Raw genomic sequence first — 72,089 nt, 5'->3', positions numbered from 1 at the left:
GGACTCCGTTTGATTTTCCTTTTCTGCGATACTCTAAACAAGGAAAAAACAGAAACTGGCACCGGGCTCTGGGTTAATAGGTTAGTCCCAAAAATCATATAAAATAGCATATAAATGCATATAAACATCCAAGGTGTCACACCCTAGCTAGTTCATGCATTAGAGTGTTGCATCATGTCTACTTTTACAGAAACTTGAAATGGGGATGACAGAACCCCCAGCAACCCCCCTGGAAACAACTAGGGTTTACTAAAATTATTTTCAATGAACCCAAAATGCCCTTCACAAAATGTTCATCATTTCTGGATTGGGTCAAAACCCCTGGCAAAAATGGTGCACTCTTTTCTAGGACATTCTAGATTCTTTGAATTAAATCATAAGTATTTGAATTTGGGCATTTAAATGCTATAAAATATTTTAAATGCCCAAATAATTCTGGAGTTAAGTGAGGACTGTTAGGAATAATCCCAACAGAGCCCACAATTATTTTCAGGATTTTAGTAAGTGCCTAAGTATTTTTAATAAAGCCCTAAAGTTACAGAAAAATAGAAAAAGAAAACAAACAGGAAAAGAGAGAAAGAGAAAGCTTACCTGGCGCCCACCCAGCAGGCCCACCTGCCGGCCCAGCCCAGCCAACGCTCCAGCGAGCTGCTTGGCTTGGCCAGGCAGGCAAGCAGCTGCTCGACGGGGAGCACAGCATGCACGCCACGCAGCTGCCCGCCGCCTCGCCGCTCCCCTCGTTGAGCTGTCGATGTGGGACGACCCCCCTCTCTCTCCCCGACCTCGCAGACATTCGCTCTTCCCTCTGGTTCCTCTCTCTCGCCCTCCCTGACGTCGCCCGAGACGTCACCGTCGCCGCCTCTCGCCGCAGCCACGTCCAACGCCGTCCCTGCACCCTCTCATTGTGTCCGGACGGTTCGCCGTTGTCGACTACGTCGACTAGCCAAGCCGCACGACGCCGGAGCCCCTGCATCGTCCCCGCCGCTATCGTCTTCAACCTCAGGCCGCCGAGATCCCCGTCATCGTTCCGACCGCACCAAGCCTTACCCGAGCATGCTGACCTTCTCTGCGGCTTCCCATTGAGCTACTGCTCCTCCCCCTTCTCTCCGCTTCGTCGCTAGAGCTCTGTAGCCGCCGTGCCTTTTCCGTCCGAACGCACCACCGCCTGACCACGTTGCCGGCGATGCTCCGGTGACCTTTTAGTCACGGGCTTGTGCCCGTCACACTCACTACATCGCATAGATGTTGTAGGTGCAAGCGCCACGCCGCCTAGGCCACTGCAGCCACACGCACGAGCTGACCCGAGCTTCGGCCTCCGCCAAGCTCGTCGCCAGCGATGCTCCAGCCACTCCCCGGCCAAGCCATCACCACGGCTGGATGCGGGCGAGCACCAGCTGCCTGTAGCTGCTCTCCACGCAGCAAATGATGCCCTGTGGGTAAATCCCGCAGCGTGCCGCCGCGTCTGGCCTCGCCGGCGGCTAAACGCCGGCAGGCTTTGACCCGCTGACCGGCGAGTTGACCACGCCTGACCCATGTGGGCCCAGGTTGACTCCCCCCCTAAGCCTATGACAGGTGGGGCCAGCCTGTTAATTAGTTTAGGATTAGTGCTAACTAATTATAATTAGTTTAGGTCATTGACATGTGGGCCCAGGCCCCACTGACAGTTAGTTAGTATTAACTTAATCCTGTTAGTTAGCTGAGACACTCACAGACGGGGCCCACCAGTCAAGTTTGACTGGCCCTGGTGCCTTTAACTCGCTGACATCACAGTGACACAGTGCTAACGCAATTATTCATTTTCTGGATTTATTTTTATATAGGAAATTCCAGAAAATAGCCAAAACTTCTAAAAATCATAGAAAATCAACCATAGCTCCAAATCAAACAAATTATATATGAAAAATGATCAGAAAAATTCAATCTATCCATCTGTAATGGTTTCATGCATGACAAACCACTTTAACCTTGCTGTTTAGGTGAAACAAGCTAACACACTTATTATGCATAAGAACTTTAACTTCCATTTGAATCTTTGGTTCAAATGGACCCATTTCAACTTGTTTCACATTGCATTAGGCAGGACACATCATTTTTCCATGTCATAGCATGCATCATATTGCTGCATATTGTCATGTGTTGATTATGTTCTGTGTGTCCTTCGCGGTAGGTTCTGCCTCCGAGGATATCTCCGAGTATCCAACTGAAGGGCAGTACCCTACTATCACTCCATCAGGCAAGCAGCCCCATTGATCATATCGATACAATCCCATGTTCTCGCCTCTGCTCTCATTTACTACATTAAGACAACAACGTTTCAAACTGCTGTGTGCTGCGGTAGTTGAACCCTTATCCTCTGCATGACCTGTCATTGCCACAGTAACTAGATGAAACCCACTAGCATGTGTAGGAGTTGATTGAGCCATGCTTGTGTTTCCTACCCTGCTATGCTTAGAGTTGTGTCAGGTCTGGTTCATCTAGGTGATGGGCTAGAGTGAAATTATTATGTCGGTAATGTGAGTGATGTGTTGAACATGATTTGGTAAAGGTATCGATGAGAGGCCATGTAGGAGTACATGGTGGGTTGTTTCATTGAGGCCGTCCCTAAGAACTGAGATCTGTATGTGTGATTTTAAGAATCAGCTACTACCATGCATTGGGATCCTTAATTGACCCTCTCAGTTTCTTAATCACCCTAGTACTCTGTCCAGGAGTTGCAAATAGTTTCTGGTGTTTGTAAGTTATGTGTTGGTGGCCGTGCATAGCGCTGACCCTAGGGGTGGGCTATGATGCGGTAGATACACCATGGCACGGTGTACCGAGTCGCCCGTTTGGTGTCTCAGGAACCCTGTTCACATCGTTCGGGGCCGTATGTGGAAACCTCGGCCGGACTCCCTGCGGATGGAACCTGGATAGGCGATAAACCTGGACTAGAGACTTGAGTGTTTAGGTAGGCCGTGGCCAACACCCTCGTTGGGCTTCCGCTTGAAGGTTGCCGAGTACATGTCGTGTAAACGACGGTAAGTGGTGAGAGCATGTATGAAGGAGTACACCCCTGCAGGGTTAACATCATCTATTCGAATAGCCGCGTCCGCGGTAAAGGACTACTTGGTTGCCTATACAGTTCATAGACAAGTTAATGGTTACTACTAAAAGACTCAAGATAAGTGTGAGTATCAAGGATGGCTCTCTCGTAGGATGACGAGGGAGGATCCCCGGTGGAGTATTGTGTTGGTGATTAGTGGACTCGTGTGCGAAAACTATTTTACTAGTGGTGTCCCGTAGGATAGCTTAGCCAAGAGTCAAAGCTGGCTTGCTGCAATAACTCCACCACCTTCTTGAGAATGAGCATGTATAGTAGGTTCTGTTGTAAGACTTGCTGAGTACCTTTGTACTCATGTTTGTTTAATTACTATTTCCAGACGACAACACCGCCCCCTCCGATGGGTTTTATGTAGATCTCGACGTCGATGAGTGACTTGCCACCTAGGTGGTGATCCTGGCCATGGAGGGGCCTATGTAGATAGACAGGCTTCGAGAGGCCTTCTTTCTTTTTAGTGTCTGTACTCAGACTATTTGCTTCCGCATGTGCTTGTATGCTTGTATGACTTGAGTGTCGGGTCATGTGACTCCTACCTGTATGAACATGTTATGTATGGCTCTCTGGAGCCTTTAAAATAAAGTACTTGAGTTGTAGAGTTTTGTTGTGATGCCATGTTGTATTTGCACATATCGAGCATATTGTGTGTATGATTGAAATGCTTGGTATGTGTGGGATCCGACAATCTAGTTGTTTATCCTTGGCAGCCTTTCTTATGGGGAAATGTAGTCTAGTGCTCCTCGAGCCATAGTAGTCCGCTACAGCCCGGTTCACCGGAGTCCTGCTAGCCCAGCACTACTGCTCAGGACACTTGACTGGCCGGCATGTGTTTCACTTCGTTCCTATGTCTGTCCCTTCGGGGAAATGTCACGCGGTGACATCCGGAGTCCTGCCTAGACTGCTACAGCCCGGGTTCCCCGGAGTCCTGGTAGCCCAGTGCTACAGCCCGTATTCACTCGCTGATGACCGACATGCTCGATGTGATTCATGTATGCCTGTCTCCATAGGTCTGTGCCGCTTTGGGTTCATGACTAGCCATGTCGGCCCGGGTTCTCTGTCATATGGATGCTAGCGACACTATCATATACGTGAGCCAAAAGGTGCAAACGGTCCCGGGCCATGGTAAGGCGACACCCGTGGGGATACCGTGCGTGAGGCCGCAATGTGATATGAGGTGTTACCGGCTAGATCGATGTGACTTGGAATCGGGGTCCTGACACAAGGTTGATAATATAATAGCATGGAACAATAAAAAATTATAGATACGTTGGAGACGTATCAGCATCCCCAAGCTTAATTCCTGCTCGTCCTCGAGTAGGTAAATGATAAAAACAGAATTTTTGATGTGGAATGCTACCTAACATATTTATTCTCTTTATTGTGGCAAGAATATTCAGATCCATAAGATTTAAGACAAAAGTTTAACATTGACATAAAAATTATAATATTTCAAGCATACTAACAAAGCAATCATGTCTTCTCAAAATAACATGGCCAAAGAAAGCCATCCCTACAAAATCATATAGTCTGGCTATGCTCTATCTTCACCACACAAAATATTTAAATCATGCACAACCCCGATGACAAGCCAAGCAATTGTTTCATACTTTTGATGTTCTCAAACTTTTTCAATCTTCACGCAATACATGAGCGTGAGCCATGGATATAGCACTGTAGGTGGAATAGAATGGTGGTTGTGGAGAAGACAAAAAGGAGAAGATAGTCTCACATCAACTAGGCGTATCAACGGGCTATGGAGATGCCCATCAATAGATACCAATGTGAGTGAGTAGGGATTGCCATGCAACGGATGCACTAGGGCTATAAGTGTATGAAAGCTCAACAAAAGAAACTAAGTGGGTGTGCATCCAACTCGCTTGCTCACGAAGACCTAGGGCATCTTGAGGAAGCCCAACATTGGAATATACAAGACAAGTTCTATAATGAAAGACTCCCACTAGTATATGAAAGTGACAACATAGGAGACTCTCTATCATGAAGATCATGGTGCTACTTTGAAGCACAAGTGTGGTAAAAGGATAGTAGCATTGCCCCTTCTCTCTTTTTCTCTCATTTTTTTATTTGGACCTTCTCTTTTTTTATGGCCTCTTTTTTTTGGGCTTCTTTGGCCTCTTTTTTTCGTCCGGAGTCTCATATCAACTTGTGGGGGAATCATAGTCTCCATCATCCTTTCCTCACTAGGACAATGCTCTAATAATGATGATCATCACACTTTTATTTACTTACAACTCAAGAATTACAACTCGATACTTAGAACAAAATATGACTCTATATGAATGCCTCCGACGTTGTACTGGGATGTGCAATGACGCAAGAGTGACATGTATGGAAGAATTATGAACGGTGGCTTTGCCACAAATACGATGTCAACTACATGATCATGCAAAGCAATATGACAATGATGAAGCGTGTCATGATAAACGGAATGGTGGAGAGTTGCATGGTAATATATCTCGGAATGGCTATGGAAATGCCATAATAGGTAGGTATGGTTGCTGTTTTGAGGAAGGTATATGGTGGGTTTGAGGTACCGGTGAAAGTTGCGCGGTACTAGAGAGGCTAGCAATGGTGGAAGGGTGAGAGTGCGTATAATCCATGGACTCAACATTAGTCATAAAGAACTCACATACTTATTGCAAAAATCTAGTTATCGAAACAAAGTACTACGCGCATGCTCCTAGGGGGATAGATTGGTAGGAAAAGACCATCGCTCGTCCCCGACCGCCACTCATAAGTAATACAATCAATAAATAAATCATGCTCCGACTTCATCACATAACGGTTCACCATACGTGCATGCTACGGGAATCACAAACTTAAACTCAAGTATTTCTCAAATTCACAACTACTCAACTAGAAATACTCTAATATCACCATCTTCATATCTCAAAACAATCATCAAGTATCAAACTTCTCATAGTATTCAATGCACTTTATATGAAAGTTTTTATTATATCCCTCTTGGATGCCCATCATATTAGGACTAAATTCATAACCAAAGCAAATTACCATGCTGTTTAGGACTCTCAAAATAATATAAGTGAAGTATGAGAGTTCATCTATTTCTATAAAATAAAACCACCACCATGCTCTAAAAAGATATAAGTGAAGCACTAGAGCAAATGACAAACTACTCCAAAAGATATAAGTGAAGATCAACGAGTAGTCGAATAATTATGAAACTATGTGAAGACTCTCTAACATTTAATAATTTCAGATCTTGGTATTTTATTCAAACATCAAGCAAAACAAAAGAAAATAAAATGACGCTCCAAGCAAAACACATATCATGTGGCGAATAAAAATATAGCTCCAAGTAAAGTTACCGATAAACGAAGACGAAAGAGGGGATGCCTTCCGGGGCATCCTCAAGCTTAGGCTTTTGGTTGTCCTTGAATATTACCTTGGGGTGCCTTGGGCATCCCCAAGCTTAGGCTCTTGCCACTCCTTATTCCTTAGTCCATCGAATCTTTACCCAAATCTTGAAAACTTCACAACACAAAACTTAACAGAAAACTCGTAAGCTCTGTTAGTATAAGAAAATAAATAACCACTTAGGTACTGTTGTGAACTTATTATAAACTCATATTGGTGTAATATCTACTGTATTCCAACTTATCTATGGTTCATACCCTCCGATACTACTCATAGATTCATCAAAATAAGCAAATAACACATCGAAAACAGAATCTGTCAAAAATAGAACAGTCTGTAGTAATCTGGATCAAACGTATACTTATGGAACCCCAAAAATTCTAAAATAAATTTCTGGACCTGCGGAATTTATCTATTAATCATCTGAAAAAATAATTAACTAAATATCACTCTCCAAATAAAAATGGCAGCAATTCTCGTGAGCGCTAAAGTTTCTGTTTTTTTACAGCATGATCATAAAGACTTCACCCAAGTCTTCCCAAAGGTTCTACTTGGAACAAACACTAATTAAACACATAAAACCACATCTAAACAAAGGCTAGATGAATTATTTATTACTAAACAGGAGCAAAAAGTAAGGAACAAAAATAAAGTTGGGTTGCCTCCCAACAAGCGCTATCGTTTAACGCCCCTAGCTGGGCATGATGATTTCAATGATGCTCACATAAAAGATAAGAATTGAAACATAAAGAGAGCATCATGAAGCGTATGACAAGCACATTTAAGTCTAACCCACTTCCTATGTGTAGGGATTTTGTGAGCAAACAACTTGTGGGAACAAGAATCATCTTGCATAGGAAGGTAGAACAAGCATAACTTCAAAACTTTAAGCACATAGAGAGGAAACTTGGTATTATTACAATTCCTACAAGCATATATTCCTCCCTCATAATAATTTTCAGTAGCATCATGAATGAATTCAACAATATAACCATCACATAAAGCATTCTTTTCATGATCTACAAGCATAGAAATTTTATTACTCTCCACACAAGCAAAATTCTTCTCATGAATAATAGTGGGAGTATCATAAGAGACTTGAATACTATAAATTGTTTACACATTAAAAGAGTAATGTTCATAAAAAGGGTAATCATAATCATGACAAGTTTTATAAATATAATCATCACTACTTTTTATAGCATATGTATCATCACAATAATTATCATAAGTAGAAGGCATGCTATCATCATTATAAATTTGCATATCAAAACTTGGGAGACTAAAAATATCATCTTCATTAAGCGTAGCATCCCCAAGCTTGGGGCAAACATTAATTGCAGCAAATATAGTCTCAAAGACATCATCTTCATCAAACATAGCATCCCCAAGCTTGGGCCTTTTCATATCATAAGCATAATCACTTTCATCATCAATAGTATGGATAGCACCAATAGTATAGCAATTATCATATTCTTCCAAGCAAGTGCCAAAAAGATTTTCAAGATCATAAGAAGTATCATTATGTTCCACAATTATATTTTCATGAGGCACAATGGTAATAGGAGCAGCATTATTTGGGAGAGAAATCTTTTTACCTCTCTTCCTTTTTCTTTTCTTCTTCTTCTTCACCACATCATGTGTGGATTCAATCCTCTTTTTGGACCTTCTTATTAATGAGATTGGTGGAATAGGAGGGTCCTCCTCGTTACCTAATTCATCATAAGAAATAATAGGTGGGTATTGGGAAGTCTCTTCCCTTTCATTAGTATTATCTTCATCTTCTATTTGTTTTCTTTTCTTTATGTAGTTGGCAATATAAGGATTTTCACTACAATTCACCGCACAATACATATAAATTTCCTCTAGATCAAAACCAAGAAGTTTATAACGGGCAAATTCTGGAAGATGCCCAGTTATATGTTTCATTTCTTCGCAACCCATAAGCAAGCTAAGTTCATTATAATGTGCAAGGGAAATCAACTCATCACAATTTTTGGACACGATTAGATCATGAAAAAAATTTGCATCGGATAGCTAAATGACCACTTTCATTGCAAAGGCCACAAGTACGACAAAGAAAATTTAAATTTTCAGCACAATCATCTAGCCTTTCTTGCAACAATTTAGTTTCTAAGTGCTTATGCCTCTTGCAATATCTATCTTCCCTATTTGGTGTGTACTTGCAAACCCAATGCACTCCACAAAAATTGACATGTTTATAGGAGACATTTTCATCATAACTAGTGAAATCATCGTTAGTATCAAGGATATTCAAAGAATTCGTACTAACAACATTGCAATCATGCTCATCATTCACATATTTTATGCCAAGCATTCTATGTAATTCTTCTTCTAGTATTTGAGCACAATTTTCCTTTCCATCATGCTCACGGAAGATATTAAAAAGATGAAGCGTATGAGGTAAACTCAATTCCCTTTTTTATAGTTTTCTTTTATAAACTAAACTAGTGCTAAAACAAGAAACAAAAAGATTCGATTGCAAGATCTAAAGATATACCTTCAAGCACTCACCTCCCCGGCAACGGCGCCAGAAAAGAGCTTGATGTCTACTACACAACCTTCTTCTTATAGACGTTGTTGGGCCTCCAAGTGCAGAGGTTTGTAGGACAGTAGCAAATTTCCCTCAAGTGGATGACCTAAGGTTTATCAATCCGTAGGAGGCATAGGATGAAGATGGTCTCTCTCAAACAACCCTGCAACCAAATAACAGAGAGTCTCTTGTGTCCCCAACACACCCAATACAATGGTAAATTGTATAGGTGCACTAGTTCGGCGAAGAGATGGTGATACAAGTGGTATATGGATGGTAGATAAAGGTTTTTGTAATCTGGAAATATGAAAAATAGCAAGGTAACTAATGATAAAAGTGAGCACAAACGGTATTGCAATGCATTGAAACAAGGCCTAGGGTTCATACTTTCACTAGTGCAAGTTCTCTCAACAATAATAACATAATTGGATCACATAACTATCCCTCAACATGCAAACAAAGAGTCACTCCAAAGTCACTAATAGCGGAGAACAAAGGAAGAGATTATGGTAGGGTATGAAACCACCTCAAAGTTATTCTTTCCAATCAATCCGTTGGGCTATTCCTATAAGTGTGACAAACAGCCCTAGAGTTCATACTAGAATAACACCTTAAGACACAAATCAACCAAAACCATAATGTCACCTAGATACTCCAATGTCACCTCAAGTATCCGTGGGTATGATTATACGATATGCATCACACAATCTCAGATTCATCTATTCAACCAACACATAGAACCTGAAAGAGTGCCCCAAAGTTTCTGCCGGAGAGTCAAGACGAAAACGTGTGCCAACCCCTATGCATAGATTCCCAGGGTCACGGAACCCGCAAGTTAATAACCAAAACATACATTAAGTGGATCAATAGAATACCCCATTGTCACCACGGATATCCCACACAAGACATACATCAAGTGTTCTCAAATCCTTAAAGACTCAAACCGATAAGATAACTTCAAAGGGAAAACTCAATCCATTACAAGAGAGTAGAGGGGGAGAAACATCATAAGATCCAAATATAATAGCAAAGCTCGCGATACATCAAGATCGTGCCAGCTCAAGAACACGAGAGAGAGAGAAGAGAGAAACCGATTTCAGGTGTAGTACTAGTAGTTTGCAAAACTACTCAATTATTGCACTCAGTTTCATAAGAAATTGTGGTAAAAAACATTACTCCACAGCCTGCTTCCCTTCTCCTTCCTCTTCCACCGCCTGTGCACGTCCGCGGGAAGCGACCGGTCAACCCTTATATTTTTTTTGAAACAAGGTCAACCCTTATATAGGAGTGCTAACACAAAAAGATGCATGCATGACCACTAAAATTTCCAGATTAAAGCGCCGCTCCGACGGGAGTATTGCGTATGTCGTTACCTTTGGCCGGGCCATGGCTACCGCCTACCGGGCGACGGCGACCAGAGAAGAGGCGGCAGGAGGGGAATGAATGCAGCTACTGTTTGGGTTCGTCGTCCGGCTTAAATAAATGTGCACCATCACGTGTACTCGTGGGTGCACAAATTGTAACATACATGTCTGCTTAAGTGGGCGTCACGTAACTGGTGTGTGTGTGAGAGATTCTGGGAGATAGAGTGCGTGTGTGCGACTCTACTCTTCGGACATGTACTCAACCTTTTGCATCGGGATATAAGTATAATGGTATTACACTTTAGCTAGTGATTTATGTGGCCATGTTAACGTGGTTGTGTAAAAAAATGTCACTTCCTGCTCGTGGTTTGCGCTATATAATTACAAGCAAGATGCTCGTGCATTGCACGGAACATCAATATTCATTTTTTTACAAAACACATGTTGTGATTGACCCATGAAGCAGTACTCACATGTGTAAAAACTAATGATATCTTGAGAATTTTATCGGAAAACTAGTATCTCAAGAATTTCATCGAAAAAATGAAAGATGAGAGATAAGGTGAGGAGGAGTGGAGCATGATGGTGACTGGTGGTCGAACTGGGAGGAGGCATGAGGATGGACGGCACCGGCAGGCGGCAGCAGCCACCATGCTAGATTGTTCCAGAGACTTCCTTTTTTTAATTGCTCAGCAATGAGGTTGTGGAGAGAGGTGCGGGTATCTTTTGTAAAATTATCATAGTTTGCTTTATATCCGTCAGATATATATTGGACGGTCTATATTACAAGATGGCAGGCACACCATCATCACCAACTCGGTTTTTTATAAGAGTAGAGATGATAAGTTTGCTAACTACTAAAGTAAAGTGGAATTTGTCCATGTTATACAAGTAAATTAAGGTGATTGTTTATCATACGGGAAAGGTTGGACGAAGGGTGGTAGGAACAAATGCTCCGCCTAGAGCATGTGTGTGTCAGATGGAGTCTTAGTGTGTGCGTGTGTGTCTGGGGGTGGGTGGGTGGGTGGGTGCATGTGTGTGTGTGAGAGAGAGAGAGAGATTGAGCCTTAATGTATGGGGGGTGGGTGGGTGCGTGCGTGTGTGGGGGGTGGGGGTGCGTGTGTGTGTATGTGTGTGTGTGCGTGTGTGTGTGTGTGTGACGTGGGGTCCTCGGTGGCAGATGTAATTTAAGTGTGTGTGGCTTCATCACAGAGAGGTGATGTGTATGGCAGAGGCCACCAACGATGGGGTGTGAGAGAGAAAAGGCCCCTAGAGAGGGAAGAGAAGTTGTGTGCGCATGAGAGGAGTCGACATCGAGAGAACGTGTTTGTTCGAGAGACACCAAGGAAGACTACTATATATCGATGGTGCATGTAGGCGGGAATTAAACGAAGGGATGGTCTTATTAGTTTCGGGGATATAGGGGAAGAGTGAGAGGGGTAGCTAGAAGGAGATTGTTAAGTGTGAGTGTGTGTTTTACCCATCCAGACAGAAGTTATGTGCACACAAGAAGAGAACGATTCGATGTGGCATTAGGCTTGAGGGTAATTAACTACGTATGGAGACATAGAGACCTTGAACGTGCATGTGCGAGAGGTATACATGTATACGTGGATGTGTGTGTGTGTGCGCGCGCATGATCGAGATAAAAGAAAGAATACATAAGTCATAAGATCAACGACATGGGAGAGACGGATCGGTATGAAAATATGCATGCATGTCAGAGTGCAGGGAAGAAGGCCCGACAATTGAGCATGTCTTTTTGTCTTTAAGAGATAGTGGTGTGGGCTGGAGCATGCATCTATGGCGAGCAGAGGAGTGATACACAACGATTGTGCAAAAGAGATAAACCTATAAATGCATGTATGGAGAGACATATATAGTGTGGGTGATAGGAAGCAAGAGTGGGTGCGAGAAAGAAATCTTGATGGAGAAACTACAGATAGATACAGAGATGGAAATGCTAGCTAGAGGGACATCAGCTAGTTTGAGTGTTGGAGATGACCGCCGGGTGGTTCAGAGGGTGAAGTTATGTGTGTGTGAGAGAAAGATAAAAAGAGGGCACTTGAATGCATGTAGAGAGAAACATACATAGTGTGCATGATAGGAAGCAAGAGTGAGGGCGAGAAATAAGGTTGATGGAGAAACAGATAAATAGAAAGATAAAGATGCTAGCTAGTGTGCGTTAGAGATAGGAGTCGAGTGGATCAGAAGGCTGAGTTATGTGTGTGGGTGTCAGAGAGATGAAGAAAGGGTGCATATGACTCACATACAAACAAATATCGGAGAGAAATGAGATCCCGAGAGACGGAGTTTCGTGTCTGCGAGAGAGAAAGATATTTCACAACGAGAGTGATAGCTAGAGAGAGATATGAGGGAATGCAAGATTCTCTAGGGAGAGAGAGAGTGTGTGTGAGCGACATACAAGAGAATGGTGGAGAGATATGAGACCCTGGGAGAAAGAGTTTGTGTTTGTGTGTGAGAAATAGATATTTAAGAGGAAGAGTCATAGCTTCTCATACCTAAGGAGCGAAAGACATCTCTGTGTGAGAGGGTGTGTGCGAGTGTCACACAGGGGAATAGTAGAGATAAATGAGACCACGGGAGACAAAGTTTGTGTTTGTGTGAGAGAAAGAGATTTCACATGGAGAATCATAGTTAGAGACACATAGCAGGGAGAGAGATATACTTAGAGAGAGATAGAGTGATGGAGGTCGAGGGAGAGAGTACCGTCAGTGTGTTACAAAGATAAAAGATCATTGTCGACATACAGGTACCATGAGAGATACCCAAGAGATGATGAACGTGTATAGGTCTAGAGAGATACTCCTATATAAGCATGAGTGATAGCTATATGAGACGAATATCTGGATTAAAGGGGATTCAAATATTTAAACTGGAGATCACGACATCGATAATAGCATAACGCAAATTGGTGTATCATGCATATTCATTTGAATTTGGGGACACGTGTAATGTTATATAGTTTATCAATATTAGTGATCCATATATTCTTTAATTAGAGACAATGCATGGTTTATATGCAATTAATGTCTAAACGGGATTACACTATATGTTGCATGTGTGAAACACATTATACATGTTTGAGAAGTAAAAAAATAAAAACCCGCATGAAACACACATTAATTGGAGACATTTAGCGAGGAATGCATACATTGGATTTCAACATAAAGTGGTTCCAAATATTTGAAAATCCAAATTAAGATGGATATAGCCTTATGAATCTGAGATCATGCCATTTGTAAACCATATTTATGTATAAAGGGTGTTGTGCTTTTGAAAGTATATATATATAAATGATGTATATAGAATTTTATTCCAATCAAAAATGGATCCTGCCCGAACAAAAATAGAATACAAACTGGAGTCGAATTGAGTTGGCACGGTAAACATGCACTCTTGCTCTGCAAAAATTTGAACGAAGCGAGGAAAGTCGCAGTAACCGCCTGAAACCAAAATCTGCGAGATGGAAATTGCTTCCTATCCCTGCCACGCAAAGCCTATTGGCTCGATTTCTATAGGTTTCGATAGGGGTAGGTTTGTAATTTCACTCAAACGTGACATAACGCCTCTCACCCGGATTCATACATGGTGGGCACCAAAACACAGTGTCTCCTCAACCGAAATCGACTCCCTCCCCGATTCATACACGGTGGGTGCCAAAAACAAACTCTCGTCGGCAAATATTCGGTGTATGCGATATTACCGTCCTATCCCCAACCGACTAATATTGATGTGATGTCGGAAATTTTAAACAGGGGCTAAGTTTGTAAATTTCCTTGCATTTGAGACAAGCGCACCCTGAAGACATGGTTCCCTCTTCCTCTCTCCCTCCATTTCCCCATTCGTACTCCGTGGGCGCCAAAAAACCCTCTCCACCCCAGCCTCCTCCGTCCGCCACCCCATCCACCGCCGTCTTCCTCCACCATGCTGGAGCTGATACCCCAACACCGTCCGTCATTACAAGAGATCGACCTCTCTCATCCATGGCTTCGGACCAGGATCCTTGCATCTCATCCTCTCGCTTCATCCCCGCCGTCGTCCACCTTGTCGGCGCCGCTCCCACGACCGTCTTGTCCACCGTGCCCCGCTGCCACCGTCTACCCTCCTAGATCTGCTTCCACGCTGCCGACAGCCATCGCTACCATGGCACCGTCAAGTTCTCAGCAGATGCATACACGGCGCCGCACTAGGGGCGGTACTCTTTCGTATCTGCTCAACTTATTTATCGCAGCAAGAAAATAGATCGCCACTGCTTTACTCTGATTTCTTGTCCATCACTTACTTGTTAGTTGAAAGCAAACATTGGTTGCGAAGTTGCCTTTGTCTGGTTTGCACATTCAGATCTATCATGGCACGCTCAACACTATATTCGCAATGCTTGTGGTTTTCCCCTTTTATATTCCACACTAGTTAAGTGATAGTAGACTAAATTTCAAAATTGGGTCAGTTGAATTTTGAGAGCTCGACGGAGTTCACCGGTGGGAAGGAAGGGGCTCGGGTGGGGACGATGGTTGTGGGGGCGGTGGTGGGGCCTTGCCGAACGAAGAAAACTTGACACGGGTGGGGCGGGGCTGGGGGGTGGTGGCGGCGGAGGAACACAGGCGGTGGGATAGGTGGTTCAGCCGGCGGCCCGTGCGGTGTTCTGTATGGGAAGCACAGTATGTTCCTTGTCAGGAAGGGGGCAGGGACATCTGCAGTCGACACCTCTATTGGGCCGGTTCTGCTAAATGATTTCGCACTTCGAGTTGGTCTGCCATAATACCCCAGAAATGGTGGGAGCCATGCGGTCTTTAATAGACTAAACTGATAGTAACAGTTGTGCGCCTTCAGATGAATAGAGCTGGCCTGTAGGTGATCGATAGGCCGCATATTAGTAGCGGCAAAACCCTATGTTTTCTAGCCAGTTCCGCTTTCCCAATTTATTTATGGTGGTTATGGTGTACCCCTATTATCTACACTACGATTTTCCTGCTGGCTCTGCGCTCTCGTCATCATGGTTTGGCAATAAACTTTCTATACGATATATTATGAACCTATCATCTGCCAACTATCCTTACATCTGGGGCCCCCAACAGGGAGCCTATTTTTGTGTAGTTGTGCCAGATTATATTAATCTACTCACCATATTATAGCACACATGGGCTCTCTCATCAGAATCCAGTGATAGCACACAAGGGTTTACAGGGAGCCTCTATTATATTACAATATCCTCTGCATTACAAAGATAATCTCACTACTATTTGTGTTTTCATGCTTTACAGATATTGTACATAATCACAATGAATATAAGAATGCGCACATCAGAAGAATATTGCAGAATAGTTCAATGGGTAACAAACTTGGCATCAAGGGATTGAGGTCCATTGTGGATGCAATGAAACCAACATGCTCCCGACCTATAGATTCGTATTCAGAATATGATCCTAATGACTATTCTGAGCTCAAGGAGTCAAAGGCAGATGGCCTATCATGTTCACCCAATAAGGTGCATGTTCTAATTTGGCAAGGTTTTATTGGTTGCACATATCTTGCATAAGGTGTCTTGCATTTCTTTTGCTTCGTTGCACCGCCATCTGCTTAGTTTACTCATGATATATGTGAAGATGCCATGCCCATCCATTATCAACACCTATTCCATTTGTCGTCATACCATGTTTTTTCATTCAAATGTTGTTCTTGTGTTTCATACATCCAAAAGGAAGAGGGTGATTGCAGACTGAAGGATTACAAGCAAAATCCTTGAAAAAGGTGGTGCTACCAGAGAAATCACAAAGCACCTGACGTATATTGGCAATAGAACGAGTGCCGCAAAACCTAGGATATCGCAACTATGTTGGTCGCTGCTTTACTCTTGTGAGTACCTATTGTCCTATCATTGTCCTTACATTCATACCTGGTGGATTATGTGACATCATTGTGCATTATAGCTGCTTATCCACTGTTTGCTCCAAATTATCATATATATATATATATATTAATGCTTAAATTAATGTAGAATAAACCCAATGCCTATGAAGAAATTTAGTTCTGCATTGTTCTTGTAAGTATTTGTTGTCCTTATATTTGTTAGATAGTTCTTCATGTAGACTTTGCATCTTATTTTCCCTTGTCCTCCATTTTTCTACACATTAGATCTACATTTACTCTTGCCAAAATATTGAATAAAACCAATGTTACTTAAGAATTTTAGCTCTACATTGCTCTTGTCAGTGCCTTCTGCCTGTATGTTCTATTAATATTTGTACTCTGCATCTTAAGTTAAGTAATCGCCATTTCTTCCTATATTTTCACATCTATATTTACTCTTAACAAAATGTAGAATAAAGGCAATACTCTTGAAGAAGAGTGTGAGGTAAACTTCTTGAATTGCCCCCCCCCCATCAATATGGACAAGGCCTTTATAGAGCATGTCTTCACTACTAATGTAAGTTTGTCCTCCTTGAGCCTTCAAACTTTGTTGTTTATATTTGGATAGCTATGAGTGCAAATGCTGTTTATTTTTGTCATCTGCATCAAATTGCTTGTTCAAAGTTTATAAAGTAGAAGTACATAAACATAAGTTTGTCATTCTCAATTTCAGTCTTTAATTGTACAATCTAGTTCCTTATTCGTACCATGTAAATTAAACTAAACATAGCAAGTTATCTTCTTTAGCACTATGTGTATGCTTGTGTTCTTAATCCAGTGGTGTGGTGAGACTACCAACAACAGCACAATGGCATATCCTGCTATGTCTCAACTATGAACAATGCCATATTATATTAATGGTATTTAAATCATGTCTCTTTATTTACCAATCTGAAATGGTATAAATTGACAGTACACTCACCATTCATGCTTATACGTTGTTTAGAACTACATCTATGCTTGTGTTCTTGATCTGTAAGCCAGTGGTCTGGTGAAGCTGGCCGCTCCTGCACAATGCCATTTCCTGCCGTCTAACTATGAACAATGCCTATTATGTTAATGTTATTTTAAACCGTGTCTCTTTATTTCTGACAAAGAAATGAGATGAATTGGCAGCGCTGATGCTTATACGTGCAAAACCTGTTATCTACCTACTTGTTTCTCTTTCAGGGTGACAACACTGTTGCTAGGAAGAACTGCCACAATGATAGTGAGACGAACCCATTGTTTGTCCCTCTAAAACATATTCCAGAGGAGAAGACAAAACATATTGAGGGTAGGGATACAACCACGAAGTCACATCTTGATGTAGTGTCAAACTTACTCAGTGACACAAGCTCGATGAAGTCGTCGCCTGAATCTGTTCGACTTCTTCAGTCTGAAATTCAATCAGAAATACATGCTTCCTCTCAAATACAACTGGAACTCCAATATCTATGCAAGATTAACCGTAAGTAAAAGACGTTTATTGATGATATGCAGCTTAAGTTGGTGGATATGAGCGCCAAAGGAGCGCAGTCTCATCAGGTTGCTAAGCTGCTTGCGCTGCAGCTGCTGGGCCGGGCTAACCTTTCTTGCACTGTGTTGAAGTGCTGTCGGTTCTGTCTATTATTTTGTACGACTGTTAACTTCCACTGGTGGCGACCTGCCCATTTTATGTAATCTGTTGTCTGGTTGCCCTTTATTATCACTGGCGGTGAACTTTGATGCCAAGGGGATGTAATATGTTGTAATTTCTTTGTTGTATAGTCTAGGTTTATTCTTGGTTGGTATGTTGTAATTTAGACCGGAAGGTTCAGTGGATCTCAGTGTTTTCGGTCTTCAGGATGGCACGTTACTCATATGGGCCAAAACATGGGCCTATAATCATCTTGGGCCATTAGCAGGTTTAAACCTTATGGTTGTTTCCCGCCTTTAACAGGCCGAGTAAAGTTCTGGCCAGCTGGGCCAGAGAACACAATGGGCTTTTAACAGGCTAAAATCTAGATTGGGCTAGTGTTGAGCCGAAAAATTCACGGGCCAATACAGGACGAAACTGCCTAAGGCCCATGTTTGGCCCAAATAGGACGAGTAGTTAACAGGCCAAAATATATCTCGGACTCGTTTGGCCCAAAAAAATTATGGGCTTTAAGCAGGCTGGTATCCACGCGGGCCATAGGCCCAAAAGTATCACAGGCCATTATTAGATGGGCTGTAAGCAGGTCGGATTCAACATGAGCTGTAATTAGGCCCAACTGTTACACTGGCCATTAACAGGCCGATAGGCTAGTTGGGCTGAAATTTATCCACGAAGACTACGGGCCATTAAGAGGCCTAAAGTTACTTCGGACAAGAAACAGCCCAGTTTCTACGTGGGCCGTTAAATGGCCAAAAGTTAAACTAGGTTGACAATGTCCTAGATACTCCACGGGCTGATAACAGGCCAAAACTATTATCGGGCCGAACTGGTAAACGGGCATTTAACAGGCTGAAATGCAAACCTGTCTTAGAATGGGCCTAAAGGTACAGTGGCCTATTAACGGGCCTATTTTGATATGGGCCGTAATTTGGCCCAAAACTAGGCAGGCTGTGAACGGGCCTGATCTGATATGGGCCTCAATTTGACCCAAAACATGGCAGGCTGTTAACGGGCCAGCCCACTAGTGTGTGAAAAAACATGGTGGGCCTTTATCTGGGCCGGCCTTTTCACCGGAATGGGCCTCTATTGGGACAGCCACGTGTCGATGTATCATAGGCGCCTCCTGTCCAATGAGTGGATGACATCTGTCCCAACGGGGAGCTGACACGTGGTTCCGTTGGCCAATGAGAATTTTACACGTGGAAAATCCCCATTGGTCCGGGCTGTTAACGGGTTATCGGATCCAAAACCGGACCTGATAGCTTAATGGCGAGCCATTACGGTTGATACCATGTGTCGGTCACCCTTGACGAAAGCACTACTATGACACGTGATTTATCGTCATGGAAGTCGACACTTCCGTGATGATAATTTTGGTAATGTCATGGAACACTTCTACGACAGCACAGGTATGACTACCTTGATTCTGTCATAAAATCGTCATGGATGTACATGCATGACAGAAAACCTGACCTACTGTGACACACACGTATCATCACAGAAGTGTATTTTTTGTAGTGATGTGAACGTAGAGCTTATCACACCCGATCATCATGTAGTGTCTCAGCACGATGAACTGTCGCAACGGTGCATACTCAAGGACACTTATACCTTGAAATTTTAGTGAGGGATCATCTTATAATGCTACCGCCGTACTAAGCAAAATAAGATGCATAAAAGATAAACATCACATGCAATCAAAATACATGACATGATATGGCCATCATCATCTTGTGCCTTTGATCTCCATCTCCAAAGCACTATCATGATCTCCATCGTCACTGGCTTGACACCTTGATCTCCATCGTAGCATCATGGTCGTCTCGCCAACTATTGCTTCTACAACTATCGCTAATGCATAGTGATAAATTAAAGCAATTACATGGCGTATGCATTTCATACAATAAAGAGACAACCATAAGGCTCCTGCCGGTTGCCAGTAACTTTTACAAAACATGATCATCTCATACAATAACGTATATCACATCATGTCTTGACCATATCACATCACAACATGCCCTGCAAAAACAAGTTAGACGTCCTCTACATTGTTGTTGCAAGTTTTACGTGGCTGCTACGGGCTTCTAGCAAGAACCGTTCTTACCTACGCATCAAAAACCACAATGGTGATTTATCAAGTTTGTTGTTTTAACCTTGAAAGTGCAACTATCCCTGGGTGGTTTTGGTAATTCCTAACAACATATAGCTCATTGAGCTAATACTATCTCAAGATAAATATTTCAGGAAAGTTCAATGATTGGCATGGCATGGATTAGAAATGTGGACCCCTCAAAATGCTTGTCGGATTTCGGGTTCCGGCAGACCCTTGAGGTTCGAACACTGGGGTGCGTGCGGAGATTTCGCCTCCTACCTACCTGCACCCCTCCGCCTCGCTAAGATCTAAGCAATGGAAAGAACAACACGAATGACACAGGGTTTATACTGGTTCGGGCCACCGTTGTGGTCTAATACCCTACTCCAGTGTGTGGTGTGGTGGATTGCCTCTTGGGCTGATGATGATGAACAATACAAGGAAGAACAGCCTCGCGAAGGTCTGCTCTTGGCTGGGGCGATGAATTGCTGGGAGGAGTTCAGTCACCCTTCTCTCTCTCTCTCTCTCTCTTACTTCTCTCATCCTTTTTCTCCTCCCTCGTCCCTCTCTCTGCCCCCGTTCTGTGGGTGGCTGGTCCTATTTATAGAGTTCCTGGTCCTCTTCCCAAATATCGAGCGGGAAGGGAGCCAACAATGGCGGGCTAATTTGAAGGGGGGCAGCTAGTACCAGCTATCCTGACAAAAGTAGTCTTCGCCTGCATAAAGCTCTGGTGGTGACGCCGTCTTGGGCTCCACAATGACCTTCGTCTTGCAGTCCTCCTGGTCTTGGTCTTGTTGCACCGAAATGGCAACCTTTGCCTGATGCCTTGATACTCCGCGGCTGCTCTTGCTCCCTTTGCACCAAAGAGGAAAGGAGGACGCTACGCGGGCTAGCACCCGCCTGGCGCCTTTGGTCTTCATGGCTTGCGTCACAGGCACCTCGTGAGGTACCCCGCCTTGATCTCTCCGCCTCCTCGCGAGCCATCCTGATGAGGTCGTGCCTGAGGAAGCTCCGCGTCGTCCGCCCCGCGAGGCATGGCCCCTCGCGAGGGTCTTGGGTCTGTGTTGGTGAAGATGGGACGTGCTGGGCCCCCCTTTGAGCCACGCCGCAGGCTGCAGACAGGCAAGTCTGGGGACCCTCATTCCCAGAACGCCGACAGTAGCCCCCGGGCCCAAGGCGCGCCCGGACTTGGCTGTGCAGGGAGGCGGAAGGGCAAGAGCGAAGCGCCGCGGGCCCTAACAGCCTGCGGCCTTGGGCGCCGTGTGGCGGTTGATTGGACATGGGCGTCTCCACTTCCCCATGGCGCCTCGGCAACTGCACGGATTGGACAAGTCCCTGCATGCAAAGCGGGTCATGATTACCTGCGATCGTGGAGGTCAACGGTTGGCCTTCGCCGGCCATAAGTACGGAATGGTGCGCGCCCTTCCAGTTAATCCCCCCTTGCTTCTCCTTCTTCCCGGTCCTTGCTCCGTCTTGCTGCGATGGCTCCGATCCGCCGGTTCTCGACGGCGGAGAAGGGAAAGGCTCCCCGAGAGGAACCTGACCCGCTCCAGCCGAAGAAATGGCTCGTCCCCCGTGGCCCGGACGAGGGGGCCCATCAGGTGGTGCCGAGGCCTTGGTGCGAGAGGGCATCGCCGGGGTTCCCGCTTCCCTTGTATGCCCACATCGAGGGCCCTAAAGGAGCTAATGCTGATCACCACGGGCGGCGCTGCCGTCGGCGCCGACGGGTCACGAAGGTGTGGGTCGTCCCCCCTGGGGTCCACACCGAGGGCTCCTCCCGAGAGCTCGTGCTCCACGTCGCCATGCCTCCTCAGTCTTGGATTCGCCTTCCTCCCTTCTTCGCCTCCATCGTCTTGCAGGGGTAGCCCCTGGAGCTTTGGCTGCAGCACGCCGGCTGCAGCACCCTCGCGACTGAGGCAGAGGTCGCGGTCGTTGCCCCGGGCGAGGTCTTCATGACTCGAGGCTGGAGCGAAATCGCCTGGGTTTGCAGGACAAGAGGCGCCTTCGCGATCCACTTGGAGTATGACGGTGCTTCGGTGATGTTCTTCAAGGTCTTTGATGCGAACAGGCGCCGGCTGGAGTGCTGTCCCGGGAGAGGTGGTCGGGACCCTGCTGCAGTGAGGACTAGGCCCGCCGACCGCTCCCTTGGCGGCTCCTCAGGTGGTGGAGGCGTCGGAGGTTCCAGCGACTCCGGCGAGCTCTTCACGACTCCGAAGACGAGCGACGACAGCTACGAGCCCCCGAGCCAGCGCCGTTCCTGGAGAAGGGCGGGCTCGTCAGGCCGCCACCGACTCTGATCTGGATGGGGTTGGTGCCGGTGCTTGACGGCCCACTGTTGATGATGGCGTCTGTAGGATCGAAAGTATGTCTAGAGGGGGGGGTGATTAGACTACTTGACCAAATAAAAACTTAACCTTTTCCCAATTTTAGATCTTGGCAGATTTTAGCTATTGTAGGACAAGTCAAGCAATCATCACACAATTCAAGCAAGCATGCAAAGAGTATATTGGCAGCGGAAAGTAAAGCATGCAACTTGCAAGACTGTAAAGGGAAGGGTTTGGAGAATTCAAACGCAATTGGAGACACGGATGTTTTTCCCGTGGTTCGGATAGGTGGTGCTATCCTACATCCACGTTGATGGAGACTTCAACCCACGAAGGGTAACGGTTGCGCGAGTCCACGGAGGGCTCCACCCACGAAGGGTAACGGTTGCGCGAGTCCATGGAGGGCTCCACCCACGAAGGGTCCACGAAGAAGCAACCACCCACAAAGGGTCCACGAAGAAGCAACCTTGTCTATCCCACCATGGCCATCGCCCACGAAGGACTTGCCTCACTAGCGGTAGATCTTCACGAAGTAGGCGATCTCCTTGCCCTTACAAACTCCTTGGTTCAACCCCACAATCTTGTCGGAGGCTCCCAAGTAACACCTAGCCAATCTAGGAGACACCACTCTCCAAGAAGTAACAAATGGTGTGTAGGTAATGAACTCCTTGCTCTTGTGCTTCAAATGATAGTCTCCCCAACACTCAACTCTCTCTCATAGGATTTGGATTTTGTGGAAAGAAGATTTGAGTGGAAAGCAACTTGGGGAAGGCTAGAGATCAAGATTCATATGGTAGGAATGGAATATCTTGGTCTCAACACATGAGTAGGTGGTTCTCTCTCAGAACATATGAGTTGGAATTGTGTATGTGTTCTGATGGCTCTCTCCATGAATGAAGAGGAGGTGGAGGGGTATATATAGCCTCCACACAAAATCCAACCGTTACACACAGTTTTCCAATCTTGGTGGGACCTAATCAACAAACTCGGTCGGACCGAAAAGGTAAACCTAGTGACCGTTAGAGATTTTCGATGGGACTGACATGCAACTTGGTAGGACCGATATGGTTTGGTTTGGGCATAACGTAATCTCGGTGAGACCGATTACACAAACTCGGTGAGACCGATTTTGGTAATAAGCTAACCAGAGAGTTGGTCAGGCAAACTCGCTGGGACCGATTTGCTCTTTCGGTGAGACCGAAAAGTTACAAAAAGGAAACACTGAATTTACATTGCAATCTCGGTGGGACCGATTCGCTCTTTCGGTGAGACCGAAAAGTTACGAAAGGGAAACAGAGAGTTTGCAATCCCATCTCGGTGAGACCGAGATCCCTATCGGTAGAACCGAATTGCTAGGGTTTGGCAGTGGCTTATGAAAAGTGAAACTCGGTGGCGCCGGATAGAAAGAATCGGTAGGACCGAGTTTGGCTTAGGGTTTAGGTCATTTGTGGATATGGGAAAGTAGTTGAGGGTTTTGGAGCATATCACTAAGCACATGAAGCAAGAGGCTCATTAAGCAACACCTCATCCCTCCTTGATAGTATTGGCTTTTCCTAAAGACTCAATGTGATCTTGGATCACTAAAATATAAAATGAAGAGTCTTGAGCTTTTGAGCTTGAGCCAATCCTTTGTCCTTAGCATTTTGAGGGTTCCACTTTCACATCCATGCCATGCCAATCATTGAGCTTTCCTGAAATAATCATCTTGGAATAGCATTAGCTCAATGAGCTATATGTTGTTATGAATTACCAAAACCACCTAGGGATAGTTGCACTTTCATCTCCCCCTTTTTGGTAATTGATGACAACATATAGATCAAAGCTTCGACAAATGATAATGAGCATGAAATATATCATCTCTTTGAGAAGTATGTGACAAGTAAGAGCTCCCCCTAAATTTGTGCATATTTAAAATTTGCTTTGGACTGCAAATGCACAAAGAGTTAGAGTCATGGGTTACTCTTCCATGTCACATACATCTTGGTGGAGCGCTTAAAATGATAAGAATGAAATACATGCACTCATCACCAAGAATAGTGAATGATCACATAAGATAGATAAGATGATAATATTAAGCAAACATTAAGTGTAGATTATGATCAAACACATGATCATCAATGTCTCACGAGCAATGACATAGTATCTCACACAAAAGCAAACAAAGTTCGAAAAACCACCAAATAAAACAAGAGAGAATAAAAGCAACACTCTCTCTCGAAGCCTATGATCTATACATTTTTCTCCCCCTTTGGCAACAAGTTACCAAAAAGTTCCTAGAAAATGCATAGTGCTAAGTCGACACTCAGGCTTGATCTTCAGGTGGTGGTGGAGTCCGGAGCACTCCAAGGACGAAGCCTTCTGTAGACGTGGTCGGAGTTGAGGCTGAAGTAGATGCTGGAGCTGGTGGAACTGAAGCTGTAGCTGGTGCAGAAGTGGTGGCTCTGGTGTCAGCAACTGGCACTGCATGTGATCTCTGAGCTCTTGGCACTCTGGCAAATGCATCAGTTGTAGTCTTGCCTCTCCTCTCCTGCATGTCATCCTGAAGTTGTTCCACTGCAGACTGAATCTCTGTTACTTTGGCATCCAAGTCATAGAACTTTTGTTCCATGATCCTCTCTAAGCTCTGCTGATTCTGAGTGAGGGTGGCCAGTCCTTGCTCAATCCTCAGTGTGGATGCAATCAAGTAACCAAGCTGCTCTTGTTTGGTTTTCAAGAAATACTCAGATGCCTCCTCTTGAGTTGGCATCTTGGCAGCTTTCTCCTTCCTTGCCTTCTCCTTCTTTGCTTGTGCTTGTGCAGATGATGGTTCATTCTCATTCATGACAACTTGATTATCTTCAAAATCTGGATGGATGAGCAAGTGTTCCTTGTCCAACAAGTATATGCCTGTGCCCATCTTTGAGTTGATGAGCTCCTGAATCTGTGGGGCATATCCACAACTCCTCTTCTGGTCTGCTCCAGTCCTCTTGATGGTCTCTACCATGAGGCTCATCACCTTGAACTTCTGTGGCACATCAAATATATGAAGCAAATTTATTGCATGGCCTCTGATCATCTTGTGATCACCTGACTTGGGCAACAAGGTGTGCCTAAGGATCCAGTTGATAGTTGGCAGCCCTGACAGAAGATAATGCACTGAGCCAAACTTGAACGTATCAAGTGCTTCATTTGGAATCTCCTTGTACATGTTTGACATTGAGTTGTGGTCCATCTTCTTCTTGGCATAAATGTCCAAGTCATCTTCCTGCTCTTCTGGGGCATTGATCAGCTGAGCCCATTCAGCAACTGTAGATTGGTACCTCGTACCTTCAGACATCCATGTTATCCTACCATCTGGATAGAAGTGTGCCGTGGAGTAGAATTGCATAATAAGTTCCTCGTTCCACTTTGTGAGCTTCTGCCCAACAAAGTATGCTACTCCACAAGCATTGAAGCTGTCTTGCACTCCAGGATAGTGCTCTTCATTGTCCTTGATATACTCCCAATCAACCCATCTCATGTCACAAACTATGGGCTTCTTGTCCAACAAAACTGTCTCATAGAAGTCCTGCTGTTCCTTAGTGTGGAACCTGTAGTCAACAACAGTCCTTCTTCTTGAAGCATATGGATCTGCTTCTCTCCACTACCTCGGCCCTGAATCTCTCCTGAGCTTCATGTCCTCAGCCACAGGATGAGCATCATTGTGGTCTGGGATCTTGGGCTTGAGTTTTCTCAGAACTTGCTCTTCCTCTTCTTCTGCAGTGTCAGGCACTGGGGCCTTGTTCTTCTCAGCAGCTGGGATGCTTCTTGTATTCCTCTTTGGTTTTCGCTTTGGAGCTGGTTTGGCCTTGGAAGCAGTTGCCCCTGATCTTATGGCATCACCCATCAGCTTGGGTGCCTTAGGTGCTGGTGCAGCAACCTCTTCTTCTTCCTCTTCTTCCATGATGGAAGCCTTTCCAAGCACTCTGGCTATGGTCTTCTTGACCCTTTCCTTCCTCTTCTTCCCTTCAGCAGCAACTGGCTCTATGGGTGTAGGCTTTTCAGGAATCTGAGTTGAGGCTCTGGCCTTTGGCATAGGCTGCCTGCCTGCTGGCCTTTTGATTTTCATCCCTGGCTTTATGCTCTGTGCTGGGTCAACTCTCTTGGAAGTTGCTTCCTCTTCTGCCACATAATCCTCATCTTCTGAGTCTGAGGTTCTCTTCTTTCTCTGTCTTGTGGCAGCTTTAGGCAGATTGCTAGGGGTGCTCCTGCTGCCATCATCTGAAGAACTTGAGGGACTAGTGCCCTCACTCATCTGCACTGGCTGTTCTGACACATTCTGGCTGTCACTCTGATCTGACATGATGAACAAGCTGACTGCTGACCCTGTGAATAGTTTATAGATGAGGTAGAGTGGATGAGCATCACAAAATGCAGAGATTTTTGCAAAAGAATAATTCAAAAACTTAGTTTAATTTCCCACTGAAATCATCTCGGATCTACCGATTTTCAAACTCGGTGATACCGAAGCAGTTTTGGAACCTAAACTAGTGAACTCTGTTGGACCGAGTCACAGTTCGGTGGCACCGAGACTTCTAGGGTTTCACAGAGTTCCAAAATCGGTCACACCGATAAGCAATTCTCGGTCAGACCGAGTCTCACTTGTGCAATGGCATGAGCCAAATCGGTGGGACCGAGTTTTTCAACTCGGGGGGTCCGAGATGGTTTCGGCGGAAACCTAACACTAAAATTTTCGAATTAAACCTAATCTACGAGTTCATTGACTGGATAGAAGTTTAACAAACGTGGCAAGAATCATGATGATCACAATGTGCTAAGAATCGGATAGGGGAATAGCACAAAGATCAAGTCCATACCCTAGTTCGGCGGAGACTCGCTACGGCGGCAATAGCGGGGTTGAATTTCCGTTGACGGTGACGGAGACCAGCGATTGGAGGCGGCTGGCGGCGAGGAGACGATCCGGAGACCAAGTTGGCAGAGCAGGCTATTGCGCAGGCGAAGGGGTTCGAAGAAATTTCCAAATTTTTGCCCGTGACTATATATAGCCCGACCCTGTCGGTGTGACCGAGTGGAACAACTCGGTGGCACCGAGATGCAAAACTGTATACAGTTGTTGCAACTCGGTGTGACCGAATGGTTCAAATCGTTTGCACCAAGATCTAAAACCTAGATCAACTTAATGATCTCGGTAGGACCGAAAGTAGGGTATCGGTCAGACCGAGAATCATAAAGAGGTTTTGGAAGTTTAAGTCTATGACGAATCGGGGACTCCGAGCGCTCCTCACACAGAGTGGTTCGAATCTGACTTGATCAAATTTTGTGATGTAGCATGAATAGAGTTTGAGACGAGAGAAGCATAGATAGCTAGAGGAGGTTCTTAGGCATTCTTGTCCATCCACTTGGCAAAAGGAAATAAAACCAAACAATCAAAACAACAAGTGGATGTCCTCGAATGAGTAAAATATGCAACCAGCATGCTCACACAATAAGATGGCAAATGAAATATGTGACAAGGCATGCACAACCAATTCTAGCATCTATCAAGCAATTTGCGATGACAAGGTCATCTATATATGAGTATATTGACTTAGGAGTCAAGTGAGAACACTTGATCATAGGTCATACTCATCGTTTAAGCTCAAGTGGGGTTACCACTTTTACATAAAGCATTGTTGTGTTCACATCTTTAGAGTTGCTTTAGCTCAAGTCTTAGAGTAAAGCTCCCCCTAGATGTGATATCCCCCCTTAGAGGGATGAACTAGCCTCGAGTTTTGTCGATGATGACTTCATGTAGATGTTGAAGATGTGGATGCTCAATGTTGATGTAGATCACTTGGAGCTATCCATTTGAGTGAATTGCACTTTCAATACCTACATGGGTTAGTCCCACAAGGAACAAACAAGGATATCCATAGACATAGAGTGATGCACACACAAGATGATGTCCATGAAAACTTTTAGGTTACCTTGTCCCTTATCTTACCAACAAGAGGGTTTGTGACTCCTTGAACTAGTGCAAGATGTGGAAGTTGATTGCACTTGTTCTTGCCAAAATGATAAGAGTGAAGTATGTTGGCGGAGTCACCCTCAAGAACTCTCTAGTTCTTCTTCTTTTGGATCCACACCATCTTGATGGGAATCCTTGGAGTTGTAGTCGTACTTGATGAAGTGGAACTTGAAGTAGTCTTGGGAATCCACTTGACTAAGGTCTTAGGAGCTTCTTCAAATGCATCAATTTCCTCTTGAAGCTTGTCCTTGCCTTTTTGCTTGTAGTCTTGTGGTGGAAGATCATCTTGAGCTTGTGTCCCCTTGAAAGAAGTATCATACTTCTCTTGTTGAGGAACAAACTTTGTCTTGGGGTATTAATCTTCTTCCCACTCAACTCCATTGGCATTGAAATTTTGTTCAAAACCAACACCTTGATTCTTCCGGTGCATTCCTTGCTTGCGCACAATTTCCTCGAATTGCTTACTCCCGGCAAGGCTTTTGTACACTCCTTTCTCTATAATTCCCTTCAATAAGCTATTTTCTTGCTCAAGTGTAACTTGGCTAAGAGAATCATTAGTGGAATCAAGAGAACTACTAGAAGCAACAATATTGGATTTAGCATGATCATTATTACTGCTAGAGGAAGAATCTTTCTTGTTCTTGTTACTAGACTTGACTTGAGGCATGTAAGTGGATAAGAGTAAACGCTTGGCAATGTAAGAAGAACTTTTCTTGCAGAGATCATCATTGATTGCTTTTAAGAACTCATGCTCTTGCTCAAGATTGAGCTTTTCAAAGTGTAATTTCTCAAGAGCTCTTAAAAGTTCTCGATGATCTTCGAAGATAGTTTCATGAGCTAACTTAAGAGTGTTTAGTTCTTTAGTTAGAGCCTCAATCTTCTCCTTATCATTGTCATTCGTTTTATCTTGATTAGCATGATTAATTGACGTTTCATCATAGTATTCATCACTAGAGTTGTCAACAAGCAAATCATCACCTAACAAGTCATCTTCATCACTATTGAAATCAACATACTCGGGGTGTGTTACCTTAGGACCTTTGGCCATGAAGCATCTTCCAATTCCTTCATTTGGTGAGTCAAATATGTCGTAGGAGTTGGTTGACACAAGTGCTAGACCGGCAACACCTTCATCTTGAGTATCTTCGGAGTCGGAGTGATAACTTCTCTCGGAGTGGCTGTCGGAGTCGGAGCCGGATACCCATTCACCAACATGAGCTTGATGTCTTTGTTTTGTGTAGCTCCTTGATGATTTTTCCTTCCTTTCCGAATCCTCGCTTCTCCGTGAGTATCTTCGTTCATAACGATCATCTCTACTCCTCTCTCTTGGTGGTGATTCTTTGCTTCTTCTTTTTGGACAATCTTCTCTTCTCTTGTAGGGAGCCGTACACTCATTGGAATAGTGTCCGGGTCTTCCACAACTGTAGCAGTTTCGCTCTCGACTAGAAGATCTTTTGTCATTGTAGGACCTTGACTTGAAGCTTCTATCTTTGCTTCTACTCTTGTAGAACTTGTTGAAGTTCTTCACCATTAGGCTCAATTCTTCATTGAAGTTTTGTTTCTCACTTGATGATGTAGGGGCTTCACATGAGGCTTTGTAGGCACCACTTGATTTGTTGTGAAGTTCCTCTTTATCCTTAAGTGACATCTCATGAGCAACAATTCTTCCAATCACCTCCGTTGGCTTGAGATCTTTGTAATTGGGCATCATTTGGATCAATGTGCACACGGTATCATATTTTCCATCCAAGGCTCTTAGAATCTTCTTGATGATGAATCTATCGGTCATCTCTTCACTTCCTAAGCCGGCAATCTCATTTGTGATGAGAGCAAGCCTAGAGTACATTTCAGCGACACCTTCACCATCCTTCATCTTGAACTTGTCAAGTTGACTTTGAAGCACATCCAACTTGGATTCCTTGACGGAGTCGGTACCTTCGTGCATATCAATCAAAGTGTCCCAAATTTCCTTTGCATTCTCAAGACGGCTGATTTTGTTGAATTCTTCGGGGCACAATCCGTTGAATAGAATATCATAAGCTTGAGCATTGTATTGCAACATCTTCAACTCATCCGCGGTAGCTTCACGGTTTGGTTTTTTCCCATCAAAGAAGTCACCTTGGAAACCAACACACACAATAGCCCAAACGGCGGGGTTATGTCCAAGAATATGCATTTTCATTTTATGCTTCCAACTAGCAAAATTAGTACCATCAAAGTAAGGACCTCTACGGTGATAATTTCCCTCGCTAGACGCCATACTCTCCTAGGTTGTGAAACCAAGGCTATGACCACCAAAAGCTATGGAGATCAAAGCAAATGGAGACCAAAGCTCTGATACCACTTGTAGGATCGAAAGTATGTCTAGAGGGGGGGGATTAGACTACTTGACCAAATAAAAACTTAACCTTTTCCCAATTTTAGTTCTTGGCAGATTTTAGCTATTTTAGGACAAGTCAAGCAATCATCACACAATTCAAGCAAGCATGCAAAGAGTATATTGGCAGCGGAAAGTAAAGCATGCAACTTGCAAGAATGTAAAGGGAAGGGTTTGGAGAATTCAAACGCAATTGGAGACGCGGATGTTTTTCCCGTGGTTCGGATAGGTGGTGCTATCCTACATCCACGTTGATGGAGACTTCAACCCACGAAGGGTAACGGTTGCGCGAGTCCACGGAGGGCTCCACCCACGAAGGGTAATGGTTGCGCGAGTCCACGGAGGGCTCCACCCACGAAGGGTCCACGAAGAAGCAACCACCCACGAAGGGTCAACAAAGAAGCAACCTTGTCTATCCCACCATGGCCATCGCCCACGAAGGACTTGCCTCACTAGCGGTAGATCTTCACGAAGTAGGCGATCTCCTTGCCCTTACAAACTCCTTGGTTCAACCCCACAATCTTGTCGGAGGCTCCCAAGTAACACTTAGCCAATCTAGGAGACACCACTCTCCAAGAAGTAACAAATGGTGTGTAGGTAATGAACTCCTTGCTCTTGTGCTTCAAATGATAGTCTCCCCAACACTCAACTCTCTCTCATAGGATTTGGAATTTGTGGAAAGAAGATTTGAGTGGAAAGCAACTTGGGGAAGGCTAGAGATCAAGATTCATATGGTAGGAATGGAATATCTTGGACTCAACACATGAGTAGGTGGTTCTCTCTCAGAACATATGAGTTGGAATTGTGTATGTGTTCTGATGGCTCTCTCCATGAATGAAGAGGAGGTGGAGGGGTATATATAGCCTCCACATAAAATCTAAAATTCACACACAGTTTTCCAATCTCGGTGGGACCGAATCAACAAACTCGGTCGGACCGAAAAGGTAAACCTAGTGACCGTTAGAGATTTTCGGTGGGACTGACATACAACTCGGTAGGACCAATATGGTTAGGGTTTGGGCATAACGTAATCTCGGTGAGACCGATTACGAAAACTCAGTGAGACCGATTTTGGTAATAAGCTAACCAGAGAGTTGGTCAGGCAAACTTCCTGGGACCGATTTTCTCTTTCGGTGAGACCGAAAAGTTACAAAAAGGAAACACTGAATTTACATTGCAATCTCGGTGGGACTGATTCGCTCTTTCGGTGAGACTGAAAAGTTACGAAAGGGAAACAGAGAGTTTGCAATCCCATCTCGGTGAGACCGAGATCCCTATCGGTAGAACCGAATTGCTAGGGTTTGGCAGTGGCTTATGACAAGTGAAACTCGGTGGCGCCGGATAGAAAGAATCGGTAGGACCGAGTTTGGCTTAGGGTTTAGGTCATATGTGGATATGGGAAAGTAGTTGAGGGTTTTGGAGCATATCACTAAGCACATGAAGCAAGAGGCTCATTAAGCAACACCTCATCCCTCTTTGATAGTATTGGCTTTTCCTAAAGACTCAATGTGATCTTGGATCACTAAAATATAAAATGAAGAGTCTTGAGCTTTTGAGCTTGAGCCAATCCTTTGTCCTTAGCATTTTGAGGGTTCCACTTTCACATCCTTGCCATGCCAATCATTGAGCTTTCCTGAAATAGTCATCTTGGAATAGCATTAGCTCAATGAGCTATATGTTGTTATGAATTACCAAAACCACCTAGGGATAGTTGCACTTTCAGCGTCTTCTGCGGGGGCGCGCGTAGTTAGTGTCCCTCTAGGATCTGTTCCCTGCGAGGAATCAAAGACGCGTCCCGTGGGGGCTTGTAAGGTGCCTGTGATCCTGTTTTGTTAATACAACCCTTGTCGTAGAACTGTGCGAGTTGCTCATTCCGTCTTAGCTCTGTCCTCCCTTTCGAACCTCACGAGGGCTTGGTGCTCTGTGCCGACAGGTCCCGGTCCCAAGGCGGCTTCAGCCGTCGCTGGTATGCCAGGTCGCGATGCCGTGGTCAAGGCCGGGAGGTGAGCGACCCGGAGTCCGGTAAGAGCCCCTGAGTCGCGATGCTCAGGAGGTCCCCTTTGGCGCTCAATCAGCCGTCGTTCGGTGAGAAAGGAGAGCGGCATCGTTAACACAGGATTGCATTAGGTGCGGGGGTGGTGCCACGGAAGCTGGTGCTTCCGGGTGGTGACTTATCTCGAGAATCAGGGGTCGCTCTCTGGTGTGTCGCCGGGTCCGTGCATCGGCAGGCACGAGGTTGCTCGGCGAGGTCCTCGCGTGTCCCTCCCCTCTCGCCTTTGCTCCCCTTTCTGCTCTACGTCCTCGGGTCCCGGCCCTCGAGCGAGTCTCAGCCGTCGCTAGTATGCCAGGTCGCGATGTCGTGGACAAGGCCAGAGGGTGAGGGCTGGAGAGCCAGCAGGGGCCCTGAGTCGCGATGCTCAGGAACCCCCCCCCCTTTTAACGTGCAAGCGGTTCACGCGGATGAGAGCGAAGGAGACACCGCAAGGGCCTCGCCTGACGAAGCTCCTTCAGGAGATCCTGTAGACCCATCATAGAAAAAAATGAGGGGTTGCCATGACAATTGGCAGTCAGTCGTTGGTTGCTTCCGAGGGTACGAGGCACTGAAGGCTTGACGAGGTGGCGCCATGCGGGGCTGCCGCGGCCAGAGCTCAGCCATTCAGGTTTGTCGGCGTTGCAGGGACGGACCCATGCGCAAGCGTCGTGCCGTTTGAGAGCAGTTCCGTCAGTTGGCGTCAGTTGAGCAGGCAGCTAGGTTGAACACATTAGCCGCGAAGGAGTGGATTCATTCAAATAGATGCTAGGAAGGCGGACATCACTGGGTCTGGCCCGAGCGACTTGGGGATCATGCAGCCCGAGGGGCGCCCCCAACAAGGTAAGATAACAACATGAAATAAAAGGGATACATGCCGCAGGGACGGACCCACGCGGCCTGGGAATAATGCAGCCCTGGGGGGCGCTCCTAGCTGGAAGTAAAACTTGAAAGATGTCACCTGATGACGTTGAGGACGAAGGGGTGTTGGTGTAGCGGACTCGGTGGGCTGCGGAAGCCGATCCTCACGAGCCCCCAGGCCCAGGGACCTCAGGAGGCTCCGGAGGCGCTGGTGGCTCCCTGTGGGCCATCTCCATCTCCGCCAGGGCTGCGGAACGCCTGGCCTTTTGTGCCTCCATAATGCCCCTCATGAGGCGCTGGTACGTGACAGCCGCGTTCGGCAAGCCGTAAGGCATGCGAAGGCAGCTGTGGGGTGGACCTCCGCAGCGCCCCACTCGCGAGGGCCAGAGGCGCTCTAGAGAGGCGACTCGGTTGAGCCCTAGTATGTCGATGCAGACGCGCAGCCCACCATCCTCGCCTGGATGGGGAGCCACTGCTGGTAGACGGCGGCCGCCTTTCATGACCCTTGACTCCTGTAGCTCCTGAATGGCCTTGCTGACGAACTCCTGAGGGTCTGGCCCTCCTTGCCTTACTCCTTGAGGGAAACATGCTTCGAAGCATGCCTCCATGTGGTGCCCAAGCGCCTCCCTCGTGACCCTAGCCAGGTCGGTGGCCCTCCAGGGGAGAGCCCTCGAGCCCTGCCTGAAGAGGGCGCCGGGCACGCTTTCCTATGCGACGGAAGGAGGTTCCCCCTGGGCAGGCACGGGCCCAGAGGGGCCTGCCTCCTGAGGGACCGGGCCGGACAATGTCTTCTTCTTCTTGGGGGCGGTCTCGGGAAGTCTCCTGCTTCTGCGATCCGGGTCTTCCAGTGACGCGGCCTGAAAGGCTCGTTCCAGGGAACACACCGCGTCCTTCTCTTCACAGGGCACCGTGATGACTCCGCCACTTCCTGGCATCTTGAGGATGTTGTAGCCATGGTGATTTACGGCCATGAACTTGGCCAGCGCTGGGTACCCAAGGATGGCGTTGTACGGCAGGCGAATGTGAGCGACGTCGAAGTCGATGAGCTCGGTGCGGTAGTTGTCGCGTGCCCCGAAGGTGACAGGGAGGCGGACCTGCCCAATCGGGACCGTGGAGCCGTCGGTGATTCCGGAGAAGGGCTTGGTTGGCTGAAGCTGGCTGTAGGGCACTTGGAGATTGTTGAATGTTTCCACGGACAGGACGTTGAGCCCTGCCCCGCCATCGATGAGGGTCCTGGTGACCACCACGTTGCTGATGATTGGGGAACAAAGCATCGGGAGGACTCCGGCTGTAGCCGCACACTTGAGCTGATCTGCTAAGCTGAACATGATGGCGCACGCCGACCACCTGAGAGGGCACGTGGCTTCAAGCCTGGGGAGGACTGCATTCACTTCGCGGGCGAACTGCTTGAAGATGCGTTGAGAGGCTGGGGCCTGAGCCCCGCCCAGGATGCAGGCGATCGCGCGCGGCTCCTGGAAGCCCCAGCCCCCTCGTCTTGGTGGCGGTCCTCGTTTCTCCTTGGCTGCGGCGGCAGCGGAGGGAGGCCTGCGTTGCCTTGCGGGCGATCCTCGCGAGGCTGATCCCTCCAGTCTCCCTCGCGAGGCGGGTCTTGCCAGCGATCCTCGCAAGGTTGATCGCGCCACCCTTGGCACGGGCCACGGTCTTCCCAGCGTCCTGTGTTCCTTCCTCCTCCTCGACCGTAGCCCCGGTCACTGCTGTCGGTGCGATGGCTGATCCTTCCTTCTGGCACGGCTCAGAGCTCTTGACATTCATTGGTGTTGTGGGTGTGGAGGTCGTGGTACACACAGTACCGGCTGCCCTTGGAAGGTTTGGGCTGATCTCTTCCCCGCTTGGTGTCTGGTTCTGCCGCGAGCATGGCAGCCCCCTTGCGCTTCACGTCCTTGGCCTTGGGCTTCTTCTCTTCTGGGTCTGCGGCAGGCAGCTCAAGGAGGGAGAGACGACCTTCCTCAACCCTGGCGCACTTGGTCGCCAAGTTGAACAGCTCCAAGGAAGTGCACAGGTCTTCATGCATCGCCAGCTCCTCCTTCATCTTGACATCGCGCACGCCGTCGGAGAAGGCTGAGATGATGGCCTCCTCAGTCACCTTGGGAATCTTGAGGCATGCGTTGTTGAAGCGCTGGATGTACTTCTGCAGGGTCTCCCCGGGTTGTTGCTTGATGCGGCGCATGTCGCTCACGGCGGGTGGCCAGTCGCGAGTACCTTGGAAGTTGGCGATGAAGCGGGTGCGCATCTCGTCCCAGGAGGAGACCGTGCCTGGAGCCAGGTTCATGAGCCAGGTGCGGGCCTCTTCCTTGAGCGCCATGGGAAACCGGTTCGCCATGACCTTCTCGTCTCCGTTGGCAGCTTCGATGCCCAGCTCGTAGAGCTGGAGGAACTCCGCAGGGTCATCCGTGCCGTCGTAACGAGGAGGTAGGTCCGGCTTGAACTTGCCGGGCCACGCGACGCTGCGTAGCTCGGTGGTGAAGGCACGGCAGCCTGCTGTGGCCACGGGAGGCCTTGGGTGATGCAGAGCTTGGTCTTGCATGTCCCCACGCACTGCAGCTGGGTCTTGACGTGCGGGAGCAGGAGCATGGTCGCGACATGCTGGAGCAGGGAGCGCCCGGGCAGCTTCTTGCGGGCGAGGGACTTCTTGGCAGCTCTGCTCTTGCCGCGCTGGCACCTGAAGGAGCGGGTTTCGCCCAGGGGCCACGCACCTTGGAGCCATGGCGCCTTCTTGTGGAGGAGGCAGCCGGGGTGCCGCCGGAGCTTCATCACCCGCGCGGGGCGGGGTGCGGTGCAGCGGAGCGGACGGCGCAGGAGAGCCCCCTGCGGCGCGGACGAGCTCGGCGACGCGGTCAAGCCATTCTTCGTAGACGTCGTCGACGGGACGGTAGCGCAGGAGCTCGTTTTCCGCGATGAGCGCAGCTCGAGCCTCCATGGGTGCGCGGAGCGCGCGGGATGAAGAACCAGCTGGGGTGAGCGAGGGAGTAGCGGTGCGGCCGTCTTGCCGCACGGACAGATGCTGAGACGATGCTTGCTGCTCGTCCCCCGCCGGGCCTATGGTGGCATTGACAGCAGGTGACGGAGAATGGCGAGGACGCCCACCGACAGGAACCGTCTGGGCGACGCGGGAAGCGAGAGCGGCCCGGCGCTCGACGCGGGCCTGACGAGCGTCACACATGGGCGCGATGGTCGGAGGAGAACGGGGCAGTGGAAGACAAATTCCGGTGCACCCCTACCTGGCACGCCAAATGTCGGATTTCGGGTTCCGGCAGACCCTTGAGGTTCGAACACTGGGGTGCGCGCGGAGATCTCGCCTCCTACCTACCCGCACCCCTCCGCCTCACTAAAATCTAAGCAATGGAAAGAACAACACGAATGACACAGGGTTTATACTGGTTCGGGCCACCGTTGTGGTGTAATACCCTACTACAGTGTGTGGTGTGGTGGATTGCCTCTTGGGCTGATGATGATGAACAATACAGGGAAGAACAGCCTCGCGAGGGTCTGCTCTTGGCTGGGGCGATGAACTGCTGGGAGGAGTTCAGTCACCCTTCTCTCTCTCTCTCTCTCTTTTCCTTCTCTCGTCCTTTTTTCTTCCCTCGTCCCTCTCTCTGCCCCCGTTCTGTGGGTGGCTGGTCCTATTTATAGAGGCCCTGGTCCTCTTCCCAAATATCGAGCGGGAAGGGAGCCAACAATGGCGGGCTAATTTGAAGGGGGATAGCTAGTACCAGCTATCCTGACAAAAGTAGTCTTCGCCTGCACAAAGCTCTGGTGGTGATGCCGTCTTGGGCTCCACAATGACCTCCGTCTTGCAGTCCTCCTGGTCTTGGTCTTGTTGCACTGAAATGGCAACCTTTGCCTGATGCCTCGGTACTTCGCGGCTACGCTTGCTCCCTTTGCACCAAAGAGGAAAGGAGGACGCTGCGCGGGCTGGCACCCGCCTAGCGCCTTTGGTCGTCATGGCTTGCGTCACGGGCACCTCGTGAGGTACCCCGCCTTGATCTCTCTGCCTCCTCGTGAGCCAGCCTGATGAGGCCATGCCTGAGGAAGCTCCGCGTCGTCCGCCCCGCGAGGCTTGGCCCCTCGCGAGGGTCTTGGGTCTGTGTTGGTGAAGATGGGCCGTGCTGGGCCCCCCTTTGAGCCACGCCGCAGGCCGTAGGCAGGCAAGTCTAGGGACCCCCCCTTCCCAGAACGCAGACAATGCTAAGGACAAAAGATTGGCTCAAGCTCTAAAGCTTGAGACTCTACATTTTACCTTTTAGTGATCCAAGATCACATTGAGTCCATAGGAAAAGCCAATACTATTAAAAGGGGATGAGGTGTTGCTTAATGGGTTACTTTCTCAAAATGCTTAGTGATATGCTCCAAAATCCTCAACCACTTTCTCATATCCACATATGTCCCAAACCAAAAGTCAAACTCGGCCCCGCCGAAACTTTCCATTTGGCGCCATCGAGCTCAGTTGACATAGCCACTGCCACAAAACCCTAGTCACTTCGGTCCCACCGATAGGGATCTCTATCTCACCGAGATGGGATTGCAAAATCTATGTTTCCCTTCATAACGTTTCGGTCTAACCGAGATGAGCGATCGGTCCCACCGAGATCGCAATCCAAACTCTCTGTTTCCCCTTCGTAACGTTTCGGTCCAACCGAGATGAGCAAATCTGTCCCACTGAGTTTGCCTGACCAACTCTCTGTTTGCTTATTACCAAAATTGGTCCCACCGAGTTTGTGTAATCGGTCGCACCGATATTACGTTATGCCCTAACCCTAACGAAATTGGTCCCACAGAGTTGACATGTCGGTCCCACCGAAAACCCTAACGGTCACATTATGAACCAAATCGGTCCGGCCGAGTTCTCTGAATCGGTCCCACTGAGTTTGGTAAATTGTGTGTAACGGTTAGATTTTGTGTGGAGGCTATATATACCCCTCCACCCACTCTTCATTCGTGGAGAGAGCCATCAGAACATGCCTACACTTCCAACATACATTTTCTGAGAGAGAACCACCTACACTTGTGTTGAGGTCAACATATTCCATTCCTACCACATCAATATTGATCTCTAGCCTTCCCCAAGTTGCTTTCCACTCAAATCTTCTTTCCACCAAATCCAATCCTATGAGAGAGAGTTGAGTGTTGGGGACACTATCATTTGAAGCACAAGAGCAAGGAGTTCATCATCAACACACCATGCATTACCTCTTGGAGAGTGGTGTCTCCTAGATTGGCTAGGTGTCACTTGGGAGCCTCCGTCAAAATTGTGTAGTTGAACCAAGGAGTTTGTAAGGGCAAGGAGATTGCCTACTTCGTGAAGATCTACCCGAGTGAGGCAAGTCCTTCGTGGGTGATGGCCATGGTGGGATAGACAAGGTTGCTTCTTCGTGGACCCTTCGTGGGTGGAGCCCTCCGTGGACTCGCGCAACCGTTACCCTTCATGGGTTGAAATCTCCATCAACATGGATGTACGATAGCACCACCTATCGGAACCACGCCAAAAATCTTCGTGTCTACATTGTGTTTGCTCCCTCAAAACTCCTCCCTTTACCTTCATATGCAATTGTTTTACATTCCGTTGTTGTACTCTTAGAATTGCATGTGTAGGTTGATTTCTTGCTTGTGCAAAGTTTCTAAAATCTACCAAGAATAAAATTGGGAAAAGGCTAGATTTTTATTTGGTCAAGTAGTCTAATCACCCCCCCCCTCTAGATATACTTTCGATCCTACAAGTTGTCGGATTTCGGGCTCCGCAAAACCCTTAAGATTCGAACACAGGGGCGTGACAAAGATCTCTCCCACTACACGTCTACCTAGCGCCTCGCTCTTCTCCTGGTGGTGGGAATGGAATGCAAGCAAGCAAGCAAACAAGTAGAGCACACGAGAGTTTACCTAGGTTCAGGCCACCTTGTGGTGTAAAACCCTACGTCCTGCTTTAGTGGATTGGCCTCGCGAGGGCTCGAGTATGAACAAGTACAGTGGTTTCTTGAGCTCAGGAGGCGAGCTCAGGAAGGGTGAGGAGGCGGATGTTCTTGCTCCTTTTCTTTGCTAAGTCACAATGGGTCGATCCCCCTCTATGCTAGGAACCCTAGCTACTTATATAGACGGCCAGGGTCCTCTTCCCCCGAAATGTTTAGGCGCGAAGGGAATCCCACAACGGCCATTTGAGCGGGAACACAAGGACGCTCCTATCCTGACAAAAGGTGGTCTTCGCCTGCCAAGAGGGCAGGTGGTGACGCGATGGTGGGCTCGGCGATGACATCCTTCCTGTCGTCCTTGCGGTCTTTGGTCTTGTTACACCAAAGGGGAAACCTTTGTCTGGCCCCTCGGGAACCTGCGCATGTGCGGTCTCACTTGCACCGATATGGAAACTGCGCCCGCTGGCACGGTTCGTCATGGCTTGCATCACTGCCTCCTCCTGAGGCAGCCCTTGCCTTGAGATCTCCGCCCTCCTGAAGCAGCCTAGCCGAGGCCACTCTAGGGAGAGGTCTTGGTCGCCCCTCCGGAGCATCCTAGGTGAGGCCGCTCCCTGAGGAGGTCTTGGTCGTTCTCCTCGCCAGGGCTGGCCCCCTCGCGAGGGTCTTGAGCAGCTGGTCGATCAGCTGGGCCTTACCGGGCCATACCGGGAATGTGACGTGGGCCGCAGATAGGCAAGTCTGGGTACCCTGGTTCCCAGTACGCCGACAGTAGCCCCCGGGCCCAAGGCGCGCATGGAGTTGGCTTCTGCGCGATGCCTAGCCGAGGACGAAGCGCCGCGGGCCCCAAAGACTGCGGGCCAGGCTGGCGCGTGATGGTTGGACGGGACGTGTCGACTCCACTCCCCACACAGCCTTGGTAACCGTGTGACTTGACAACTCCTTGGCACGGGGGACAGAACCGGCGTGCCCACGCGCGATTGGCTGGCGATTTGCCTTCTCAGTCTATAAATGGGGGACGAAACGCCACCCCAGCTCATTTGACTGTTCTAGGCCAAAACCCCAGTTCCTCTTCCTCCGGCGAGGGTTTTTCGATGGTGCTGATTCGCAGGTTCTCCGCCGCAGAGAAGGGGAAGGACCCGGTGGTGGAGCCCGAGAAGCTCCTGCCGAAGAAGAGGTTCTGCGATTTGCCGAGGGTGCCTCGGAGGCCAGCGGGTGCTCGCATGTGGTGCATGCGGGCGCCACCAGGGCTTCCACCTCGCACGACCGCCCCGGCGACGGTCATGCGCGGCGCGGGCGACAGCAACGGGGGCGGCGCAGGTGACCGCCCGGCGGGGCGAGTGAGGCCACGCCTCTCGCCGTTGCCCCATGCTGAGGATGACGTCCGTGAGTTCATCGTGTGGGCAGGAGCTCCCCCGCACACTTGGATCCTCCTCCCCCCCCCCCCCCCCCCCCCCGTTTCTGAGGGAGGTTCTTCCGTCCTACGGACGAGTGACGATGCAGCTTCGGCATGATGGATGCCATCTCCCCCATTCGTACGCTGACGTGGAGGTGATTTCCTCCGGCCAAGTCTACATGACCTGGGGTTGGGGCGTGGTGCGCCGCGCATGCACCCCTGCTGGGAGGCACGTTCTTCACTTCAGGCTGGATGAGCTGGCTTCGCTGACCTTCAAAGTCTTCGAGGAGGATGGCCGGCGACGAGCGTGCAGCGAAGAGGAGGGGCTTGCCGACGACCATTTCTGGTGCTGCCTGGGCGCCGAGGCCTGGGGCGAAGTGTTCACTATTGGCTCCGCCCCCTACTCCCCTAGTAGCAGCTCCGCTTCTCCCGCGACGGCCTCGAGTTCTGACGAGAGCTACGAGCCGCCGCTCCCGCCACCAGAGGGATGCGGCGTCCTCCAACCGTCGTCGCCGATGAAGGAGCTCAGGCGTCATTCCTCCGGAGGCGGTTTTCTTTTGCTTGGTCCCTACGAGGCAACCATGAATGCCCCCCCCGAGGGTGTGTAAATGTTTACAACTTCCTTTTTCTGTCGAACAAGCATCGTAAACCCGGGTTCCTCATGATATCCTTTGTTAAAGCAAGACCTTCCTTCTCTTCTGTCCATGTGGTAGCTTAGTTCCCCATGCCTGCGAGATCCAGTCCCTAGGCAGTCTTCAGTCGTCGCCGGTATGCCAGGTCGCAATGCCGTGGTCAAGGCCAGGAGGTGAGCGGCCCATAATCCGGTAAGAGCTCCCAAGCCCTCAGCCGAGCAGGCAGTCGTGGTGGCGCCCCCTCGTCAGCAGGTGAGGTCTGGTCTCGAGGCCTTGGAGGCGGCCTTCCCTGCGCTGAACCAGCTCTGCGTTGTCTTTCGGGACGGTGATGACCGTGTGGTGGACGCCCACTTGGGCCTACTCTCGGGGTGGCTGCAAGTGGAGGAGTTCGTGCAGGCCACCTGGAGTCATGCTTCGGCGGCCGTTGTCGGATTTCAAGTTCCGGCAGACCCTTGAGGTTCGAACACTGGGGTGCGCGGAGAGATCTCTCCCCTACCGATCTACGTCCAATCTCCTCGTGTGATCTAAGCTGGAAACAACGAACAACACAAGGTACACAAGATTTTATACTTGTTCGGGCCACCGTTGTGGTGTAATATCCTACTCCAATGTGTGGCGTGGTGGATTGCCTCACGGGCTGATGCTGAACAGTACAAGGGAAGAACTGCCTCGCGAGAGGTGTTCTTGAGCTGGTGCGATGAACTGTTTGGGTGAGTTCAGTCGCCTCTCTCTCTCTAGATATCTCTATGTCTCCATCTCTCTCTGTCTCTCCTTAGCTGTCTCCCTATGTCTCTCTAGATTCTAGATCCATCCATCTCTCTGTGATGGCTAGCTCTATTTATAGAGGCCCTGGGCCTCTCCCCAAATAATGAGCGGGAAGGGCGCCAACAATTGGCCATTTTAAAGGGGAACATCTAGTACAGGTTATCCAGACCAAAGGTGGTCTTCGGCTGCCAAAAGTACTGGTGATGACGTCGTCTTGGGCTCCACGGTGACCTCCGTACTGCCGCTCTGCTGGTCTTGGTCTCGTTGCACCAAAATGGTAACCTTCGCCCGATGCCTCGGCCCGTGCTTGCCCCCTTTGCACCAAAGGGGAAACAAGGACACTGCGTAGGCCGGCGCCCGCCTGGCGCCCGCCTGGTCTCGATCGTCATGGCTTGCGTCACGGGCTCCTCGCGAGGTACCGCTGCCTTGATCTCTCCGCCTCCTCGCGAGCCTGCCTGATGAGGCTGCCTCTGAGGAAGCTTTATGTCGTCTGCCCCGCAAGGCTTGGCCCCTCGTGAGGGTCTTGAGCTTGAGCTGATGAAGATGGGCCGCGCTGGGCCCCCACTTGAGCCACGCCGCAGGCCGCAGGCAGGCAAGTCTGGGGACCCCCATTCCCAGAACGCCGACGGTAGCCCCGGGGCCCAAGGCGCACCCGGGCTTGGCCTAGCAGGGGAGCGAAGAGGCAAGCGCAAAGCCGCGTGGGCCCTAATAGCCTGCGGCCTTAGGTGCCACGTGGCGATTGATTGGACGTGGGCGCCTACGCTTCCCCGACGCCTCGGCAACCGCATGACTTGACAAGTCCCTGCATGCAGAGAAAACGGTCATGATTACCTACGATCATGGTGCTCGGCGGTTGGCCTCCTCCGGCTATAAGTATGGGGCTGCGTGAGCCCTTTCAGTCTATCCCTTCCTGCTGCTCCTTTCCTTCTTCTTCATTGTTCTTGCTCATCCTTACGGCAATGGCACCAATTCGCTGGTTTTCCGCAGAAGAGAAGGGAAAGGCCCCCCGAGAGGGTCCTGACCCGCTTCCGCCGAAGAAGCGGCTGGTCCTCTGCCATCGAGATGAGGGTACTCAACAGGAGGCACCGAGGCCCTGGCACGAGCGGCTACCGCCTGGGTTTCCGCTACCCTTGCACGCCCACGTCGTGGGTCCTGGGGGAGAAGGCGTCGACCGACATCGGCGATGCCGCCGTCGACGCCGGCGAGTCACGGTGGTGCGCGGCGTCCCTCCTGGAGTCCACGTCGAGCGCTCCTCTCGCGAGCTCATGCTCCACGCCGCCATGCCTCCAAGCTCCTAGATTCGCCTTCCTCCTTCCTTCACCTTCGAGATGCCGCCGAGCAGGGCCCTGGAGCTCTGGCTGCAGCACGCTGACTGCGGTACCCTCGCGACCGGAGCGGAGGTTGCGGTCGTCGCTCCGGGCAAGGTCTTCATGACCCGGGGCTGGGGCGAAATCGCCCGGGTCTGCCGGACGGTAGGTGTCCTCGTAATTCATCTTGAATACGACGGCACCTCCCTGATGTTCTTCAAGGTCTTCGATGCTGAAGGACGCCGGCTGGAGTGCTGCCCCAGGGAGAGCGGCGGGGGCAATGAACTGGTGCGGACTTGGCATGCCCATCGGTCCTCCAGCAGCTCCTCAGGCAGCAGCGGAGGATCTGGGGAATCCAGCGGCTCCCCCGAGCTCCTTGCATCTCCGGAGACGAGCGACGACAGCTACGAGCCCCCGAGCTCGCGCCGTGCTAGGAGCGGGGCAGCTGCTCCAGCCGCCGACGCCGCTGAGGCCGTGAAAGGCCGAGCCGAAGCTTTGCTGGGGAGGTTCCGCGCCATCAGCATCTTGCCCGGGCGCGGTGCCGCCAGCTCCGCGGCCCCAGGAGGCGGTGCCACTGGAGAGTGATCCCTTCGCGGCTTATGTCCTGCTTTTATTCCTGCAACATGCACCATGCCTCGCGAGGCGTTTAAACTTGTGTTTGGCATCGTGAAACAATCTATGGCTTGTAATATTTGCTTTGAATTTCTTGGAATTTATATTTTTCTCTCCTACTTGCTCGCGCTCTACGTCGGCAGGGCCCGGCCCCGCGCATACCTCACCCAGCGTTAGCCCCGACCGGAAACCAGGATGGGATTAAGGAGTGAGGGGCTACGTGGCAAGTCAGGCTCCTGAGTCGCGATGCTCAGGAGTCCCCCTTGACGCGCAAGCAACAAGTAGAAAAGGGGGAATAAGGAGTGGATTGGTCGTTCTGCGTCGGCAGGGCCCGGGCCCGCGCATACCTCACCCAGCGTTAGCCCCGACCGGAAACCAGGATGGGACTAAGGAGTGAGGGGCTACGGGGCAAGTTAGCCTCCTGAGTCGCGATGCTCGGGAGTCCCCCTTGACGTTCGAACGGGTTCCCATACCTTGGCTCCGCTCGGGGAGGGGCGCGTGACGACCAGGTCCGAGGGACCTGGCTGGCTGGCGTGCGCTCGGGCGAGGCCCGGGCGTAGCCCCCGTGTCCAGCCCCCTCGCACGGCGCTCCTAAGGGGAGGCGTTGCGATGGTGCCGGACACTGAGCCCTGGGCTCCCTAAGGTTGGTACGGCCGTAGGCCGCCCTCAGTTGTTTATCACCAGCATGGAGCATAGCGCTTCCGTATATGTACGGGCATAGCCGCTCCTCGACAGTGTCGCCAGCCAGCGCGGAGCATAGTGCTTCCACTGGTACGTGGGAGGGGGCTCCCCTCTGGGAGGAGCCCCCGGGGCGTGTACAGCCCTGCCCTGACACGTGGCCAGCACGGTAGGGCTAAGAGAGGTGTATCTAGGCACTCGTGAGCCAGCGCGGGACTCACGAGGCCCTACCTCGAGTCGGGTTGCGCCTGGCTCTGGGCCTTTATCAATGGTGTGTTCATGCAGGGTGGTTAGAATGAAAATGATCTACGTCCTCAGGTCCCAGCCCTCGGCCGCTGCTGGTTTGATAGGTCGGAACACCGTGGGTCAAGGCCAGGGGGTGAGGGCTAGAGAGCCAGTAGGAGCCCATGAGTCGCGATGCTCAGGCGCCCCCCTTTTAACGTGCAAGCACTTTGCATGAAAGCGGAGAAGTCCGCGATAAGCAGCAGGTGAAAATTAAGCGCGAAGGAGCAAATTCATTTTAAGTAGATGCGGGAAAAGCAAATGCCACTGGGCCAGGCCCGAGCAGCTCGGGGCTGATGCAGCCCGAGGGGCGCCCCCAACAAGGTAAGTAAAGAGCATAAGCAAAACAGATACATGCCGCAGGGACGGACCCACGCGGCCTGGGAATGATACGGCCGTGTGGGCACTCCCAGCTAAAAACGAAACTTAGAAAGATGTCACCTGGTGTCGTTGAAGATGAAGTGATGCTGAAGAAGTGGATGATGCGTGATGATGACGTCGACCCTCACGATCCCCCAAGCCCAGGGGCCTCGGGAGGCTCCGGAGGCGCAGGTGGGTCTCCGAGGGCCATCTCCATCTCCGCCAGGACCGCACAATGTCTGACCTCCTGAGCCTCCAGAATGCTCCTCAGCAGGCGCTGATGAGCGGCGACCGTGTTCGGCAGGCCGAAAGGCATGCGAACGTAGCTGTGAGATGGACCCTCGCAACTCCCCACGCGCGAAGTTCAGAGGCACTCCTGAGACGCGGCTTGATTGAGCCCTGGCACGTCGATGTAGATGCGCAACACACCATCCTAGCCTAGGGGTGGGGCCATGGTGGGCAAGAGGCGGCTGCCGCGCATGACTCTCGACTCCTGTAGCTCCTGGGTGTTTCTTGCGACGAACTCCTGTGGGTTTGGTCTTCCTTGCCTTGTACCTTCCTGAGGGAAACGTGCCTGGAAGCACCCCTCCAAGTGGTGCCCGAGCGCCTCCCTCGCGACCTTGGCAAGGTCGGTGGCTCTCCATGAAAGAGCCCCCGAGCCCTGCCTGAGGAGGGCGCCGGACGCGCCTTCCTATGCGAGAGATGGTGGCGCTCCCTGATTGGGCATAGATCCTGACGCAACACCTCCGGAGGCACCGGCCTCCTTATAGCTTGGGCCAGGCGAAACCTTCTTCTTCTTAAGGGTCGCCTCGGGAAGTCTTCCATTCCTATGGTCCGGGTCTTCGATTGCTGTGGCTTGGAATGCGTGCTCAAGTGAACACATTGCGTCCCTCTCTTCACAGGGCACGGTGATCACTCCACCGCTTCCTGGCATCTTGAGGACATTGTATCCATGATGAGTCACTGCCATGAACTTGGCCAGGGCTGGGTACCCGAGGATGGCGTTGTATGGCAGATGGATGTGGGCGACGTAGAAGTCGATGAGCTCGGTGCGGTAGTTGTTGCGCTGCCCGAAGGTGACTGGAAGGCAAACCTACCCTATTGGAACAGTGGAACCATCAGTGACTCCTGAGAAGGGCTTGGTCGGCTGAAGCTGGTCGTACGACACATGGAGATTGTCGAACGTCTCGACGTACAGGACGTTGAGTCTTGCTCCGCCGTCAATGAGGGTCCTGGTAACCTGCACGTTGCTGATGACCGGGGAGCAAAGCATCGGGAGGACTCCGGCCATTGCCGCGCACTTGAGCTGATCTGCTGAGCTGAACGTGATAGCGCACGCAGACCACCTGAGAGGGTGCGTGGCCTCAAGCTTGGGGAGGACTGCATTCACCTCGCGAGCAAACTGCTTGAAGATGCGTTGTGAGACTGGGGCCTGCGCACCACCCAAGATGCAAGCGATCGCGCGTGGCTCCTGGAAGCCCCCAGCCCCCTCGTCTTGATGTTGTTCTTCGTTCCTCCTTGGCGGTGGTGGCAGAGGGGGAAGGTCTGTGTTGCCATGCGGGCGATCCTCACGAGGTTGATCTCTCCAGCCTCCCTCGCGAGGCGGGTCCTACCAGCGATCCTCGCGAGGTCGGTCACGCCACCCTTGGCATGGGCCATGGTCTTCCCATCGTCCGCCACCTCTTCCTCCTCCTCGGCCATAGCCCCTGTCGTTGCGCTTGGGGCGTCGGCCGACACATCCATCTCTCACGGCCCTGAGCTCTTGACATTCATTGGTGTTGTGGGTGTGGAGGTCGTGGTACACGCAGTACTGGCTGCCCTTGGATGACTCAGCTTGATCCCTACCTCGCTTGGTGTCTGGTTCCGCTGCAAGCATGGCAACCCCCTTGCGCTTCACGTCCTTGTCCATGGGCTTCTTCTCTTCTGGGTCAGCAGCCGGGAGTTCGAGGAGGGAAAGGCGCCCTTCCTCAGCCCTGGCGCACTTGGTCGCCAAGTTGAACAACTCCAGGGATGTGCACAAGTCTTCGTGGATTGCTAGCTCCTCCTTCATCTTGATGTCGCATACGCCATCGCAGAAGGCCGAGATGATGGCTTCTTCAGTCACCTTGGGGATCTTGAGGCGAGCGTTGTTGAAGCGTTGGATGTATTTCTGCAGGGTTTCCCCTTGCTGCTGCTTGATGCGGCACAGATCGCTCATGGCCGGGGGCCGGTCGCGAGTGCCCTGGAAGTTGGCGATGAAGCGAGTGCGCATCTTGTCCCAGGAGGAGATCGTGCCAGGAGCTAGGCTCAGGAGCTAGGTGCAGGCCCCATCCTTGAGCGCCATGGGAAACCAGTTCGCCTTGAACCTTTCGTCTCCGTTGGCGGCTTCGATGCATAGCTTGTAAAGCTGTAGGAACTCCGCGAGGTCCGCCGTGCCATCGTAGCGAGGGGCAAGTCAGGCTTGAACTTTCCTGTCCATGCGACGCCGCGTAGCTCGGGGGAGAGCGCGCGGCAGCCAGCTGTGGCCACCGGTGCCCTTTGCTGGTACTGGGCTTGCTCCTGGGGATTACCGCGCGCCGCCGCTTGGAGCAGAGCAGGGTCTTGGCGTGGAGGTGCAGGGACGCGATCTTGGCGCGCTGGCGCTGGGAGCGCGCGGGCACCTTCTTGGGGACGAGGGATCTCTTGGTAGCTCCTTTCTTGCTATGCGGGCGCCGGACGCGGAGGGTCTCGCCCTGGGGCTGCGCGCCTTGGAGCCAGGGCGCCTTCTCGGGGAGGAGGTAGTGGAGGCACCTCCTGATCCTTGCCTCCTGCGCGGAATGGAGGGCAAGGCAGCGTGAAGGACGGCAAGGGGGAGCCCCCTGCGGCGCTGACGAGCTCGGTGATGCGGGCGAGCCAGTCCTCGTAGAGGTCGTCGACGGGGCGGTAGTGCAGGAGCTCCCTTGCCAGGAGCAGCGCGGCGTGCGCGTCTGCGGGGGCGCGACGGGCGTGGGATGACAAAGCGGCTGGAGTCAGCGACGGTGTAGCGGTGCGGCCCTCTCGCCGCACCGAAGGATGCTGGGACGAGGCCTGCTGCTCGTTCCCCGCCGGGCTGGTGGCGGCGTTGGCGGCAGGCGACGGGGAACGACGGGGGCGTCCGCCGACGAGCGCCGTCTGGGCAACGCGCGTGGCGAGAGCAGCCCGGCGCTCGGCGCGAGCCCGACGAGCGTCAGCCATGGACACAACGGAAGATCACACGCGAACAGCGGAAGAAAGATTCTGGCGCACCCCTACCTGGCGCGCCAAATGTCGGATTTCCGGTTCCAGCAGACCCTTGAGGTTCGAACACTGGGGTGCGCGCGGAGACCTCTCCCCTACCGATCTACGTCCAATCTCCTCGCGTGATCTAAGCTGGAAACAACAAACAACACAAGGGACATGAGATTTATACTAGTTCGGGCCACCGTTGTGGTGTAATACCCTACTCCAGTGTGTGGCATGGTGGATTGCCTCAGAGACTGATGATTAACAGTACAAGGGAAGAACAGCCTCGCGAGAGGTGTTCTTGAGCTGGTGCAATGAACTGTTTGGATGAGTTCAGTCGCCTCTCTCTCTCTAGATATATCTATGTCTCCATATCTCTCTGTCTCTCCTTAGCTGTCTCCCTATGTCTCTCTAGATCCCTCTGGATCTCTCTAGATCCATCCATCTCTCTGTGATGGCTAGCTCTATTTATAGAGGCCCTGGGCCTCTCCCCAAATAATGAGCGGGTAGGGCGCCAACAATTGGCCATTTTGAAGGGGAACATCTAGTACAGGTTATCCTAACCAAAGGTGGTCTTCGGCTGCCAAAAGTACTGGTGATGACGCCATCTTGGGCTCCACGGTGAGCTCCATCCTGCCGCTCTGCTGGTCTTGGTCTCGTTGCACCGGAATGGTAACCTTTGCCCGATGCCTTGGCATGTGCTTGCCCCCTTTGCACCAAAGGGGAAACAAGGACAATGCGCAGGCCGGCGCCCGCCTGGCGCCCGCCTGGTCTCGATCGTCATGGCTTGCATCACCGGCTCCTCGCGAGGTACCCCTGCCTTGATCTCTCTGCCTCTTCGTGAGCCTGCCTAATGAGGCTGCCTCTGAGGAAGCTTTCTGTCGTCCGCCCGCGAGGCTTGGCCCCTCGTGAGGGTCTTGATCTTGAGCTGATGAAGATGGGCCGCGCTGGGGCCCCACTTGAGCCACGCTGCAGGCCGCAGGCAGGCAGGTCTAGGGACCCTCGTTCCCAGAATGCCGACAGCCATCGCCGAGGGTCGGGAGGAGGCTGCCTCGGCTGCACGGGCGCGGGAGACCGCGGAAGCCCAGGCAGCATCCTCCGAGAAGCATCGTCAGGAGGCGAAAGACTAACTTAAGACCCTCCGGGAGGAGAGCGTGAAGCACGCCCTGGAGCTTGAGAGGTTGGAGAAGGAGCTCCAGGGCGAGAAGGCCGAGACATCGCGGTTGCAGGAGGAGTAGCTCACCGACCGCGTGAGCCTGGAGAAGCTGAAGATAGAGGCTGAGGAAGACAAGTCGTCCCAAGCCAAGCGCGAGGGCGAGCTGAAGGCCAGGGAGGACGCCCTCGTAGCCTTAGAGAAGACGGCGATGGTGGGCCGTGAGGCCCTCGCCGCCTTCGAGCTCGAGGCCTGCAGGCTGCTGCGGATCGCCTACGGGGAGGGGTTCGAAGAGCCGCTGGCCACCCCGGAGGATGGCGCCATCGGGCTCCTGGCTGCACTCATGAAGGCCCTGGGCGATGTGGCATCTGCAATCAGTCAGCTAGCTGATACTGAGGGCCGGTCGCTTCTTACCTCTGCCTTGGCGTAGGTATGCGGCCATCTCTTCCTTCGCGAACCCAGCTTCGACCTGGCCACGCTACCCCAGCCGCTGGCCGCGAGCCTGGGGGCACGGCTGTTGAGTGTGTGGTGGAGAAGGTCAAAGAGCTGGTGGAGGCGTTCCTTCCGGCTGCTGCTGATGCGTCTGAAGAGGCGGAAGCTGATGCCGGCACGTCCGGCGATGCCTGACCTGTTCCTGCTGAGGAAAAGGCGAGTGCCTCGGGGAGGCATGGGACTTGTTTGAGTTTGATGAACTTGAGCTTATTGTAATAGCTAGGCTTTGAATTCTGTGATTTCCGTGCTTGCTTCCATTCATGTTTGCTTAAGTGCTCTGCGTCGGCAGGGCCTAGCCCCGCGCATACCTCGATCGCCATTGAGCCCTCCGGGTCACGAGGGCAGGCTCAAGGAATGAGGGGCTACGTGACTAGTGAGGCCCCTGGGACGCGATGCCCGGGGGTCCCCCTTAATGCTCAAGCGACCCGTTTGCGTTCTGTGTCGGCAGGGCCCATCCCCGCGCATACCTCGATCGCCATTGAGCACCGGGCCCAAGGAGTGAGGGGCTACATGAATAGTGAGGCCCCTGGGTCACGATGCCCAGGGGTCCCCCTTGACATACGAACGGCTCTCATGATGGAGAACGAGCACCATACCTTGCTCACGAGCCTTCGCCTAGGATGGGGCGCGAGAAAGCCAGGTGTCTGGGCACCTGGTAGGGTGGCGTCTGCTAGGCGTGACCTGAGCATAGCCCCCGTGCCTAGCCCCCCTCGTGATACCCTTCCAAGGAGAAGTTGTGAGCGTGGTGAGCTGAAAAGCTCCCTGAGGTTGGTGCGACCGCTGGGGGCCTCCCTCAGTTGTTTATAACTAGCGCGGAGCATAGAGCTACCACACTTGCACGGAGTGTGGGCATAACCGCTCCTCGGTCGTATCGGCCAGCGTGGAGCTTGGTGCTTCCACTGGTTCGTGGGCACAACCGCTCCTCGGTCTTGCTAGCGCGGAGCTAAGCACTTCCACTGGATCGTGGGAGGGGACCCTCCCACCGGGAGAGACTCCTGGGCGTGTACAGCCCGTCCGGACACGTGGCTTGCACGGCGGGACAGCCAGGGTGTATATGGGCCCTCCTCAGGACGAGCTGAACGACTCTGAGGAAGTTCTCGTGAGCTTACGCATCACTCATGAGACCCTACCCTGAGGCGGGTTGTGCCTAAGTCTTCTTCTGCAAAACGTGAAAAGAGATGGGTTGCCTAGACCTGCGTCGAATGCATCTCCAGAGGGCATTTCATGAGAAGGCTACAGCACCAACGACCCCAGGAGGTGACGTTAGCGGGACCGGCCCGTAAGACAGAGCTCAGCCACTGGATTTATCGACGCTGCGGGGACGGACCCGAGCACAGACGTCGTGCCCAGTCTTCTCATGCTATAGTCCAAAAGATAAACAACCGGCGCACGGTTCCTGCGGGAGCGAGGCACCTGCCACGGACCCCTACTTACCCACCAAAGATTAGCCCATGTGAGAACAAGGCACCAAGGACCACGGGAGGTGACGTCACGGGAATGGCTCACGAGACAGAGCTCGGCCCTTGGTTTTAGCGACACTACAGGGACGGACCCGAGCACAGACGTTGTGCCAGTCCTTAATCATGGGGCGGTCGCGGATGGGCTCACAAGGGCTCATGACCTTAGTGGTGGTGAGGGTGCCAACCATATAGATAATGCGAAAGGAAGCAACCAGTTCTGATTCATGCGCAAAAAGAGACAGCTGTGGGGGTAAGCCCCCAGCAGCTCGAGGATGATGCAGCCCGAGGGGCGCCCTCGACGGAATACCTGAGACATCACCTGGTACTTGCCGCTGAAGAGGAGTTGGGGTAGCTGGAGACACGAGCCATGTGGGTTGCTCCTGAGGAGAGTCGAGCTCCCGAGGCCCAGGGGCTCCAGAGGCCCTCAGCGGTCACGGGGGTCCTGGTCCTGCTCCGTTAGGACCGCCTGCCGCTGAGCCTCCTGAGCCCCCACGGCCTGTTGTACGAAGTGCTGGTATGTGGCGGCCGCGTTGTGGGGATCAGAGGGGAAGGCCCTCCTCCAGCCGACCGCCATCGGCTGGAAGAGGCCCTGGGTGGCAGCCCTGTTGAGGCTCAGGATGTCGATGCAAATGTGAAACTGGTTGCTTGGGTCTTGAGTAGGTGGGTAAGGTTCCTTGGTAGCTTGGTCGATAGGGTCCTGAGCCCCCAGCGTTATGAGGCTCACGCTGGGCTCATGACGACGCACGGCGGGGCGCGCCCGCGAGTGGTGCCCGGGCACCTCCCTCACGACCAGGTCCGGGGTCCCCCTGAGGGGAGCCCCCGAGCCCGTCCTGAGAGGGGTGTCGGGTGCGCCTCCCTATGCAAGGGCGGAGGGCGCCTCGTCAGCAGGCGCGGAGCTTGAGGTGGTGCCGTCGGGAGCCCCCGAGGCCTGAGAGTCGGGCAGTTGCTTTTTCTTCTTGGGGGCGGTCATCAGGGCGAAGACGGCTCCGTCTTCGTCGGAGCTCTCGATCGCCGCAGTCTGGTAGGCGCGCTCCAGAGAACGTACTGCTTCCTTCTCATCGCGGGCAATCATGATGACTCCGCTGCTTCCAGGCATCTTGAGGACGTTGTAGCCGTGATGGGTCGCTGCCATAAACTTGGAGAGGGTCGGATACCCTAGGATGGCGTTGTACGGGAGGTTGATGTTGGCGACGTCGAAGTCGATAAGCTCGGTGTGGTAGTTGTCGGGGTCGCCGAAGGTGACGGGGAGGTGGACCTGCCCCATCGGGAGGGTGGAGCCATTTGTGACTCCGTAAAATGGCTTGGTCGGGTGCAGCTGATCATAGGGTACTTGAAGAGTCTCGAAGATCTGGACAGAGAGGACGTTGAGCCCTGCCCCGCCGTCGATGAGGTTCTTGCTCACGCGGACGTTACTGATGGTCGGGTTGCAGAGCATCGGGAGAGTGCCTGGCGCGGCGGTGCACCTGAGCCGATCCTTGGGGTCGAAGGCGATGATCTGCTTGGCCCACCTGAGGTTGTGCGCGGCGTCGGGCCTGGGGAGCGCCGCGTTCACCTCACGAGCGAACTGCTTGAAGATGCGGTGAGAAGCCGGGGCGTGGGCTCCTCCCAGGATGCACGCGACCCCGCGTGGCTCCTGGAAGCCCCCTGCTTCATCTCCCTGGCGGTCGTCGTCGTTCCTTCTTGGCGGTGGTGGCAGCGGAGGCAGGCCCGCGTTGCCCTGAGGGCGACCCTCACGTGGCTGGTCACGCCAGGGGGCGTCACGAGGCTGATCCTGCCAGCGGTCTTCACGAGGCTGATCACGCCATCCTTGGCGAGAGTTCCTGCCATCCCAGCATCCTCCACCATGGCCTCCTCCACGGCCGTAGCCACGGTTGTCGCACTCAGGGCGCTGCCCGACGCGCCCGCCGCGCATCGCCCTGGGCTCTGGCAGTCGTTGGTGTTATGGCTATGGACATCATGGAAGACATAGTACAGATGGTTGTCTCTTGGAGGGTCGTTGTAGCCGTAGCCGCGCTTCACTTCTGGCTCCACAGCCAGCACGGCAGGTCCCTTGCGCTTTGCTTCCTTGGCCTTGGTCTTATTGTCGTCGGCTTCCGCCTCAGGCAGTTCCAGGAGGGAGAGGCGGCCTTCCTCTGCCCTGGCGCACTTTGCCGCGAGATTGAACATCTCAAGGGCCATGCACAGGTCCTCGTGGATGGCAAGCTCCTCCTTCATCCTGATGTCGCAGACACCGTCGGAGAACACCGAGATGATGGCCTCGTCGGAGACCCTGGGGATCTTGAGGCGCACGGTGTTGAAGCGTTGGATGTACTTCTGCAGGGTCTCCCCAGGCTGCTGCTTCACGCGGCGCAGGTCTGCGGCCGTTGGAGCTCGGTAGCGGGTACCTTGGAAGTTGGCGATGCAGTGCTCGTGAAGCTCCTCCCAAGAAGAGATGGATCTTGGAGGAAGGTTCGGGAGCCAGGAGCGCGCATCGTCCTTGAGGGCCATGGGGAACCAATTCGCCATGACCTGCTCAGTGCCGTTCGCCGCCTCGATGCCGAGCTCGTAGAGCTGGAGGAACTCCGCCGGGTCGGCGGTGCCGTCGTAATGCGGAGGCAGATCCGGCTTGAACTTGTCGGGCCAGACGAGGCGCCGTAGCTCAGGAGCTAGGGCGCGGCATCCAGCCACGCTCATGATTGTTGGCGCCCCTGTGCCTGCAGTGCTGGATCTTGGGGCGCGGGCGCCACCACCTCCTATGGGGCGCGGGAGCCACCACCTCCTGTGGGGCGCGATTCTGGTGCTGTTGAGCGGGGAGCATGCGTGCTTCTGCCTGGGGCGCGAGACCACCTGGCAGCTCTTCTCGTCGCGCGCGCGGGGCCCTGCGGGGCTGTTCGCGCCGTGGAACCTCGCGCCTGAGCCCCTGGCCGGCGCCACATGGTGGAGGTGGGGGCGGAGCGCCGTGGTCTTCGTTCCCCGCCATGGGCGACGGAGGGCGAGAGGAATGGGTCGGTGCGGGCGCCTCCCCGGCAGCGTTGACGAGCTTGGTGATGCGGTGGAGCCACTCATCGTAGAGGTTGTCCGCTGGACAGTAGCATAGGAGCTCCCGCGCCATCAGTAGTGCGGGCTGCTGGTAGACCGGCCCGCGGCGGACCAGCGAGGACGACGCCGCGGCCGGCGAAGGTGACGGGGTCGCCGTGCGGCCTTCGCGCCGCACGGACAGCGGCAGCAACGAGTCCTGCTGCTCGTGAACGGCTGGGTCCGTGGCCGCGTTGGCGACCGGCAAGTTGGGGCGGAGTGGTGCGCCGTTACCCGTGGGCGCTGTCTGAGCGACGTTGGCAGCGCGGCGGGCGGCGCGTGCTCGGCGAGTGTCCACCATGGCGGTGAAATGAGGTCGACGGACAAGAGCAGAGCGAGGTCGTCGGAGAAGCGAGATTTCGACACGCCCCCTACCTGGCGCGCCAAATGTCGGATTTCGGGCTCCGCAAAACCCTTAAGATTCGAACACAGGGGCGTGACGAAGATCTCTCCCACTACACGTCTACCTAGCGCCTCACTCTTCTCCTGGTGGTGGGAATGGAATGCAAGCAAGCAAACAAGTAGAGCACACAAGAGTTTACCCAGGTTCAGGCCACCTTGCGGTGTAAAACCCTACGTCCTGCTTTAGTGGATTGGCCTCGCCAGGGCTCGAGTATGAACAAGTACAGTGGTTTCCTGAGCTCAGGAGGCAGATGTTCTTGCTCCTTTGCTATGCTAAGTCACAATGGGTCGATCCCCCTCTATGCTAGGAACCCTAGCTACTTATATAGACGGCCAGGGTCCTCTTCCCCCGAAATGTTTAGGCGGGAAGGGAATCTCACAACGGCCATTTGAGCGGGAACACAAGGATGCTCCTATCCTGACAAAAGGTGGTCTTCGCCTGCCAAGAGGGCAGGCGGTTAAGCGGTGGTGGGCTCGGCGATGACATCCTTCCTACCGTCCTTGCGGTCTTCGGTCTTGTTACACCAAAGGGGAAACCTTTGTCTGGCCCCTCAGGAACCTGCGCCTGTGCGGTCTCCCTTGCACCGATATGGAAACTGCGCCTGCTGGCACAGTTCGTCATGGCTTGCATCACTGCCTCCTCCTGAGGCAGCCCTTGCCTTGAGATCTCCGCCCTCCCGAAGCAACCTAGCAGAGGCCACTCTAGGGAGAGGTCTTGGTCGCCCCTCCGGAGCAGCCTAGGTGAGGCCGCTCCCTGAGGAGGTCTTGGTCGTTCTCCTCGCTAGGGCTGGCCCCCTCGCGAGGGTCTTCAGCAGCTGGTCGATCAGCTGGGCCTTACCGGGCCATACCGGGAACGCGACGTGGGCCGCAGACAGGCTAGTCTGGGTACCCTGGTTCCCAGTTGTCGGCGTTCTGGGAACGGGGGTCCCCAGACTTGCCTGCCTGCGGCCTGCGGCGTGGCTCAAAGGGGGGGCCCAGCACGGCCCATCTTCATCGACACAGACCCAAGACCCTCGCGAGGGGCCAAGCCTCGCGGGGCGGACGACACGGAGCTTCCTCAGGCACGGCCTCGTCAGGCTGGCTCGTGAGGAGGCGGAGAGATCAAGGCAGGGTACCTCACGAGGTGCCCGTGACGCAAGCCATGACGATCAAGGGCGCCAGGCGGGCGCCAGCCCGCGCAGTGTCCTTCTTTCCTCTTTGGTGCAAAGGGAGCAAGCGCAGGCGAGAGCATCAAGCAAAGGCACCCGTTTCGGTGCAACGAGACCAAGACCAGCCCAACGACAGGGAGGAAGTCATTGTGGAGCCCAAGCAGCGTCACCACTAGAGCCTTTGGCAGGCGAGGACCAACTTTAGTCAGGATAAGTGTACCAGATGTTCCCCTTCAAAATGGCCAATTGTTGGCACCCTTCCCGCTCAATATTTGGGAAGAGGCCCAGGGCCTTTGCCTATAAATAGGACTAGCCACCCCCAGGGTAGAGAGGATCGAGGATCGGCCAACCCAAAAACAAGCTGGGATCAGATCGAGTAGCATCACAGAGAGAGAGAGAGAAGGGTGACTGAACTCCTCCTAGCAGTTCATCGCCCCAGCCAAGAACAGACCCTCGTGAGGCTGTTCCTCCTTGTATTGCTCATCATCATCAGCCCAAGAGGCAATCCACCACACCACAAACTAGAGTAGGGTATTACACCACAATGGTGGCCCGAACTAGTATAAACCCTGTGTCTCTTGTGCTGTTCTTTCCATAGCTTAGATCTTAGCGTGGCGGTGGGGTGTAGGTAGGTAGAAGGCGAAATCTCCACATGCACCCCAGTGTTCGAACCTCAAGGGTCTGCCGGAACCCGAAATCCGACATTTGGCGCGCCAGGTAGGGGTGCGCCGGGATTTGTCTTCCACCGCCCCGTTCTCCTCCGACCATCGCGTCCATGTCTGACGCTCGTCGGGCCTGCGCCGAGCCGCTCTCGCTTCCCGCGTCGCCCAGACGGCTCCTGTCGGCGGGCATCCTCGCCGTTCCCCGTCACCTGGCATCAACGCCGCCACCGGCCCGGTGGGAAACGAGCAGCAAGCGTCGTCTCAGCATCCATCCGTGCGGCAAGACGGCCGCACCGCTACTCCCTCGCTCACCCTAGCTGGTTCTTCGTCCCGCGCGCTCCGCGCACCCATGGAGGCTCGAGCTGCGCTCATCGCGGCAAACGAGCTCCTGCGCTACCATCCCGTCAATGACGTCTACGAAGAATGGCTCGACTGCGTCGCCGAGCTCGTCCGCGCCGCAGGGGGCTCTCCTGCGCCGTCCGTTTCGTTGCACCGCACCCCGCCCTGCGCGGCCGACGAAGCTCCGGGGGCGCCCCAGCCGCCTCCTCCTCAAGAAGGCGCCCAGGCTCCAAGGCGCATGGTCCCTGGGCGGAACCTGCTCCGTCAGGTGCCAGCGCGGCAAGAGCAGAGCTGCCAAGAAGTCCCTCGCCCGCAAGAAGCTGCCCGGGCGCTCCCTGCTCCGGCACGTCGCGGCCATGCTCCTGCTCCCGCACGTCAAGACCCCGCGCTGCTCCCAGCTGTAGTGCATGGGGACCTGCAAGACCAAGCTCTCCGTCACCCAAGGCCTCTTGTGGCCACAGCAGGCTGCCGTGCCTTCACCACCGAGCTACGCAGCATCGCGTGGCCCGGCAAGTTCAAGCCAGACCTGCCTCCTCGTTACGACGGCACGACCGACCCTGCGGAGTTCCTCCAACTCTATGAGCTGGGCATCGAAGCTGCCAACGGAGACGAGAAGGTCATGGCGAACTGGTTTCCCATGGTGCTCAAGGACGGGGCCTGCACCTGGCTCCTGAACCTAGCTCCAGGCACGATCTCCTCCTGGGACGAGATGCGCACCCGCTTCATCGCCAACTTCCAAAGTACTCGCGACCGGCCACCCGCCGTGAGCGACATGCGCCGCATCAAGCAACAACCCGAAGAGACCCTGCAGAAGTACATCCAGCACTTCAACAACACACGCCTCAAGATTCCCAAGGTGACCGAGGAGGCCATCATCTCAGCCTTCTCCGACGGCGTGCGTGACATCAAGATGGAGGAGCTGGCGATGCATGAAGACCTGTGCACTTCCCTGGAGCTGTTCAACTTGGCGACCAAGTGTGCTAGGGCTGAGGAAGGGTGTCTCTCCCTCCTCGAGCTGCCTGCCGCAGACCCAGAAGAGAAGAAGCCCAAGGCCAAGGATGTGAAGCGCAAGGGGGCTGCCATGCTCGCGGCAGAACCAGTCATCGAGCGGGGCAGAGATCAGCCCGAATCTTCGAAGGGCAGTCAGTACTGTGTGTACCACGACCTCCACACCCACAACACCAACGAATGTCAAGAGCTCCGAGCTGTGCGAGAAGGAAGGATCGGCCATCGTCCCGACCGCGGTGACCGGGGCTACGGTCGAGGAGGAGGAAGGAACACAGGACGCTGGGAAGACCGTGGCCCGTGCCAAGGGTGGCGCGATCAACCTTGCGAGGATCGCTGGCAAGACCTGCCTCGCGAGGGAGACTGGAGGGATCAGCCTCGCGAGGATCGCCCGCAAGGAAACGCAGGCCTCCCTCCGCTGCCGCCGCAGTCAAAGAGAAACGAGGACCACCATCATGACAAGGGGGCTGGGGGCTTCCAGGAGCCGCGCGCGATCGCCTGCATCCTGGGCAGGGCTCAAGCCCCAGCCTCTCAATGCATCTTCAAGCAGTTCGCCCGCGAAGTGAATGCAGTCCTCCCCAAGCTCGAAGCCACGCGCCCTCTCAGGTGGTCGGCGTGCGCCATCACGTTCAGCTCAGCGGATCAGCTCAAGTGTGCGGCCACGGCCGGAGTCCTCCCGATGCTTTGTTCCCCAATCATCAGCAATGTGCTGTTCACCAGGACCCTCATCGATGGCGGGGCAGGGCTCAACGTCCTGTCCGTGGAAACATTCAACAATCTCCAAGTGCCCTACAACCAGCTTCAGCCAACCAAGCCTTTCTTCGGAGTCACCGACGGCTCCACGGTCCCGATTGGGCAGGTCCGCCTCCCTGTCACCTTCGGGGAACGCAACAACTACCGCACCGAGCTCATCGACTTCCACGTCGCTCACATTCGCCTGCCGTACAACGCCATCCTCGGGTACCCAGCGCTGGCCAAGTTCATGGCCATGAGTCACCACGGCTACAACGTCCTCAAGATGTCAGGAAGTGGCGGAGTCATCACGGTGCCCTGTGAAGAGAAGGACGCGGTGTGTTCCCTGGAACGAGCCTTTCGGGCCGCATCACTGGAAGACCCGGATCACGGAAGCAGGAGGCTTCCCGAGGCCACCCCCAAGAAGAAGAAGACATCGTCCGGCCCGGCTCCTCAGGAGGCAGGCCCCTCAGGGCCCGCGCCTGCCCAGGGGGAACCTCCTTCCATCGCATAGGAAAGCGCGCCCGACGCCCTCCTCAGGCAGGGCTCGGGGGCTCTCCCCTGGAGGGCCACCGACCTGGCTAGGGTCACGAGGGAGGCGCTTGGGCACCACATGGAGGCGTGTTTCGAAGCACGTTTCCCTCAAGAAGGAGTAAGGCAAGGAGGGCCAGACCCTCAGGAGTTCGTCAGCAAGGCCATTCAGGAGCTACAGGAGTCAAGAGTCATGAGAGGCGGCCGCCGCCTACCAGCTGAGGCTCCCCATCCAGGCGAGGATGGTGGGCTGCGCGTCTGCATCGACATACCATGGCTCAATCGAGTCGCCTCTCTGGAGCGCCTCTGGCCCTCGCGAGTGGGGCGCTGCGAAGGTCCGCCCCACAGCTATGTTCGCATGCCTTACGGCTTGCCGAGCGCAGCTGCCACATACCAGCGCCTCATGAGGGGCATCATGGAGGCTCAAGAGGCCAGGCGTTCCGCAGCCCTGGCGGAGATGGAGATGGTCCGCGAGGAGCCACCAGCGCCTCCGGAGCCTCCCGAGGCCCCTGGGCCTGGGGGCTCGTGAGGATCGGCTTCCGCAGCCACCGAGTCTGCTACACCAATGCTGCTTCGTCCTCAACATCATTAGGTGACATCTTTCAGGTTTCATTTCCAGCTGGGAGCGCCCCCCAGGGCTGCATTATTCCCAGGCCGCGTGGGTCCGTCCCTGCGGCATGTATCCCTTTTATTTCATGTTGTTAGCTTACCTTGTTGGGGGCGCCCCTCGGGCTGCATCATCCCCAAGTCGCTCGGGCCTGACCCAGTGACGTCCGCCTTCCCAGCATCTATTTGAATGATTCCACTCCTTCGCGGCTAATGTGTTTGACCTAGTTGCTCGCTCAACTGACGCCAACTGACAGAGCTGCTCCCAAAACGGCACGGCGCTTGCGCATGGGTCCATTCCTGCAACGCCGACAAACCTCAATGGCTGAGCTCTGGCCGCGGCAGCCCCGCATGGAGCCACCTCATCAAGCCTTCAGCGCCTCATCACCCCTAGGAAGCAACCAACAACTGACTGTCAATTGTCATGGCGACCCCTCGTTCTTTCTATGATGGGTATACAGGATCTCCTAAAGGAGCTGTGTCAAGCGAGGCCCTTGCGCTGTCTCCTTCACTCTCATCCGCACGAACCGCTTGCACGTTAAAGGGGGGGTGCCTGAGCATCGCGACTCAGGGATCCTACTGGCTCTCCAGCCCTCACCCTCTGGCCTTGTCCACGGCATCGCGACCTGGCATACCAGCGACGGCTGAGACTCGCTCGAGGGCCGGGACCCGAGGACGTAGAGCAGAAAGGGGAGCAAAGGCGAGAAGGGGGGACACGCGAGGACCTTGCCGAGCAACCTCATGCCTGCCGACGCACGGACCCGGCGACACACCAGGGAGCAGTCCCTGATTCTCGAGATAAGTCACCACCCGGAAGCACCAGCTACCGTGGCACCATCCCCGCACCTAATGCAATTCCGTGTTAGCAACGCCGCTCTCCTTGGTCACCGAACGACGGCTGCTTGAGCGCCAAAGGGGACCTCCTGAGCATCGCGACTCAGGGGCTCTTACCGGACCCCGGGTCGCTCACCTCCTGGCCTTGACCACGGCATCGCGACCTGGCATACCAGCGACGGCTAAAGCCGCCTTGGGACTGGGACCTGTCGGCGCAGAGCACCAAGCCCTCATGAGGTTCGAAAGGGAGAACTTAGCTAAGACGGAATGAGCAACTCGCACAATTCTACAACAAGGGTTATATTAACAAACAGGATCACAGGCACCTTACAAGCCCCCACGGGACGCGTCTTTGATTCCTCGCAGGGAACAGATTCTAAAAGGACGCTAACTACACGCGCCCCTGCAAAAGATGCCATCATCAACAGCGGGCCGTCAAGCACCGGCGCCAACCCCATCCAGATCAGAGTCGGCGACGGCCTGACGAGCCCGCCCTGCTCCAGGAGCAGCGCCGGCTCGGGGGCTCGTAGCTGTCGTCGCTCGTCTCCGGGGTCGCGAAGAGCTCGCCGGAGTCGCTGGATCCTCCGACGCCTCCGCTGCCCGAGGAGCCGCCAAGGGAGCGGTCGGCGGGCCTAGCCCTCGCCGTAGCAGGGTCCCGACCACCTCTCCCGGGGCAGCACTCCAGCCGGCGCCCGTTCGCATCGAAGACCTTGAAGAACATCATCAAAGCACCATCGTACTCCAAGTGGATCGCGAGGGCGCCTCTTGTCCTGCAAACCCGAGCTATTTTGCCCCAGCCTCGAGTCATGAAGACCTTGCCCGGGGCAACGACCTCGACCTCTGCCTCGGTCGCGAGGGTGCTGCAGCCGGCGTGCTGCAGCCAAAGCCCCAGGAGTTCTCCCTGCGGGACGATGGAAGCAAAGAAGGGAGGAAGGAGAATCCAAGACTGAGGAGGCATGGCGGCGTGGAGCACAAACTCTTGGGAGGAGCCCTCGGTGTGGACCCCAGGGGGGACGACCCACACCTTCGTGACCCGTCGGCGCCGACGGCGGCGCCGCCCATGGCGATCAGCATCGACCCCTTTAGAGCCCTCGATGTGGGCATACAAGGGAAGCGGGAACCCCGGTAGTGGCCGCTCACACCAGGGCCTCGACACCACCTGATGGGCCCCCTCGTCCCGGCGGCAGAGGGCGAGCCGTTTCTTCGGTGGGAGCGGGTCTGGTTCCTCCCGGGGAGCCTTTCCCATCTCTGCCGCTGAGAACCGGCGGATCGGAGCCATCGCAGCAAGACGGAGCAAGGACCGGGAAGAAGGAGAAGCAAGAAGAGATGGACTGGAAGGGCGCGAGCCGCTTTGTACTTATGGCCGGCGAAGGCCAACCGTCGGCCTCCACGATCGCAGGTAATCATGACCCGCTTTGCATGCAGGGACTTGTCCAGTCCGTGCAGTTGCCGAGGCGCCATGGGGAAGTGGAGACGCCCACGTCCAACCAACCGCCACGCGGTGCCCAAGGCCGCAGGCTGTTAGGGCCCGTGGCGCTTCGCTCTTGCCCTTTCGCCTCCCTGCACGGCCAAGTCCGGGCGCGCCTTGGGACCGGGGGATACTGTCGGCGTTCTGGGAACGAGGGTCCCCAGACTTGCCTGCCTGCGGCCTGCGGCGTGGCTCAAAGGGGGGGCCCAGCACGGCCCATCTTCATCGACACAGACCCAAGACCCTCGCAAGGGGCCAAGCCTCGCGGGGCGGACGACATGGAGCTTCCTCAGGCACGGCCTCATCAGGCTGGCTCGTGAGGAGGCGGAGAGATCAAGGCGGGGTACCTCACGAGGTGCCCGTGACGCAAGCCATGACGATCAAGGGCGCCAGGCGGGCGCCAGCCCGCGCAGTGTCCTTCTTTCCTCTTTGCTGCAAAGGGAGCAAGCGCAGGCGAGAGCATCAAGCAAAGGCACCCGTTTCGGTGCAACGAGACCAAGACCAGCCCAATGGCAGGGAGGAAGTCATTGTGGAGCCCAAGCAGCGTCACCACTAGAGCCTTTGGCAGGCGAGGACCAACTTTAGTCAGGATAAGTGTACCAGATGTTCCCCTTCAAAATGGCCAATTGTTGGCACCCTTCCCGCTCAATATTTGGGAAGAGGCCCAGGGCCTTTGCCTATAAATAGGACTAGCCACCCCCTGGGTAGAGAGGATCGAGGATCGGCCAACCCAGAAACAAGTTGGGATCGGATCGAGTAGCATCACACACACAGAGAGAGAGAAGGGTGACTGAACTCCTCCTAGCAGTTCATTGCCCCAGCCAAGAACAGACCCTCGTGAGGCTGTTCCTCCTTGTATTGCTCATCATCATCAGCCCAAGAGGCAATCCACCACACCACAAACTAGAGTAGGGTATTACACCACAATGGTGGCCCGAACTAGTATAAACCCTGTGTCTATTGTGCTGTTCTTTCCATAGCTTAGATCTTAGCGTGGCGGTGGGGTGCAGGTAGGTAGAAGGCAAAATCTCCGCGCGCACCCTAGTGTTCGAACCTCAAGGGTCTGCCGGAACCCGAAATTCAACACCAGTACGCCGACACAAGTGGTATCAGAGCTTTGTTCTCCATTTGCTTTGATTTCCATAGCTTTTGGTGGTCATAGCCTTTGTTTCACAACCTAGGAGAGTATGGCGTCTAGCGAGGGAAATTACCACCGTAGAGGTCTTTATTTTGATGGTACTAATTTTGCTAGTTGGAAGCATAAGATGAAAATGCATATTCTTGGACATAACCTCGCCGTTTGGGCTATTGTGTGTATTGGCCTGCAAGGTGAATTCTTTGATGGGAGAGAACCGAACCGTGAATCTACCGTGGAAGAGTTGAAGATGCTGCAATACGATGCTCAAGCTTGTGATATTCTCTTCAAGGATTGTGCCCCGAAAAATTCAACAAAATCAGCCGTCTTGAGAATGCAAAGGAAATTTGGGATACTTTGATTAATATGCACGAAGGTACCGACTCCCTCAAGGAGTCCAAATTGGATGTGCTTCAAAGTCAACTTGACAATTTCAAAATGAAGGATGGTGAAGGTGTCGCTGAAATGTACTCTAGACTTTCTCTCATCACTAATGAGATTGCCGGCTTAGGAAGTGAAGAGATGACTGATAGATTCATCATCAAGAAGATCCTAAGAGCCTTGGATGGAAAATATGATACCATGTGCACATTGATCCAAATGATGCCCAACTACAAAGATCTCAAGCCAACGGAAGTCATTGGAAGAATTGTTGCTCATGAGATGTCACTTAAGGATAAGGAAGAGCTTCACAACAAGTCAAGTGGTGCTTACAAAGCCTCATGTGATGCCCCCACATCATCAAATGAGAAGCAAACCTTCAATGAAGAATTGAGCCTAATGGTGAAGTACTTCAACAAGTTCTACAAGAGTAGAAGCAAGGAAAGAAGTTCCAAGTCAAGGTCCTACAATGACAAAAGATCTTCTAGTCGTGAGCGTAACTGCTACAATTGTGGAAGACCCGGACACTATTCCAATGAGTTTACGACTCCCTACAAAAGAAGAGAAGATTCTCCCAAGAGAAGAAGTAAGAGAAAAGAATCACCATCAAGAGAGAGGAGGAGTAGATATGATCGTTATGAACGAAGACCCTCTCGGAGAAGCAAAGATTCAGAGAGGAAGGACAAGTCATCAATGAGCTACACAAAACGAAGACATCAAGCTCATGTTGGTGAATGGGTATCCGGCTCTGACTCCGACCATCACTCTGAAAGAAGTTATCACTCCAACTCCGAATATACTCAAGATAAAGGTGTTGCCGGACTAGCACTTGTGACAACCAACTCCTATGACATATTTGACTCGCCAAATGAAGGAATTGTAAGATGCTTCATGGCTAAAGGTCCAAAGGTAACACACCCCGAGTATGTTGAATTCAATAGTGATGAAGATGATTTGCTAGGAAATGATGATTTACTTGTTGACAACTCTAGTTATGATAACTATGATGAACTTTCTATTAATCATGCTAATCAAGATAAAACGAATGATGATGATTAGAAGGAGATTGAGTGTCTAACTAAAGAACTAAACACTCTTAAGTTAGCTCATGAAACTACCTTGAAAGATCATCGAGAACTTTTAAAGACTCATGAGAAGCTACGCTTTGAAAATCTCAACCTTGAGCAAGAGCATGAGTTCTTAAAAGAAATCAATGATGATCTTCCCAAGAAAAGTTCTTCTTACATTGCCAAGCGTTTACTCTTGTCTACTTACATGCCACAGTTAAATCTAGCAACAAGAACAAGAAAGATTCTTCATCTAGTAGTAACAACAATCATGCTAAATCCAATGTTGTTGCCTCTAGTAGTTCTCTTGATTACACTAATGATTCACTTAGCCAAGTTACACTTGAGAAAGAAAATAGCTTATTGAAGGGAATTATCGAAAAAGATGTTTACAAGAGCCTTGCCAGAAGTAAGCAATTTGAGGAAATTATACGCAAGCAAGGAAGGCACCGGAAGAATCAAGGTGTTGGTTTTGAACGAAAGTTCAATGCCAATGGAGTTGAGTGGGAAGAAGATCAATACCCCAAGACGAAGTTTGTTCCTCAACAAGAGAAGTATGATCCTACTTCTTTCAAAGGAACACAAGCTCAAGATGATCTTCCACCACAAGACCACAAGCAAAAAGGCAAGGACAAGCTTCAAGAGGAGATTGATGCATTTGAAGAAGCACCTAAGGCCTTGGTCAAGTGGGTTCCCAAGACTACATCAAGTTCTACTTAATAAAGTACGACTACAACTCCAAGGATTCCCATCAAGATGGTGTGGTTCCCGAAGAAGTAGAAATAGAGAGTTCTTGAGGGTGACTCCGCCAACATACTTCACTCTTATCATTTTGGCGAGGACAAGTGCAAACAACTTCCATATCTTGCACTAGTTCAAGGAGTCACAAACCCTCTTGTTGGTAAGACAAGGGAAAAGGTAACCTAATGCTTTCATGGACATCATCTTGTGTATACATCACTCTATGTCTATGGATATCCTTGCTTGTTCCTTGTGGGACTAACCCGTGTATGTATTGAAAGTGCAACTCACTCCAATGGAATGCTCCGAATGATCTACATCAACATTGAGCATCCACATCTTCATTACCTACATGAAGTCATCATCGACAAAACCTAAGGTTAGTTCATCCCTCTTAGGGGGGATATCACATCTAGGGGGAGCTTTACTCTAAAAATTGAGCTAAAGCAACTCAAATGGTGTGAGCACAACAATGCTTTATGTAAAAGTGGTAACCCCACTTGTGCTTAAACAATGTGTATGACCTATGATCAAATGTTCTCATTTGACTCCTAAGTCAATATACTCATATATAGATGACCTAGTCATCGCCAATTGCTTGATAGATGCTAGAGTGTTTGTGCATGCTTTGTCACATATTTCATTTTCCATTTTAATTGTGTGAGCATGTTGAATGCATATTTTTCTCATTCGAGGACATCCATTTGTTGCTTTGATTGTTTGGCTTTTTCTCTTTTGCCAAATGGATGGACAAGAATGCCTAAGAACTCCCTCTAGCTATTTATGCTTTCCTCGTCTCAAACTCTATTCATGCTACATCACAAAGTTTGATCAAGTTAGATTCGAACCACTCTGTGTGAGGAGCACTCAGAGTCCCCGATTCGTCATATACTTAAACTTCCAAAACCTCTTTGTGCATTTCGGTCTGACCGATTCATCCTTTTCGGTCCTACCGAGATCACTTAGTTGATCTAGGTTTTCAATCTCGGTGCAATCGATTAGAACCTTTCGGTCACACCAAGTTCCAGTAACTGCTTCAGTTTTGCATCTCGGTGCCACCAAGTTGTTCCACTCGGTCACACTGACAGGGTCAGGTTATATATACTAACGGGTCAAATTTTGGAAAATTTTATGAAAGTACGCGCGCCGCGCGTAACCTGCTCTGCCTCTTCGGGTCTTCGGATCATCCTCTCACCGTCAGTGACCTCCCACTGCTGGTCTCCGCCGCCGTCAATGGCAATCTACTCCGCCGTGGCCGCCGTAGAGAACACTCGCTGCTCTAGGGTAAGTGTTCGACCCCTTGTGCTGTCTTTTTCACTCTGATTCCTAGCACAAGGACAATGCCATGTTTCTTGCCACGATTGAGATTGATCCATCCAGCTAAAACTTCCTTAGGTCTAGATTGATTCGAAAATTTTAGGGTTAGCTCTCCGCAGAACTCATCTCGGACTGACCGTACTGTAGAAATCGGTCTCACCGATTCGGCTTAGGCCATTGCACATGCGCTTTTCGGTCTGACCGAAACATGCAAATCAGTGTGACCGAGTTCAAGATTCTGTGAAACCCTAGCAATCTCGGTGCCACTGAACTGTGACTCGGCCCAACCAAGTTCAGTAGTTTAGGTTCCAAGTGTTGCTTCGGTATCACCGAGTTTGTCAATTCGGTAGCTCCGAGATCACTTCTGTAGAGAACTAAAACTAAGCTTTTTGACTCAATTGTTTTGCAAAACCTATGTACTTTGTGATTCTCATCTACTCTACCTCATCTACAACCTATTCACAGGGTCTGCTGACAGTTTGGCTGAAGATGTCTGATCAAAGTGACAGTCAGAACAAGTCTAAAGAGCAAGTTCAGATGAGTGAGGGCACTAGTCCCTCCAGCAGCTATGATGAGGGCAGCAGGAGCACACCTAGCAACTTGCCAAAGGCAGCTATCAGGACAAGGAAGAAGAAAACCTCAGATTGTGAGGATGAGGATTATGTGGCTGTTGAGGATGAAGCCACTTCAAGGAAAAAGGTGCTGAAAAAGGAGTATGGCATAGCTGCTGCAAGTAAGCCTGGAATGAAGACAAAGGCTCCAGCAAGAAGAGATCCAATGTCAAAAGCCAGAGCGTCCACTCAAGAAATAATGGAGTTCACTCTTGAACCCTGTCGGTGTCAAAACCGGCGGATCTCGGGTAGGGAGTCCCGAACTGTGCGTCTAGGCGGATGGTAACAGGAGACAAGGGACACGATGTTTTTACCCAGGTTTGGGCCCTCTCGATGGAGGTAAAACCCTACTCCTGCTTGATTAATATTGATGATATGGGTAGTACAAGAGTAGATCTACCACGAGATCAAGGAGGCTAAACCCTAGAAACTAGCCTATGGTATGATTGTTGTATGATGAAGTTGTCCTACGGACTAGAACCCTCCGGTTTATATAGGCACCGGATAGGGTTAGGGTTACACAGAGTCGGTTACAATGGTAGGAGATCTTGAATATCCGCATCGCCAAGCTTGCCTTCCACGCAAAGGAAAATCCCATCCGGATACGGGATGAAGTCTTCAATCTTGTATCTTCATAGTCCTGGAGTCCGGCTGAAGATATAGTCCGACTACCCGAACACCCCCTAATCCAGGACTCCCTCAGTAGCCCCTGAACCAGGCTTCAATGACGACGAGTCCCGCACGCAGATTGTCTTTGGCATTGCAAGGCGGGTTCCTCCTCCAAGTCCTTCAAGAAGATTTTAAACATCAAGGATAGTGTCCGGTTCTGCAAAATAAGTTTCCGCATATTTCCATAGAGAGAATAATATCAACACAAATCTAATCTGCTGACGTATTCCGCAGCGTGACATCACACTACGGCCAAGACCTTTACTCGAATCGTTTTTACTTTTCCACCTCAGCACGTTTAGCGAGGCGGTTTCCTTGGCACGTCTTGTCAAAGCAGAGATCGTGTCCCCCTTTTTACGGGATTCTCATCAATACGGACGTGGGAAACCCAACTGCGCCATTTATCACGGCGCTTGGGAGGCAAGCGAGTTTTACTAGGCTGGTGGGGACGCACAACCACATCCACCCATATAAGGGGATAAGGATCCACCTTTTTACCTACGCCTTCTTCCTCCTTTGCCTATCCATTTCCTGCGCACTCGAGCTCCAGTGCCCAAGCCCGCACTTCCTACCTCAACCTCCTCCAACAATGTCCGGAGCGGGAGGCAAGTGGATGGTCTCCTCCGTCACGGAGGGCCATGTCAAAAAGCTAAGGAAGGCCGGATACTTGTCGAAGGACATCGCGCACCGGCTTCCCGAGGAAGGGCAGCTTCTCCCCACCCCAAGGCCCCATGAGAGGGTAGTATTCCTTCCCCACTTCCTCCGTGGACTGGGTTTCCCACTCCACCCATTTGTCCGGGGGCTCATGTTCTACTATGGCCTGGATTTCCACGATCTGGCCCCGAACTTCATCCTCAACATCTCGGCGTTTATCGTCGTGTGCGAGGCTTTCCTCCGCATCCGCCCCCATTTCGGCCTCTGGCTCAAGACTTTCAACGTCAAGCCCAAGGTGGTGCACGGCAGCCAGGCGGAGTGCGGAGGCGCCATGGCGGGCAAGATGGCCAACGTCCTATGGCTCGAGGGCTCCTTCGTGGAGACCCTGAAGGGGTGGCAATCGTGGTGGTTTTACATCACCGAGCCGCGCGATCCGAAATGGGTCACAGCCCCCGAGTTCCGATCCGGACCCCCCACGCGGCTTATGTCCTGGAAAGAGACAGGCCTGTCATGGGGCGACAAAAAATAGGTGACCGGATTGCAGACATGCATCCAGTCCCTAGTGAACAAGCAGATCAAGCTTGTCAATGTAGTCCAGGTCATGCTCGTCCGCCGGATCCTCCCGTGTCAACAACGGGACTTTACTCTGTGGGAGTTCGACCCGGCACAGCACCAAACCCTTAACAGGCTCTTCGACACGACGTATGAAGACGTCTAGAAGGTGCTAACCAAAGGCGCCGAGGCTCCCGCATCCGCTTCCGAGGACCACAGATACAGCTCGCAGCGGCACGCTAGCGAGGTAAGCTATTTTCACCTTTTACAGGATGTTAAGTTTTTCCATAGTTTGACTCTATGCGGGATCTAAACTCCCTCACCTTTGACAGGCTTGGCAGGCGCAGTCCGGATCGATTAACTGTCCGGCTCCCTTGCCCGAAGACCCAGCCCCTGCTCTCCTAGTGAAGCTGCTGGTTCCGGCGCCTTATGTGGTGCCGGAGAAGAAGGCCAAGAAGAAGAAGGCCAACGGGCCTCGAAAGAGTGCCCGTAATGTGATGGTGTCGGACTCGTCATCCGACGAGTCCGAGACGCTCTCCTCCTATGAGAACGAGGAGGAGGAAGAAGAAAACTCTCCCCCTCTAGCAGGGGGAGGAAAGAAAGGGAAGGCCGCCCCAATGGGGGAGACCGAAGGGTCCAGGAAGAGGAAGACCCCTCCGCCGAACTACTCCCTCGACGCCGAAGAGGACGAAGAGGAGTGTCCAGATAGGGCCAAGCATCCGGCGAAATCGTAAGTATTCGGATATCAGAGTAACTCATGACGTTCCTTTGTCGCACAGCTTTCCCTAATGTCGAACATAATTATGCAGCCCGCCCCGGGCCGAACTCAACGAGTCATCGAGCGGCTCCCTAGATTCATCGGACGTGAACTCTGTTCCGCCCGCTGTCTCCCCCCGCACTGTGGATGACGCCGAAGTGGCATCGCAACAAGCTCCGGGGCAGGAGGAGGTGGTCCTGGAGGAGCCGCAAGGCGACCTCCCGGACCCCAGGAGTAAAGGGGACAAGACCCCCCAGGGCTCCAAGTCCGGCTTTGTGCCGGACACCGCGCCAGAATCTTCAACAGTTCCGGACTGCGGTAGGCGAACTCCTTCCAAGAGGAGCAAGCCTTCTGAGCCGGCGGCCTCCGTCCAACCGGAGGTGCCGGACAATCTGCTGGAGGTGCTTGACAGCGCCTCCATCGACGAGGAGCACCGTACTATTATGAGTACGGTGATCCAGAAGGTTCAGTCCGCCAAGAGCGGACTGAGTGAAGCTTGCGCTAGCCTTCTAACAGGCTTCGAGGTAAGTAAAAAATATGTAAGAAAATAACCGCATAGACAGTAGCCCCTGATGCTCTGTTTTGCGTTCAGAAAGAAAAGCCAAATAGAGGATCTATTAAATTTTGCAGGAGTCTAACAACAAAGAGTCAATATGCGTATGCAGGCTTCGCTGCTAGCCACCGCCGCACTAACTGCGGAGGTGGGTGCCCTGCAACAGGGACTCAAGTGGACCGAGCAAGAGCTCGGCCTTGCCAAGCGGCAGCTCGAGGAGAAAGAAGGTAAGAAATACCTTACAGAAAAAAGTGCCTATAAAAAGACATGATTACAAAAAATAACAGGATTGTACTGCTTATTATAGGGGCCACGACTGAGGTGGCGACCCTCAAGCAGGCGCTGTCCGAGGCCGAAAAGAAAGCAGCCGCGGAGCGCACCGAGCGAGAGAAACTTGGGGCCCAGGTTGGCGAGGTGCAGCAAGAGCTTCAGGCTCTCATGAAAAAACATGAGAGTTTGGAGCTTGAGTCAAAGACGCAAGCATCCAAGCTCGCGGCGGCCCTTGAGACTGCCAAGTCTGCCAAGGCCGAAGCCCAAAAGGCCCTCCAAGAGTTGGAGGAGATGAAAAAGATAGCAGCAGTTAAGGCATTCTTATGCAAAGCAGAAATATAAAAGTAAACTACTTGTTACTTACCCGAATCCGGAGCTCTCCAGGGGCATTCGCAGATCTTCCCCGCAGCGTATCCGACGCTGCCGCATTCTACCGAGCTGAAGAGGGCAGCTCGACGGAGAAGGTGTTCTGGTCTCAGTATGTTGAGGCCGGACACCCTATGCCCTTGAGCGACCAGCTGAAACAGCTGGTCGAGCTCCACAAGGCGGCCGAACAGGCCATGAAGGGCTTCATAGTTCGGCTGTGGCTCGGAGAGGCCCTGCTTGGGAGCTACTTCGGGCTGGTGCGGCGGCTGGTGGAGGCCTGTCCAAGGCTCGAGGTCATCAAGCGCTCCGTCTGCATCGAAGGTGCCCGTAGG

The sequence above is a fragment of the Triticum urartu genome, chromosome 5 (assembly GCF_003073215.2).
Source record: "Triticum urartu cultivar G1812 chromosome 5, Tu2.1, whole genome shotgun sequence".
Classification (NCBI taxonomy): domain Eukaryota; kingdom Viridiplantae; phylum Streptophyta; class Magnoliopsida; order Poales; family Poaceae; genus Triticum; species Triticum urartu.
Note: the sequence above shows the minus strand (reverse complement) of the source record.